Consider the following 71,207-nt stretch of genomic DNA (forward strand, 5'->3'; position numbering starts at 1 on the left):
TTGATTTCTACCTCCGCAACTTTTAGCATTGCGAAGAGCTCGGGAATTGTCTTATTCATCCCTTGCATATTATAGTTCATCACGAAGCTCTTGTAGCTAGGTGGAAGTGATTGGAGAATTCTGTCAATGACGCAATCATCCGGAAGATTAACTCCCAGTTGATTAACTCCCAGTTGAATTAAGTGATTATTATACCCAGACATTTTGAGTATATGCTCACTGACAGAACTGTTCTCCTCCATCTTGCAGCTATAGAACTTATTGGAGACTTCATATCTCTCAATCCGGGCATTTACTTTAAATATTAACTTCAACTCCTGGAACATCTCATATGCTCCATGACGTTCAAAACGTCGTTGAAGTCCCGATTCTAAGCCGTAAAGCATGGCACACTGAACTATCGAGTAGTCATCAGCTTTGCTCTGCCATACGTTCATAACATCTGGTGTTGCTCTAGCAGCAGGCCTGGCACCCAGCGGTGCTTCCAGGACGTAATTCTTCTGTGCAGCAATGAGGATAATCCTCAAGTTACGGACCCAGTCCGTATAATTGCTACCATCATCTTTCAACTTTGCTTTCTCAAGGAACGCATTAAAATTCAACGGAACAATAGCACGAGCCATCTATCTACAATCAAACATAGACAAGCAAGATACTATCAGGTACTAAGTTCATGATAAATTTAAGTTCAATTAATCATATTACTTAAGAACTCCCACTTAGAAAGACATCCCTCTAATCTTCTAAGTGATCATGTGATCCAAATCAACTAAACCATAACCGATCATCACGTGAAATGGAGTAGTTTTCAATGGTGAATATCACTATGTTGATCATATCTACTATATGATTCACGCTCGACCATTTGGTCTCAGTGTTCCGAGGCCATATCTGCATATGCTAGGCTCGTCAAGTTTAACCTGAGTATTCTGCGTGTGCAAAACTGGCTTGCACCCATTGTAGATGGACGTAGAGCTTATCACACCCGATCATCACGTGGTGTCTGGGCACGACGAACTTTGGCAACGATGCATACTCAGGGAGAACACTTTTTATCTTGAAATTTAGTGAGAGATCATCTTATAATGCTACTGTTGGGTTTCGTAGTAATTTCAAAAAATTTCCTACGCACACGCAAGATCATGTGATGCATAGCAACGAGGGGGAGAGTGTTGTCTACGTACCCAACGCAGACCGACTGTGGAAGCGATGACACGACGTAGAGGAAGTAGTCGTACGTCTTCACGATCCAACCGATCAAGCACCGAAACTACGACACCTCCGAGTTCGAGCACACGTTCAGCTCGATGACGATCCCCGGACTCCGATCCAGCAAAGTGTCGGGGAAGAGTTCCGTCAGCACGACGGCGTGGTGACGATCTTGATGTACTACAGCAGCAGGGCTTCGCCTAAACTCCGCTACAGTTATTATCGAGGAATATGGTCGGCTGGGGGCACCGCACACGGCTAAGGAATAGATCACGTGGATCAACTTGTGTGTTCTAGGGTGCCTCTGCCTCAGTATATAAAGGACTAAGGGGGGAGGCTGGCCGGCCAAAGGTGGTGCGCCAGGAGAGTCCTACTCCCTCTGGGAGTAGGATCCCCCCCCCCAATCCTAGTTGGAATAGGATTCGCGGAGGGGGAAAAGAGAGAGAGGGGGCCGGCCACCTCTCCTAGTCCTAATAGGACTAGGGGAAGGGGGAGGCGCGCAGCCCATGTAGGGCTGCCTCTTCTCTTTTCCACTAAGGCCCATCATGGCCCATTTAGCTCCCGGGGGGTTCCGGTAACCTTCCCGGTACTCCGGTAAAATCCCGATTTCACCCGGAACACTTCCGATATCCAAACATAGGCTTCCAATATATCAATCTTTACGTCTCGACCATTTCGAGACTCCTCGTCATGTCCGTGATCACATCCGGGACTCCGAACAACCTTCGGTACATCAAAATGCATAAACTCATAATATAACTGTCATCGTAACCTTAAGCGTGCGGACCCTACGGGTTCGAGAACAATGTAGACATGACCGAGACACGTCTCCGGTCAATAACCAATAGCGGGACCTGGATGCCCATATTGGCTCCTACATATTCTACGAAGATCTTTATCGGTCAGACCGCATAACAACATACGTTGTTCCCTTTGTCATCGGTATGTTACTTGCCCGAGATTCGATCGTCGGTATCCAATACCTAGTTCAATCTCGTTACCGGCAAGTCTCTTTACTCGTTCCGTAATACATCATCTCACAACTAACATATTAGTTGTAATGCTTGCAAGGCTTATGTGATGTGTATTACCGAGAGGGCCCAGAGATACCTCTCCAACAATCGGAGTGACAAATCCTAATCTCGAAATACGCCAACCCAACATCTACCTTTGGAGACACCTGTAATGCTCCTTTATAATCACCCAGTTACGTTGTGACGTTTGGTAGCACCCAAAGTGTTCCTCCGGTAAACGGGAGTTGCATAATCTCATAGTCATAGGAACATGTATAAGTCATGAAGAAAGCAATAGCAACATACTAAACGATCGTGTGCTAAGCTAATGGAATGGGTCATGTCAATCAGATCATTCAACTAATGATGTGACCTCGTTAATCAAATAACAACTCATTGTTCATGGTTAGGAAACATAACCATCTTTGATTAACGAGCTAGTCAAGTAGAGGCATACTAGTGACACTTTGTTTGTCTATGTATTCACACATGTATTATGTTTCCGGTTAATACAATTCTAGCATGAATAATAAACATTTATCATGATTATAAGGAAATAAATAATAACTTTATTATTGCCTCTAGGGCATATTTCCTTCAGTCTCCCACTTGCACTAGAGTCAATAATCTAGATTACACTGTATAATGATTCTAACACCCATGGAGCCTTGGTGCTGATCATGTTTTGCTCGTGGAAGAGGCTTAGTCAACGGGTCTGCAACATTCAGATCCGTATGTATCTTGCAAATCTCTATGTCTCCCACCTGGACTAGATCCCGGATGGAATTGAAGCGTCTCTTGATGTGTCTTGGTCCTTCTTGTGAAATCTGGATTCCTTTGCCAAGGCAATTGCACCAGTATTGTCACAAAAGATTTTCATTGGACCCGATGCACTTAGGTATGACACCTAGATCGGATATGAACTCCTTCATCCAGACTCCTTCGTTCGCTGCTTCCGAAGCAGCTATGTACTCCGCTTCACATGTAGATCCCGCTACGACGCTTTGTTTAGAACTGCACCAACTGACAGCTCCACCATTTAATGTAAACACGTATCCGGTTTGCGATTTAGAATCGTCCGGATCAGTGTCAAAGCTTGCATCAACGTAACCTTTTACGATGAGCTCTTTGTCACCTCCATATACGAGAAACATATCCTTAGTCCTTTTCAGGTATTTCAGGATGTTCTTGACCGCTGTCCAGTGATCCACTCCTGGATTACTTTGGTACCTCCCTGCTAAACTTATAGCAAGGCACACATCAGGTCTGGTACACAGCATTGCATACATGATAGATCCTATGGCTGATGCATAGGGAACATCTTTCATATTCTCTCTATCTTCTGCAGTGGTCGGGCATTGAGTCTTACTCAACTTCACACCTTGTAACACAGGCAAGAAACCCTTTCTTTGCTTGATCCATTTTGAACTTCTTCAAAATTTTGTCAAGGTATGTGCTTTGTGAAAGTCCAATTAAGCGTCTTGATCTATCTCTATAGATCTTAATGCCTAATATGTAAGCAGCTTCACCGAGGTCTTTCATTGAAAAACTCTTATTCAAGTATCCCTTTATGCTATCCAGAAATTCTATATCATTTCCAATTAGTAATAGTCATCCACATATAATATTAGAAATGCTACAGATCTCCCACTCACTTTCTTGTAAATACAGGCTTCTCCAAAAGTCTGTATAAAACCAAATGCTTTGATCACACTATCAAAGCGTTTATTCCAACTCCGAGACGCTTGCACTAGTCCATAAATGGATCGCTGGAGCTTGCACACTTTGTCAGCTCCCTTTGGATCGACAAAACCTTCTGGTTGCATCATATACAACTCTTCGGATTGACAAAACCTTCTGGTTGTATCATATACAACTCTTCTTTAATAAATCTATTAAGGAATGCAGTTTTGTTTATCCATTTGCCAGATTTCATAAAATGCGGCAATTGCTAACATGATTCGGACAGACTTAAGCATCGCTGCGGATGAGAAGGTCTCATCGTAGTCAATCCCTTGAACTTGTCGAAAACCTTTTGCAACAAGTCGAGATTTATAGACAGTAACATTACCATCAGCGTCAGTCTTCTTCTTGAAGATCCATTTATTCTCAATTGCTTGCCGATCATCGGGCAAGTCAACCAAAGTCCATACTTTGTTCTCATGCATGGATCCCATCTCAGATTTCATGGCTTCAAGCCATTTTGCAGAATCTGGGCTCACATCGCTTCTTCATAGTTCGTAGGTTCATCATGATCTAGTAGCATGACTTCCAGAACTGGATTACCGTACCACTCTGGTGCGGATCTCACTCTGGTTGATCTACGAGGTTCATTAGTATCTTGTTCTGAAGTTTCATGATCATTATCATTAGCTTCCTCACTTATTGGTGTAGGTGTCGCAGAAACAATTTTCTGTGATGTACTACTTTCCAACAAGGGAGTAGGTACAGTTACCTCGTCAAGTTCTACTTTCCTCCCACTCACTTCTTTCGAGAGAAACTCCTTCTCAAGAAAGTTTCCGAATTTAGCAACAAAAGTCTTGCCTTCGGATCTGTGATAGAAGGTGTACCAACAGTCTCCTTTGGGTATCCTATGAAGACACATTTCTCCGATTTGGGTTCGAGCTTATCAGGTTGAAGCTTTTTCACATAAGCATCGCAGCCCCAAACTTTAAGAAACGACAACTTGGGTTTCTTGCCAAACCACAGTTCATAAGGTGTCGTCTCAACGGATTTTGATGGTGCCCTATTTAACGTGAATGCAGCCTCTCTAAAGCATAACCCCAAAATAGCGGTAAATCAGTAAGAGACATCATAGATCGCACCATATCTAGTAAAGTACGATTACGACGTTCGGACACACCATTACGCTGTGGTGTTCCGGGTGGCGTGAGTTGCGAAACTATTCCACAGTTTTTCAAATGTACACCAAACTCGTAACTCAAATATTCTCCTCCACGATCAGATCGTAGAAACTTTATTTTCTTGTTACGATGATTTTCAACTTCACTCTGAAATTCTTTGACTTTTCAAATGTTTCAGATTTATGTTTCATTAAGTGGATATAACCATATCTGCTTAAATCATCTGTGAAGGTGAGAAAATAACGATATCCGCCACGAGCCTCAATATTCATCGGACCACATACATCTGTATGTATGATTTCCAACAAATTTGTTGCTCTCTCCATAGTACCGGAGAACGGTGTTTTAGTCATCTTGCCCATGAGGCACGGTTCGCAAATACCAAGTGATTCATAATCAAGTGGTTCCAAAAGTCCATCAGTATGGAGTTTCTTCATGCGCTTTACACCGATATGACCTAAACGGCAGTGCCACAAATAAGTTGCACCATCATTATCAACTCTGCATCTTTTGGCTTCAACATTATGAATATGTGTATTACTACTCTCGAGATTCAATAAGAATAGACCACTCTTCAAGGGTGCGTGACCATAAAAGATATTACTCATATAAATAGAACAACCATTATTCTCTGATTTAAATGAATAACCGTCTCGCATCAAACAAGATCCAGATATAATGTTCATGCTCAACGCTGGCACCAAATAACAATTATTTAGGTCTAATATAATCCCGAAGGTAGATGTAGAGGTAGCGTGCCGACGCGATCACATCGACTTTGGAACCGTTTCCCACGCGCATCGTCACCTCGTCCTAGCCAATCTTCGCTTAATCCGTAGTCCCTGTTTCTAGTTGCAAATATTAGCAACAGAACCAGTATCAAATACCCAGGTGCTACTGCGAGCATTAGTAAGGTACACATCAATAACATGTATATCACATATACCTTTGTTCACCTTGCCATCCTTCTTATCCGCCAAATACTTGGGGCAGTTCCGCTTCCAGTGACCAGTCTGCTTGCAGTAGAAGCACTCAGTTTCAGGCTTAGGTCCAGACTTGGGTTTCTTCTCTTGAGCAGCAACTGGCTTGCCGTTCTTCTTGAAGTTCCCCTTCTTCTTTCCTTTGCCCTTTTTCTTGAAACTAGTGGTCTTGTTGACCATCAACACTTGATGCTCCTTCTTGATTTCTACCTCCGCAGCTTAGCATTGCGAAGAGCTCGGGAATAGTCTTACTCATCCCTTGCATATTATAGTTCATCACAAGCTTTTGTAGCTTGGTGGCAGTGATTGAAGAACTCTGTCAATGACACTATCAACAGGAAGATTAACCCCCAGTTGAGTCAAGTGATTATGATAATTATTACCCAGACATTTTGAGTATATGTTCACTGACAGAACTATTCTCCTCCATCTTGCAGCTATAGAACTTATTGGAGACTTCATATCTCTCAATCCGGGCATTTGCTTGAAATATTAACTTCAAGTCCTGAAACATCTCATATGCTCCATGATAAATTTAGGTTCAATTAATCATATTACTTAAGTTCAATTAAGTTCATGATAATTTACTAAAGCCATCTATCTACAATCAACATAAACAAGCAAGATACTATCAGGTACTAAGTTCATGATAAATTTAAGTTCAATTAATCATATTACTTAAGAACTCCCATTTAGATAGACATCCCTCTAATCCTCTAAGTGATCACGTGATCCAAATCAACTAAACCATGTCCGATCATCACGTGAGATGGAGTAGTTTCATCGGTGAACATCATTATGTTGATCATATCTACTATATGATTCACGCTCGCCCTTTCGGTCTCCGTGTTCCGAGGCCATATCTGTATATGCTTGGCTCGTCAAGTATAACCTGAGTATTCTGCGTGCGCAACTGTTTTGCACCCGTTGTATTTGAACGTAGAGCCTATCACACCCGATCATCACGTGGTGTCTCAGCACGAAGAACTTTCGCAACGGTGCATACTCAGGGAGAACACTTCTTGATAATTTAGTGAGAGATCATCTTATAATGCTACCGTCAATCAAAGCAAGATAAGATGCATAAAAAGATAAACATCACATGCAATCAATATAAGTGATATGATATGGCCATCATCATCTTGTGCTTGTGATCTCCATCTCCGAAGCACCGTCATGATCACCATCGTCACCGGCGCGACACCTTGATCTCCATCGTAGCATCGTTGTCGTCTCGCCAATCTTATGCTTCCATGACTATCACTACCGTTTAGTAATAAAGTAAAGCATTACATCGCGATTGCATTGCATACAATAAAGCGACAACCATATGGCTCCTGCCAGTTGTCGATAACTCGGTTACAAAACATGATCATCTCATACAATAAAATTCAGCATCATGCCTTGACCATATCACATCACAACATGCCCTGCAAAAACAAGTTAGACGTCCTCTACTTTGTTGTTGCATGTTTTACGTGGCTGCTACGGGCTTAAGTAAGAACCAATCTCACCTACGCATCAAAACCACAACGATAGTTTGTCAAATAGACTCCGTTTTAACCTTCGCAAGGACCGGGCGTAGCCACACTCGGTTCAACTAAAGTTGGAGAGACAGTCGCCCGCAAGCCATCTATGTGCAAAGCACGTCGAGGGAACCGGTCTCGCGTAAGCGTACGCGTAAGGTTGGTCCGGGTCGTCTCGTCCAACAATACCGCCGAACCAAAGTATGACATGCTGGTAGGCAGTATGACTTGTATCGTCCACAACTCACTTGTGTTCTACTCGTGCATATAACATCAACATAAATAACCTAGGCTCGGATGCCACTGTTGGGTTTCGTATAATTTCAAAAATTTCCTACGCACACGCAAGATCATGGTGATGCATAGCAACGAGAGGGGAGAGTGTTGTCTACGTACCCTCGTAGACCGAAGCGGAAGCGTTGACACAACGTAGAGGAAGTAGTCGTACATCTTCCCGATCCGACTGATCCAAGCACCGAACGAACGGCGCCTCCGAGTTCTGCACACGTTCAGCTCGATGACGCTCCCCGGGCTCCGATCCAGCAAAGCTTCGGGGAGGAGTTCCGTCAGTACGACGGCGTGGTGACGATCTTGATGTTCAACCGTCGCAGGGCTTCGCCTAAGCACCGCTACAATATGACCGAGGTGTAATATCGTAGAGGGGGGCACCGCACACGGCTAAGGAACGATCACAAAGATCAACTTGTGTGTCTATGGGGTGCCCCTGCCCCCGTATATAAAGGAGTGGAGGAGGGGAGGGCCGACCCTCTCTATGGCGCGCCCTAGGGGAGTCCTACTCCCAGCGGGAGTAGGATTCCCCCTTTCCTAGTCCAACTAGGAGTCCTTCCATGTAGTAGGAGTAGGAGACAAGGAAGGGGAAGGGAGAAGGGAAGGAAGGAGGGGGCGCCGCCCCTCCCCCTAGTCCAATTCGGACTAGGCCTTGGGGGGGCGCGCGGCCTGCCCTAGGCAGCCCCTCTTTCTTTCCCGTATGGCCCAATAAGGCCCAATACTTCTCCCCGTATTCCCGTAACTCCCCGATACTCCGAAAAATACCCGAACCACTCGGAACCTTTCCGAAGTCCGAATATAGTTGTCCAATATATCGATCTTTACGTCTCGACCATTTCGAGACTCCTCGTCATGTCCCCGATCTCATCCGGGACTCCGAACTCCTTCGGTACATCAAAACTCATAAACTCATAATATAACCGTCATCTAACTTTAAGCGTGCGGACCCTACGGGTTCGAGAACAATGTAGACATGACCGAGACACGTCTCCGGTCAATACCAATAGCGGAACCTGGATGCTCATATTGGCTCCTACATATTCTACGAAGATTTTTATCGGTCAGACCGCATAACAACATACGTTGTTCCCTTTGTCATCGGTATGTTACTTGCCCGAGATTCGATCGTCGGGATCTCAATACCTAGTTCAATCTCGTTACCGGCAAGTCTCTTTACTCGTTCTGTAATACATCATCCCGCAACTAACTCATTAGTTGCAATGCTTGCAAGGCTTGAGTGATGTGCATTACCGAGAGGGCCGAGAGATACCTCTCCGACAATCGGAGTGACAAATCCTAATCTCGAAATACGCCAACCCAACATGTACCTTGGGAGACACCTGTACAGCACCTTTATAATCACCCAGTTACGTTGTGACGTTTGGTAGCACACAAAGTGTTCCTCCGGTAAACGGGAGTTGCATAATCTCATAGTCATAGGAACATGTATAAGTCATGAAAAAAGCAATAGCAACATACTAAACGATCGTGTGCTAAGCTAACGGAATGGGTCATGTCAATCACATCATTCTCCTAATGATGTGATCCCGTTAATCAAATAACAACTCATTGTTCATGGTTAGGAAACATAACCATCTTCGATTAACGAGCTAGTCAAGTAGAGGCATACTAGTGACACTCTGTTTGTCTATGTATTCACACATGTATTATGTTTTCGGTTAATACAATTCTAGCATGAATAATAAACATTTATCATGATAAAAAAATAAATAATAACTTTATTATTGCCTCTAGGGCATATTTCTCAGCTCCACAATAAGAGCAAATAAGATGCATAAAAGATAAACATCACATGCAATCAATATAAGTGATATGATATGGCCATCATCATCTTGTGCTTGTGATCTCCATCTCCGAAGCACCGTCATGATCACCATCGATCACCGGCGCGACACCTTGATCTCCATCGTAGCATCGTTGTCGTCTCGCCAATCTTATGCTTCCACGACTATCGCTACCGCTTAGTGATAAAGTAAAGCATTACAGGCGATTGCATTGCATACAATAAAGCGACAACCATATGGCTCCTGCTAGTTGCCGATAACTCGGTTACAAAACATGATCATCTCATACAATAAAATTTAGCATCATGTCTTGACCATATCACATCACAACATGCCCTGCAAAAACAAGTTAGACGTCCTCTACTTTGTTGTTGCAAGTTTTACGTGGCTGCTACGGCTTAGCAAGAACCGTTCTTACCTACGCATCAAAACCACAACGATAGTTTGTCAAGTTGGTGCTGTTTTAACCTTCGCAAGGACCGGGCGTAGCCACACTCGGTTCAACTAAAGTTGGAGAAACTGACACCCGCCAGCCACCTGTGTGCAAAGCACGTCGGTAGAACCAGTCTCGCGTAAGCGTACGCGTAATGTCGGTCTGGGCCGCTTCATCCAACAATACCGCCGAACCAAAGTATGACATGCTGGTAAGCAGTATGACTTATATCGCCCACAACTCACTTGTGTTCTACTCGTGCATAACATCAACGCATAAAACCTAGGCTCGGATGCCACTGTTGGGGAACGTAGTAATTTCAAAAAAATTCCTACGCACACGCAAGATCATGGTGATGCATAGCAACGAGAGGGGAGAGTGTTGTCTACGTACCCTCGTAGAGAAGCGGAAGCGTTAGCACAACGCGGTTGATGTAGTCGTACGTCTTCACAGCCCGACCGATCAAGCACCGAAACTACGGCACCTCCGAGTTTTAGCACACGTTCAGCTCGATGACGATCCCCGGACTCCGATCTAGCAAAGTGTCGGGGATGAGTTCCGTCAGCACGACGGCGTGGTGACGATCTTGATGTTCTACCGTCGCAGAGCTTCGCCTAAGCACCGCTACAATATTATCGAGGATTATGGTGGAGGGGGGCACCGCACACGGCTATGAGATCAATGATCAATTGTTGTGTCTCTGGGGTGCCCCCTGCCTCCGTATATAACGGAGTGTAGGAGGGGGCCGGCCAAGGAGGGTGACGCGCCCTAAGGGGGAGTCCAACTCCCACAGGAAGTAGGACTCCCCTTTTTCCTATTAGGAGTAGGAGAGGGAAGGAAGAGGAAGGAGGGAGGAAGGAAAGGGTGGGCCGGCCCCCCTCCCAATTCGGATTGGGCTTGGGGGGCGCCCCCTCCCTTGCTCCTTTCCCCTCCTTTCCACTAAGGCCCAATAAGGCCCATATACCTCCCGGGGGGTTCCGATAACATCCTGGTGATCCGATATTGTCCCAATCTCACCCGGAACCTTTCCGGTGTCCACATATAGTCGATCAATATATCGATCTTTATGTCTCGACCATTTCGAGACCTCCTCGTCAAGTCCGTGATCCACATCCGGGACTCCGAACAACCTTCGGTACATCAAATATATAAACCTCATAATGAAACTGTCATCGTAACGTTAGCGTGCGGAACCCTTACGGGTTCGAGAACAATGTAGACATGACCGAGACACGTCTCCGGTCAATAACCAATAGCGGAACCTGGATGCTCATATTGGCTCCTACATATTCTACGAAAATCTTTATCGGTCAGACCGCATAACAACATACGTTTGTTCCCTTTGTCATTGGTATGTTACTTGCCCGAGATTCGATCGTCGGTATCTCAATACCTAGTTCAATCTCGTTACCGGCAAGTCTCTTTACTCGTTCTGTAATACATCATCTTGCAACTAACTTATTAGTTGCATTGCTTGCAAGGCTTAAGTGATGTGCATTACCGAGAGGGCCCAGAGATACCTCTCCAACAATCGGAGTGACAAATCCTAATTCGAAATACGCCAACCCAACATGTACCTTTGGAGACACCTGTAGAGCACCTTTATAATCATCCAGTTACGTTGTGACGTTTGGTAGCACATAAAGTGTTCCTCCGGTAAACGGGAGTTGCATAATCTCATAGTCATAGGAACATGTATAAGTCATGAAGAAAGCAATAGCAACATACTAAATGATCGGATGCTAAGCTAATGGAATGGGTCATGTCAATCACATCATTCTCCTAATGATGTGGTCCCGTTAATCAAATGACAACTCATGTCTATGGTTAGGAAACATAACCATCTTCGATTAACGAGCTAGTCAAGTAGAGGCATACTAGTGACACTCTGTTTGTCTATGTATTCACACATGTATTATGTTTCCGGTTAATACAATTCTAGCATGAATAATAAACATTTATCATGATATAAGGAAATAAATAATAACTTTATTATTGCCTCTAGGGCATATTTCCTTCAGGTTATGCTTGTTGCTTGCGTTGTGAATATGTCCTCGATTGGAGTCGGTCTCATGGTACGGGTTTCCTGGTGTTTTGGCCTGACTTTTATTTTTGATGGCGTGCAACAAGGCAGTTATTGTGGTGTGAGTTAAGTTGGTTAGGTTGCTGGTTTATGTAGCCGGGAAAAACCTTGGTTGTTTTTCCTTTCTTTTGTTTCAAACATTTGTTCCATTTATAATGGAACCCGGCTCACAATTTTGGGAGGGTGTCAAAAAAAAGGTAACGTGTACTCGTATTTCATGTTTACACAGAGGAAGTTTTAACCTTTTATCAATCACTACTCATGTATCATTTCAATTTTATACTTTCTAAATATAGGATCTCATGCCCCACACCCTATTTCATTTTTATGATACTGACAAACATTGGTACAAAGATTATCCCCAAAGCGTAGAGGAAGTTTTGATGAGGCGACTTTCATCCACGAAGGATGTGCATCCAATGGGGAAGTCCACCTCCTTGCTAGATCTTCGTTGTTGGGCATTTTTAATGTTTTTATTGTACCATGGACTATCAATATATGATAAAGACCGACCGTTTCACTCAAAAAAATTGTGAGCATGGCCATGTGGTGGCATATGACCTGAAAGGTTCTGTAGAGTTTAATTTGATCCATCAAAAAGATAAAAAAAAAAGAACCGCGGTTGTGTGCTAGGCTGCAATGCGACTGAGGGATGCTCCTATTCATTGAATTGCTTTATGCGATGGATAGGAGCTATAAAGCAGATTTGGGCCAGACCTAGGGGTTTTTTTTTACCAGGGGGTTGTTCTCCTATTCCGCTTGTGTCCCATGTCCATGTCCGGTTTTACCAGGGGGTTTTTCTCCTAGTTTTTTATTTCAGTTTTTATGTTTAATAAAATATGTGTACTTGCAATTTTTGAATATATATATATATATATATATATATATTCTGAAAGAATGTTCAGGAATTTTAATATTTTCATAGATTTACAATATATTTATAAATTTCAAAAAATATTTACGAGATTTTGGAAAAAATATATTTTAAAATGATATAAAAATATTAAAGTGTTCTCGTTTTTTTCCTAAAAATATCCATAGTTTTTTTCGAATGATGTGTGTAACAAACTCATGATTTTTAGAGAAGTGTTAGTGTATTTTAAATATTATTTAGTTGATCCACTCGTAGCCATTACACTGACGGAATGGGTTGAGAGATTTTTGTTCCAGCCCAAAACGTTTTGGGACTTACACACGTTCAGGGATGCGTACGTGGGCCAGCCCTGGGGAACCAGAAGCCAAGAAGCGCCAACGGCCCAGTGCCACTCGCTGTATGGGATGGCTTCATCACTTTTCTTTTTTAATATTTCCTTCGTCCCATAATATAAGATGTTATTACATTCAATATGTGAGTATATTGGATGTAATAACGTCTTATATTACAAGACTGGGGAGTAGGTTTTTAATGGACATGCTCTTTTGAAGAATTCTTTTTTACGAAAATGATCAGATCTATTATAATAATTCATCAAAAGTACAAAATATCTAAAATATAATAAAAATTACATCGAGAACACAAAATGACCACTACTCCCATGTTCATAGGAGAGGGGTGAATATATGTACATGTTTGTGAGCGTTTGTGCGTGTACACTTTTTTTTTCTATTTTTTAACTCTAATTAACTTTTAATATGCAAGCATAACACCTCATCATGTAGCATGCATGGGAAAAGACACCTTAACATGAAACCATGAATAGAAAAATCTACCTCAATATAAAAAATGCATGATAATTTTCATTCTATTATGACATTTTATTTAATAATTATTTTATGAGTATACAATAATAAAATACAATAAATCATCATATATATTTTATTTTGGGTATCATATATTACTCCAAATATTCATGTTTTCATATATTTAACCTTATTGAAATATACGGAGCACTACAAAATGTTCCTGCAAAAGTGTGCGGAGTATCATTTGGTATACAAAATAGGTGATCCCGACTAATATATTTCTCTCAATATGCAATCATAGATGAAAAAAGCCAACCACATCATGCAACCAAACATTGGAAATTGCCTCTATACATATACTAGTTGTATTCGGCAAATATTTTACAAATAAACATTATTCAAATACCAAAGAAGTTTTTACTTTCAGTTCTTATTTTTTTTTAATAATCAAATATTCACATACCATACAACCAATTTTTTTAAAACATACTGCAATCAATTTCCATGGTAATTAGGACAACATCTAATAGCAAATGTACCACAACTAGCAAATGCCTAACATGCTCTCGGAATACTTCTCCCATGTGTTCCACGATGACAATGCCATGTTAAAAGTTCAAATATGCATGATTGCAGTCTATATCTGCGTTGTCAACACAAGCCTACACAAAGAGACGAGCGGTAGACGAGGAGAGAGTACCAGAGAATTGATGCATGCCACGCCCACTCGAGTCCAGGGGCGCCACCGGGATGAACGTCATGAACATCAAGGTTAAGAGGCTGTTTGGATTGCAGCCGTGAGCTGGCTTACCAATACATTGGCGTTGACCAGCTGCCTAGGCCTCCGTTTGGATTGTAACCAATTTTTTGGCTTTGCCCCGATTCTACGCCAACTTCCCATCTACTAGTGTCCTATTTTTACCCACACGCTGGTGAGCCAGCGGCAGCAAATTTGTCCGCCAATAATTTGGCATGACCAACTTTGGCATGGCTAGTATAGGCGCCATCCAAACACATCCTAAGTGCGCGCTTTCGGGCTGACTCTAAAATTAACCATGCACATATCTAGAAGAAGAAAAGAACATAAGCGCAAATAACTTATTAAGGGGTTGTTTGATTTCTACCCATGTCAGCCCTGCCAAATCGTTGGCACTGTTGGCAAGCCCAAAAATTGGCAAAACGATTCCGTGCCCATGATTCTACCAACGAATTGGCGCAAAAGGAGGGAAAGCTGAGACGGGGCTGGCATGCCAATTATTTGGATCCGATCCAAACGCTGCCACTAGGCTAGTCAACGACCAATTTTTTGGTCGGGCAAGCCACGGCAAGACGTTCTATGTAGTACTCTCTCGGACCCTTAATTTCAACGCCGAGTCATCTTAGTCCATTCCATCTACAAAGAAAACAACAACGAGCTGTCTTCATTTAAATATGTCTTTTCTTCTTCTTCTTAGAGCTAATGTCACTCGGGCACGTAGACTGTAATTGAGTTATTAACATCTGAAAGGGCGACTGCTCTATGTACTTTCGCAGGTGTTAGTTAGTGTCTGGGACCCTTAATTCCAACGCCGAGTCATCTTTGTCTTCTTCAAGATAAACAACAATGAGTTGTCTTTCTCTTAAGATATTTTTCTTTCCTACAAAGCGATGAATGCCAATGCCATGTGGGATGATTAGTCCGTTTGGTGCATATGAGACCACTAAGCTTTTGGAAAGCACCGAAGAATTCAGCTTGCTAAATGGTAAGTACGTTGCTTTCAGTCGTGCTTTCATCCAGCTAACTACGTGATCATTAGCACAGCTTCTATCATTGTATCTAAAGACATTGATTTCGATAGTAACATAGCAACAGAGTACAATTCTTTTTCTTTAGCATAAGAGAGTGCCATTGAAGAAAATTAGAGCACCATTCGGAAACACCCACCTAGCATTTTTAGACGCTGCCCGCTCCCGCGTCGCCCCCCGCTCGGGCAACTCGGGTGGCTCCCCAACCCTAGCCCCCGCCGGGGTCTAGCCCATCTTCCTCCCCTCCTCCCGCCGCCGTCGGAGGACGCCGCCGGCTTGCGCCCGTAGGCCGACGGTGGTGGCGAGGGCTCTTCCTCCCTCCGTGTCTCAGGGATGACGGGGCCCCAACATGCGTGGAGGTGCGGCCGATCTAGAAGCGACGGCGTTGGCTTCGACGGCGGCGGCGGTCGGCCATGCCTCGGGCCACGGGCGGCTGCTGCGGCGGTTGGCCTGGATCGGGCGGCGGCGCGATGCGGTCTTCGGCGGCTGGCCTGGATCGGGCGGCGGCGCGATGCGGTCTTCGGCAGCATGTCATCTGGCTTTAGATCGGCGGCAGCGTCGAGGGCCTAGTGGACTGCTTGGCGGCACCCATGGCAGATCTGTTCTGGCCGGTGTAGCCAGTGGTGGTGGTCATCTTCTTCGCCGGCGGTGGCCGGCCAGAAGCCTGGTGATCGGATCTCGAGATCCATCATCTAGTCCCGGCTGCAAGTTGGGGAGACATGGTTGGCGGTGAAAACCGAGCCGACGGCAGGCGATGACGGCGTTCTACGCCGTTACCTTGATGAAGGCATCGTCGTGTAACTACTATCGACCCACTCGTGCTGCTCCGGGGAAAACCCTAGGATCTGGTGTTCCAGATCGAACGATGGCAGCACTGCGGTGTCGTTTATCTCTTGGGAGCATCGTTTGTGGAGCATCGCTGGAAGTTAGAGGCAGGAGGTGGAGCGGCTTCCTCTTGCACGGAGCTTCGGTGGAGATGTCAAGTCATGCCTGACCGTCAGGTGCTACGCTTTGCCATGCCTGGTCGGCAGGTGCTACGCACGACAGATCTTCCAAGGTTTCAAGCTGTGTCGGCTGGTGGTACTTGGCAGCATGGCGCTGAGGTGTATCAGTGGCGACTGCGACGTGCTCAGCTGTTTGCGCGTAGGGAGGAGGTGCCGTTGGGCACTGTGGTGGCGTCGATGATAGCTAGACCGAGCAAGGTTGATGCATTAGTACAGTTCTGAAGATGGAGCGGTGGCAGTTGGCGGCGGCGGCCTTTGAGAGCACGCCGGACCAGTGTGTGCCCCAGACCCGGCAAATGGCTAGGTTAGGGTCTCGGGTCTTAGATGTTAGACTTGGCTGCGATGTCTGTTTGGTATTAGGCCCAGACTATCTGCGCCTCTTCATCAACTGGATAGGTGTAGGTATAGCGTCAGTTTGTTGATTAGACGGCGGCTTTAGTCGTATTGTTGTATGATTTTGTAAGGTCTTGTGAGAATAATTAATAAAGTGACTGTATGCATCATCCAGATGCAGAGATCGGGGGTCACCCTCCTTTTAAAAAAAATAAGAAAGTGCCATTCTAATGGTACTTGGAAGGTGACTCCCTTATTAAGTTGGGAACTAGTACGTGTGCATGGTGTATACAAGGCTGACTGACTTTCTTTTAATCAATGTATGGTCTGTATTAGATTAATAGTAGGTTTTAGGAAGCCAAGCATTAACGAGAGCTTTGCAAAGCAACTTGGGCTTCGTGGCACCGAGTATTTTCCACATGCAAACAAGTCTTTGATAGCGAGGGTCTCGGATAGGGGTCGCTTCACATCGGATACAACTAGATAATATGCATGGTCCAAACCCATAGACACAAAAACAATTCTTAAAAATTACAACAATGATATAAGCCCCCAAATACTTGTCCAAGCCGCAACTGAACTTCTTATCATTACGCCAGCATAGATGTTGCCAACGGTGGACAACATCAAGAAAGGCAGTCATTGAAGGACGTAAAAAGACATAGTGATCAACTGTCCTTGAATCACTACAAGTAGATCCCCGTGTATGAAAGAGAGTGGCAATCGAGCCGGGTATAGTAGTGTGGGCATCATCCCGATCTAGGAAGACAACATAGGTATTATCACCAGACAAGGCCGACGACCTTGCTCGCAAAGGCTCAAAAGAAGAGGCAATTAAAGAAGACGAAAACGATGCCTCGGCAAGCCAGCCGACAGACAACACAAATAACCATCGACCAAGGGCGTGCTTGTGCGTTCAATTTGGAGCAAGGGCTCATGCCAATTGGACGTCATTGGAGGATTATCGCTTGGTCGATGGGTGGAGTTGTAGAGTTACCACCCATGGCTGGTGGTGAGATGTGCACTCCATCATCATGTTGGTCCTGTGAAACATAGAAATGTTATTGTGCTCAACCCTGCCGCACCCTCTGTGATGATGTTCTTGCGCCTGGTTGCACTAGGAAGATGATGCTTGCCGGAGTGCGGGACTCCTTCAATAGGAGCTCGAATCCTTGAATAGGAGGATGATTACCTAGTTTTTTTTTTTGAGAAAAGAGGGGGCTCCTCCTTCGATTTCATTTAATCGCAGCCAGGGTACATCTTTGTCACAAATTACCAGACGATCTACAAATGATCACCGAGTAATATGTTTATGTTTTCTCTAAGTGGATGGTTACCGTTTTTGCAAGAAAATTTAGTAGGGATTCTTCCCTTCTCGTTTAATATATGATACACATGCTACGCGTATTCTAGACAAAAATTGTAAGCGTCGCCTGAACCGAGTCGCTTTCAGTTGAGAAGGTGTATAGAAAACAGCATGAAGTCAAGCTTACTAAAGTTCCTTCCAGTCGGTCCAACTAGAGCTTGCTACTTAATCACCAATTAAATAAACAATTAATAAATGTACCTAAGGAGCCGTAATTTCGATGCTATCATGGCCATAAGGCGGTACTTTTTGGAAGGTGTCCTTTGGTGGTACTTTTTGGAAGGTGGCCTCGCCTCCCGGGCTCGATGGGTACATGCGTGTGCACAAGGTGACGGCTGCTATGCTCTTAATTTCTCCGGAGCCTCAAGGGAATGCTCACGGAAGCATAGCAGCACGTTCGTCTCCCAATCACTTGTAGCAACAGGCTACAGCCTACAGCCGGCATCGAACTGAAGACGGAATTCGGGCGGCGTTGATTTCCATGTCTATCCGGTCATTGATGCGTACTCCCTCCGATCGAAAAAACTTATTCCAACTTCCAAGTTTACCCTTAAATGAATGTATCTAGCATTAATTTGATGCTAGATATGTCTATTTGAAAAACAAGTCTTTTTAGGCGGAGAGAGTTTGTACGTAATAGCCATGTATGGACATGCATGACCGAGACCGACTCACGATTTGACGACTCGCAAACTTTCCTTGTCATGCCTGAGAAGCTGCCCTGCACCAACCCAGGCAAGACTTTGCGTTGCCCATTGCCTCCGGAAGGCTGGTAATTAACCATGGCTGTAAACTGAAACTAACCCCAAGATTAACGGTGCGATGCGCCGGGTGGCTAGCTAGCCAGCTTCCGGCCACCTTCCTGGAGCCTGCAAGGGACATTCTGTCCCGATGCGGCACTGCAATTCTTTATTTCTGCCGACGACAATAACTTTCAGCGATTTCTCTACGTAGGCCTGGCTAGCTGTAGTACTCATGGCTAGATTGCATTTCTTTAGAACTAGTATATATATGGCTTCAGGCTAGATTGCTTTCGAGTATCCCCATGGCCATTGACGCCCTATGCCTGCGTAGCGCGCAGCTTCCTTCCCAACCTGCAGCTAGCTTGCAGAGTCAGCTCCATTAATCTGCTAGCTCTTCCTGATTTCTCCCATTTCATCTGCTAAATTAAGATGTCGGTGCGAAGGCCCCGGGGCGAAGAGGAAGACGACGAGCAGGGGAGCGGAGGCGACTATCATCAGCAACGGCACGGCCCGAGGCGGATACGGCCGGCCGCGCCGCTCTCCTTCAGATCGTTAGTCCATTCACTTAACTTCTGGCTTTTGGAATGATTTTCAGTTCATGTTTCGATTTCTTTCCTCGTAGCTAGCAACCATGTATCTTTGTTTCTTGCTTCTTCTTGATCGATCCGAGTGCATACATAACGATAAATTGGATTAGCCGTTGGTTCTCCTTATATATTTCCTGAATCGTTAGGTGTAATAACATAATCTTTGGGTCAAGGGATGAAATATCATATGAGTTCATATCTTGAGAATTGTTAAGGTACACCCAATCGACATGGGTCGTTAATTTCGTGTGTTCTACATATTGGCATGATAAACTCATATTACCTTAAAGCAGGTAATAAGTCACATAAGGTTAAGATGGACCTTGCTCTACATGCAAATAAGAAAATAAATATTTGGGACTTTGTTTTAGAAGAAAAACTCTCGGCCTCTGTATCAAAAGATGCACACAAATATTTGGGATGCTAATTAATGATGGTACAAGTGAGACTAATTAGGCTTCCCTTTAGGATGATCTATGTTCGATCTGTGAGACGCAAGTACGACACAAGGGTAAATGTCTTATCCAAGCCAAGAGCTTGCGAAAGCTAAACAGATCCTATACCATATATCTAGCTCTAAAGAAATGTTTTTCTTCTACACCATTTCATTTGGCATGAAATGAGTTTTGGTCTGATATATATGGAAGGTATTAATTTTACAGATTTGCTTTTCTAAAACAATATAACTAACCTATATAAGTAAAGAGCTCGTATGGACAAACTTAGCCTTGTAAGTGGGGAGCGTCACAAAGAGCTTATATATCATGGTTACATTGAATCAAACATCTCATGCCTCAACTCTTCTGAAAGTAATGAAATCATATTTTAGATATAGCTAAATCAAAGCAAATAATACTAACTAGTAAGAATTATAACCCGTCTAAGCCCTGTCTTTAGCTTAGTAACCAATTGTATGCTCTACACATAAGTTCTAAATATCCATATTCGTGGCTTGCACATGTGTGTTTTAGGAGTGTTAATTAACTTCGAAATTACTTGGATTTCTGGACTATCTTTGCAGCATGGTCGGAAGAGCCATGGCAGTGGACACTATCGAGCAAATTGCCATGAGTTTGGAACCGGTTATTCGTAGGGTGGTAAGCTTCAGAATCATATATATATTCATGTGACATAGATTAAATCATCTATTGCTGAGCCTAGTATTGCCACAATTCGAACTAGCTTCATTTATATCTCTTTACAAAGAGTAAAGATAAATGTAACACTAAAGCCGGGCTAAATAAAAACCCATTATCCAATCAGTTTGCACCCTGTTGATCCCTAATATTTATGCGAGCAACTGCTTATGAATTGGCACAAATTCTCATTCCTTTTGTTTCCAAAGTTGTACTACTGATCATCACATGCAAGACATTGAGTGCAATGTTTAAATGTCTATTTGATGTTAATATTTAGGTACGAGAAGAAATTCAAAACATCTTTTCTCAGCACGATCACTTACCACACAGGTATATTATAGTTATTGTCTTTCCATCAGACGCTACTAGCATTCAGTTACATAGCTTATATTCTGCCACTATTGACACGATATGTCTTTTCTTCATACTTTTGCAGTCAACAGTCTACAGCCTGACCGGTTTCCTAAAATAATAATCTGCAACCTGTTCATATATTTCCTGGCCATTTGCACCATCCTATTTTCAAATATTACATGTTAAGAAGCAACACACATTTCAAATATATTCTTTGGCATCATATATACAGTAAAAATACTATTGTTTGACAATGAAATATTTTTTATTTAGCAAATTTAATTGTATGGATGTATCAATTCCATCAATTTGCTTCAACTATATGGGAATGCAATATCAATATGATAAAATCAACCATTATTAATCAGGTCTCTCCCTTTAAACATCCAAGAGGTCGATGTCTCGCCTAGGTTGAAGCTTTCCTTTGCAAAGAAGCTCATGCTACCTATCTTCACCAACAACAAGCTTGTTGATGCCACCAAGAACAAAATTGAAATCTGGCTCATGGATACTAGAACCAACCACCATATCACTCAAACAGAAACTAACGAAGGCTCTTCAACACTGAAGCTGGAGGTACTTGTACTAGATGGCGATTTCAGTTGCGAAGATGGCATGGGGTGGACGGATGATCAGTTTACTGCTGCAACTGTGAAGGCTAGAGAGGGTAGGAGACCACTACTTGTGGGTAGTACACTCAATGTAGCAATGAACAATCAAGGAGTGTCCATGATTAATGATGTGGCTTTCACTGATAATTCAAGTTGGATAAGGAGCCGTAAGTTCCGAATCGGTGTTTGTGTCATGGGAGCGAGCTATTATGGGCCAAGGATTCAGGAGGCAGTGAGCGAAAGCTTCATAGTGAAAGATCATCGAGGCGAATGTAAGTTTGATGCTCTTAGTTAATCAACCTTTAAGATCATTGTTATATGTTGACTGTGAGTTCCATGACTACATGTAGCCTTTTTGTTTCTTCCTACATACCATATACCTTGGCATACATATGTGAAGTAGTAAAACACTACATTAAACCACATTTCCTTCGTTTACTAGTGTACAAGAAGCATTACCCTCCTCTCTTGACTGACAATATATGGAGGCTCAAAAACATCGGAAAAGATGGACCGATTGACAAGAGATTGGAGTCCGAGGGGGTCAAGAACGTTCAAGACCTCCTGAAGCTTCAAACCGTAGATCCCGATAAGCTAAAAAATGTAAGCATGTCATAGTGGAAATTATGTGCATACTTCATTCGCATGGTACTAATTTTGATTATCTATTCCATATATTTTAGCTCGTTGGCATGTCAGATCGGCAATGGAGGACAACACTGAATCACGCAAAAACATGTAAAATGGGACGAAAAAGCTACATATTCAAATTTGAAGGGTGTGATGTTATATTCAGCCCTATAGGTGAGATTTCAGCAGCAAGAATTGGAGGCCAAACATGCTCTTTGCAACATCTACAGCAGCAACAAATGGTACCTCATTCGCACATCAATTTGTGAAAAAATAATCGAACTCGGTAGTTTCTTACTTCTCCTTTATTCTTAATTACAGGTCCAAGTGAAGCAATTGGCCTCCAGGGCATACGAGCAATGGGATAAACTAGAGGAAGTGGTGGCAAATGATACAGAACTTGTTACATATGAAGGCTTGTCATCGTTTCCTCGGGGAAAACCCGGTTCGTCATGTACACTAGCGAGTGATGAAAGCATCATCAGCTCAGGGTCTCAAAGTGTCGAGTATCTTGGCAAGTTGGGATCTAGAACACCAACTTCCAATGCTACAATGGCGTCTAATAGCAGCAACTCCTTAGATTCCGTGGTAGCTATCCCAGCTAGTGATGCTATGTATTGGATCCCAAGCATGGCCGTTGACGACGATCACTTCACTTGGAACAACTCTACTAACCTCGGTTGTTGGGATCAAGTTGATTAATTTTCCTCTATATTTTAGTAGCTAGGGATGCAAGATGAATGCTCATATCTCATGTGTGCAAAGGTGGATAGAGAGTAATAATAAGATAGCTCATGACGAAACTCAATTATGGTTGTGTACATCACCCAGCGCAGAGGCTAGGGGTTTCCCTTCTTACAGAAGAAATTGGCAAAGCTTGGTTATTTAAACAGGGCCTCTGAAGCTGCCATAAAGATGACAACGAAAAGTGGAGGCTTATCAAAAGCAACTAGGGGGAAATTTTGGCACTTATCGATGATATTGAAAACAACGACGACGATGTCGATGGGGGGCCTTTTGGCATTTCTCCATTATGCATCTCTCAAGCACCGCACTCACCTGTGGGCACTTCGTGCCTGAGGTGCCAGCACTCGCGGATTACATAGTGACATGAAATGATCCGGCATGAGCATCGCCGATATAGGAGGGGTTTATCGGCTCCTTGCTTGCAAAGAATGAAGATCCGGTGACACGGATGGTGCATTAACGACCAGAGTCGAAGTGGCATCCATGACGGGGCCCTCTCCCTGGTTGTGCACCAGTCTCTGGTGCTGCCCGGGTGATGCGAGAACAAGAATGGAAGATATCCATGACCCAAAAAAAGGAAGGACAAGAAGAAGGAAAAAGGGTTCGTAGGTGAGTCCACCCACTGGCGAGCTTCTTAGGACATATATGGTTCCCTCTAAGAAGGGTAGCACGCGAATGTGACCTAAGGACGAGCCATATATAAGGCGGACCTAGTGAGCCCTTGAGGGGAGAGAAAGAAAAAAAAACTAGGACATATCTACTTTTCTGGACAACTCCATGCACCTTCACAAGGCAAGGTTGGCTGTAATCGCTAGAACAGATCTCACCGATGATCCTCTAGATCCTCGGCAACCACTGGAATACTAAAGGTAGGAGAAGGATCTTACCTCCTCCCATAAGGGTCTGAACCTGGGTAAACTTTGTGTGTTTCCTCCCTAAGCCCTAATTCGGTCGTCGTCTGCCCATATCAATAAATAGTCATCCATCAACGAAAATGTCGCACAAAAACAGTATAGTTGGTGCACAAGGTAGGGGATGGTGCACGCAGATCAGGCCAAGTATATCATGGTGGCTTGTTTGGCCTCAGAACCCCATGAGCACACGACTAGCCAAGGCCCAACCCTCGGTCGTCTTTAGTACCACTACAGAGATGCAGGGAATCGACCAACGGGCAGGTATTCCATTTCGGACGCCTATATTTCCGTGTGGATGCCTGAAGCAAACTGTGTGGCTACAAAGACCACTTGGCCTCGGAAAGTGCCGGGAACCCTACCCCGCAGCCCCTGATGAAGGGGCCATGAAACGGTGAAAATACGCCTCTAAGGGCCCGGGATGAACGACTGGACGCATAGTGGAATACTGACCTTCCTCTATCCAGGAGATGGATCCTTCATGGTGTTGGGAAACATAGTAGAAAACAAAAAATCATCCTACGAACACCGAGGAACAATATGAAGGTGCATTAGAGGATTGGATCATGATCGTTACCAACTCTGAGTTGTAGCGGAAGCAGACAAGCCGGTGTAGATCATACCTGGAGTCCATCGTACCGCTAATGAATGATCCTATGAACCACCTTCGAGGCCCGGTTTTTGGTTTTTGTAATATGATTAAAGTAGACCCGGGGGCCATAGCTTTCACTAGAGGCTTCTCTCTGATAAAGATAGCATACGGTGGGTAGATAAATTACTGTTGGGCAATTGATAGAAAAGCACATAGTTATGGTGTTATTCATGGCAATGATCATGTATATATGCATTACACGTGTGACAAGTAGACTGAACTGATTCTGCATCTACTATTATTACTCCACTTCAAGAGCACTTCTATGCTTGCTTCTCTAGTATTAAGTTCATAACAAACAGAGTAATGCATGGAGTATGATGATGTGATGTGGACGGAATAAAACCAAGCAATATGATTGAACCCCGTCGTTTTACCCTTAATGGCAACAATATAAATACGTGCCTCGATACCCCTTCTGTCACGAGGTGAGGACACCGCAAGATTGAACCTACTACAAACCACCTCTCTCACTGAAGATAAATCAACCTGGTTGGGCAAACCAAACAGATAGATCGGAGAGAAATACAAAGCTATAACAACAATGCATAATAAAGTTCAGCAAAGACTCAATTACTTTCAATGAATAATCTAATCGTAAACACACAATTCATCGGATTCCAACAAACACACTGCAAAAGAAGATTACATCGAATAGATCTTCGATGAGAACATTGTATTGAAGATTGGAGAGAAAGAAGTCATCTAGGTAATAGATATGGACCCGTAGGTCTATGGTAGACTACTGACACATCATTTGTGGTGCAACAAGGATAATGTAGAATCCCTCCGTGACTGATTCCCCTATGGCAGAGTACCGGAAAATGCCTCCAGATGGTATTGCAGAAGAGCAGAAGCTTGCGGCGGCGGAAAAATCATTTCGGATGGCTCTCTGTTGGTTTGGGAATTTATGGGAATTTATGGAGTTCGAATTAGGTCAAACGGAGATGCTTGGGACCGACGAGCTCAGGTGGCGTGATAACCCACAAGTATAGGGGATCACAACAGTTTTCGAGGGTAAAATATACAACCCAAATTTATTGATTCGACACAAGGGGAGCCAAAGAATACTCTCAAGTATTAGCAGCTGAGTTGTCAATTCAATCACACCTGGAAACTTAGTATCTGTAGCAAAGTATTTAGTAGCAAAGTAATATGATAGTAGTGGTAACGGTAACAAAAGGTAACAGTAGTAAAAGTAATGTTTTTGGTATTTTGTAGTGATAATAGCAATAGCAACGGTAAAGTAAAATAAGCGAAGAACAATATATGGAAAGCTCGTAGGCAATGGATCAGTGATGGAGAATTATGTCGGATGCGGTTCATCATGTAACAGTCATAACCTAGGGTGACACGGAACTAGCTCCCGTTCATTGATATAATGTAGGCATGTATTCCGAACATAGTCATACGTGCTTATGAAAAAAAACTTGCATGACATCTTTTGTCCTACCCTCCCGTGGCAGCGGGGTCCTTACGGAAACTAAGGGATATTAAGGCCTCATTTTAATAGAGAACCGGAACAAAGCATTAAGAACACTCATATATTGATGAAAACATAATAGGTTCAGATCTGAAATCATGGCACTCGGGCCCTAGTGACAAGCATTAAGCATAGCAAAGTCATAGCAACATCAATCTCAGAACATAGTGGATACTAAGGATCAAACCCTAACAAAACTAACTCAATTACATGATAGATTCCATCCAACCCATCACCGTCCAGCAAGCCTACGATGGAATTACTCACGCACGGCGGTGAGCATCCTGAAATTGGTGATGGAGGATGGTTGATGATGACGATGGTGACGTATTCCCCTCTCCGGAGCCCCGAACGGACTCCAGATCAGCCCTCCCGAGAGGTTTTAGGGCTTGGCGGCGGCTCCGTATCGTAAAGCGCGATGAATTCTTCTCTCTGATTTTTTTTCTCCTCGAAACACAATATATAGAGTTGGAGTTGGAGTCGGAGAGGCACCAGGGGGCCCACGAGGTAGGGGGCGCGCCCTAGGGGGGCAGGCGCGCCTCCCACCCTCGTGGACAGGTGGTGGGCCCCCTGGCCTTCATCTTTTGCAGGTGTTTTTTATATTTTCCAAAAAGTTGCTCCGTGAAGTTTCAGGTCATTCCGAGAACGTTTGTTTCTACACATAAATAACACCATGGTAATTCTGCTGAAAACAGCGTCAGTCCGGGTTAGTTCCATTGAAATCATGCAAGTTAGAGTCCAAAATAAGGGCAAAAGTGTTTAGAAAAGTAGATACGACGGAGACGTATCATGGCGCCCCCTGGAGGCATGCCGTGTAAGCTCATGGCCCTCCCATAGATCTTCTGGCCTCCTCCCGAACGTTATAGGGTCCCTTGTAGTCCAGGAAAAATCCCCATAGAGTTTCATCTGTTGGGGAACGTAGCAGAATTTAAAATTTTCTACACATCACCAAGATCAATATATGGAGTTATCTAGCAACGAGGGAAAGTGGAGTGCATCTACATACCCTTGTAGATCGCGAGCGGAAGCGTTCAAGAGAACGGGGTTGATGGAGTCGTACTCATCGTGATCCAAATCACCGATGACCGAGCGTCGAACGGACGACACCTCCGCGTTCAACACACGTACGGTTCGAGAAGACGTCTCCTCCTTCTTGATCCAGCAAGGGGAAGGAGAGGTTGATGGAGATCCAGCAGCACGACGGCGTGGTGGTGGAAGCAGCGGTGATCTCGGCAGGGCTTCGCCAAGCTCAGCGAGAGGGAGAGGTGTCACGGGAGGGAGAGGGAGGCGCCAGGGGCTTGGGTGCGCAGCCCTCCCTCCCCCCTCTTTATGTAGGGGTCCAGGGGGGCGCCGGCCCCTCTAGATCCCATCTAGATGGGGGGCGGCGGCCAAGGGGGTAGCTTGCCCCCCAAGCCAAGTGGGACGCCCCCACCCCTAGGGTTTCCAACCCTAGGCGCAGGGGGAGGCCCAAGGGGGGGCGCACCAGCCCATTAGAGGCTGGTTCCCCTCCCACTTCAGCCCATGGGGTCCTCCGGGATAGGTGGCCCCACCCGATGGACCCCCGGGACCCTTCCGGTGGTCTCGGTACAATACCGGTGACCCCCGAAACTTTCCCGGTGGCCAAAACTGGACTTCCTATATACAATTCTTCACCTCCGGACCATTCCGGAACTCCTCGTGACGTCCGGGATCTCATCCGGGACTCCGAACAACTTTCGGGTTACCGCATACTAATATCTCAACAACCCTAGCGTCACCGAACCTTAAGTGTGTAGACCCTACGGGTTCGGGAGACACGCAGACATGACCGAGACGACTCTCCGGTCAATAACCAACAGCGGGGTCTGGATACCCATGTTGGCTCCCACATGCTCCTCGATGATCTCATCGGATGAACCACGATGTCGAGGATTCAATCAATCCCGTATACAATTCCCTTTGTCAATCGGTACGTTACTCGCCCGAGACTCGATCGTCGGTATCCCAATACCTCGTTCAATCTCGTTACCGGCAAGTCACTTTACTCGTACCGTAATGCATGATCCCGTGATCAACCACTTGGTCACATTGAGCTCATTATGATGATGCATTACCGAGTGGGCCCAGAGATACCTCTCCGTCATACGGAGTGACAAATCCTAGTCTCGATTCGTGCCAACCCAACAGACACTTTCGGAGACACCTGTAATGTACCTTTATAGTCACCCGGTTACGTTGTGACGTTTGGCACACCCAAGGCACTCCTACGGTATCCAGGAGTTGCACAATCTCATGGTCTAAGGAAATGATACTTGACATTCAGAAAAGCTACAGCAAACGAACTACACGATCTTTGTGCTATGCTTAGGTTTGGGTCTTGTCCATCACATCATTCTCCTAATGATGTGATCCCGTTATCAATGACATCCCCATGTCCATAGCTAGGAAACCATGACTATCTGTTGATCAACAAGCTAGTCAACTAGAGGCTCACTAGGGACACATTATGGTCTATGTATTCACACATGTATTACGATTTCCGGATAATACAATTATAGCATGAATAATAGACAATTATCATGAACAAGGAAATATAATAATCATTTTATTATTGCCTCTAGGGCATATTTCCAACATCATCGTGTTTGGACTTTGTTTGGTACTGATTTTCTAAAAAGCCAAAAACAAGAAAAAAAATAATTAGCACTAGGCACTGAGTTAATATGTTAGTCCCCAAAAATAAGATAAAATTGCATATAAAGTATCTAAGATTGGTAATATAATAGGATGAAACAATCAAAGTATCAACCCACTATGGGCAGCTTGACTAAACTACATGGGGGAGTGGGACAAGCCATCATGGCATACCCATCTTGCGCTCAATGACCCTAGGTCCATACATCATCTCGAAAATCATGTCCAAACGACAAGTTCTCAGCGGCTCGTGGCGGTGAGGAATGGGACCTTAGGACCTGAAGGCCACAGACCAAGGGTAATCAAAGACTCCTCATGGCACCCGCAGGGTTCGGGTGCGGGTAATGCTTGCCCAAACCCTTACCCGTCCCATTTTTTTCTGCCCAAACCCGTACCCGTACCCGCACCCCGGGTATCATATCTTTCCCATACACGTACCCGATTCCAGAAAATAGCTCGGTTATTTCATAGAACAATTTAAGTCTCCCTACAACTTCTTTAGCAAAAGCCCAATCTTCAGCACTAGGAAGCCACTCATATTGCTTATCCTTTTCTTTTGCACGTTCAAACACAAGTCTATAAGGTAAAGCAATATCAAGCATTATGAAAGTAGAGTTCCACCTAGTCTTGCAATCAAGTTTCAACCCCCTTGTTATTTTAACTTTCTTATACTTAGCCATTTCCTCAAACTGTTCCACCCTTTTTGGTGAGGCAGTCCAATATGCCACACTTTCACGGATGTTTTCTATAGCTGATTTCATGACATCTAAGCCATCCTTCACTATCAAATTCAGAATATGTGCAGAACAACGCATGTGAAGTAGAGTACCTTCACAAAGAAGCTTATTTTTTCCTATCTTGCCCACAATCTCCTCAACTACCTTGTCGTTGACGTTGCAATTATCAACTGTCACGGTCAAGAGCTTCTCATCAAGATTCCATTCCACCAACGACTCATGAAGCATCCCAGCTATAGCAGCCGCATTATGTGGTGCAGGAACATAAATAAACCTACAATATGCACACATACACAGCAGTTTGAGAGTTGGCAAAAGCTGAAAATAGGCACGGCGCAATATTTAATGCTTTCACTACAATATACCTCATGAGAATGTTCCTTAGCCTCCACGACTCATCAATGAAATGGGCTGTGATAGCCATATATCCCTTCTTTTGGCTGTTAGAGGTCCACATATCAGTGGTGACAGCAACCCTTGATTGGATCATACTCATGTACTCGATGGCCTTCTTCCTTTCCATTTTGTATCTTCCCACAATATCATATCTACAAATCAAAAGAAAATAGACAGATTCATGTTATTTAGTAATGGAAAAGAAGAAACATGAAGAAGTAAAAAGAAGGAAATAAATACATAGCATATTTACCGGATAGTATTTCTTGTATGAAGCTTGAATAACGGCTGAAGGGCAGCAACAAATCTCCTAAAACCAACATGGTCTACCATAGACAAGGGGTAATCATGCAACACCAACATGTTGCCAAGCTCAACTCTAGCATAATCTTGATCAAAAGTATAGCTCTCCATGCTCACTTTCCCATCCTCTTCGGCACTCACCTTCAATGAGGATTGACTCAAAGTTTTACCTCCCTTGGTCTTCAACTTCTTAAGAGTGCAAATATTAAGATGCAAACGAAGATGCTTAGTTCCATTCCTCGATCCCGCGGTAAGTACCTTGGGACACCAATTACACTTGGCCTTCCATTCACTATTGATCCTCATCTTCTTCATTTCCAACCCAACCTTAGATGTGAGCTTGCGCTTAGAAGGTAGCACCTCCACCTCTTCCACATCATCCTCTTCTTCATCATCTGAAACAATAACATGATCTCCATCTTCATCCATTGGTGTTGTTGTGTGACTCGTGTCATGCATGGACACATCTACTTGGACAGTGTTTGTATCACTTCACAACAAGTATGATACACATTAGTTAATTTAAAAAATCAAAAGTGTATAACAGCAAGCATTCACTACATGGCAGATCATTAACAACTTTCTTATTTCTTCTTGTTTGTATTCACTAGATGGCATGCATTAACAACAAGCATTCATTAATATTCTTTCTTCTTGTATTCACTTGGAGGCAGATCATTAACAACTTCCTTCTTTCTTCTTGTTTCTATTCACTAGATGGCAAGCATTAACAGCAAGCATTCAAAAATATTCCTTTCTTTTCCAATTCATTAACACATCAATTAATGTAATGAGCACATTCAACAACAGATCAATTAACTATTCAACATACTCAAGCATGCATTAACAGATCGGCTAAATCTAATGAACACATTCAATCATTCAACAACAGATCTAATCATCACATTAAAAAAAGGTGAAACTCTTCACCGATTTGGATGCTTTGCTGCCCTTCTCGCCACCATCGCAGGTGTAGCACCACCACGGCCACGACCACGGCCACGCCCCACCTTGCAACCGGGAGCAGTGGAGCTGCGCCCAGAAACCTGCCCCGTTGATGGTGGCTGAAGATGCACAGGCTTGGAGGTAGGAAAAGGCGTCGGCGCACGAGACCCACTGCCGGTACCTTCTTCAAATCCATCCCCGTCCACCGGAGTTGCATTCGCGCTGGAGTGAAGCCCCTCCTCGGCGTCCTCCTGGTCGGGCGCCATGGCGGCAGGAGGTGCCAGGACGTGGAGGGAGATGGCGGCAGGAGGTTCTGCAGGTCTCGCGTGGAGGTCACGTCGAGGAGAGGAGGTAGAGGGAGGAGAGGAGGAGAGGAGGGAGGTGGCCGGTCCCGTCGCTGCAGGCAGCGGCGGCGGTGACCTGTGGCTTCTCCCCTCTAGGGTTTGTGGCGAGAGATAGAGGTGGGGTTTCTGGAGTGACGGCGCGGGGGTGGGTTGGGGTCTCGGAGAGGGATTTGGGTGGGATCGATGGGGAGTGGGCTGCTGGGCCTGGGCGCTGGGCCGTTGGCTGCCGCCTCGACTGGGTTCAGTTAGGGTTTTGATGTTTTTAGTGACTGACATTAAGGGCCTACCTGGCATAATGAATAAGTATACGGGTACGCGGGTATGCGGGTATGGGTATTGTCGTCCCATACCCGTACCCGGCTTACCCGATGGGTATAGTTTTTTTCCCATTTATAAACCCAAGGGTAATTTTCTTTCCCAAACCCTTACCCTAATAGGGTTTTTACCCGCCGGGTTCGCGGGTAGCGGGTACCCATTGCCATCTGGATCAAAGACTGACCACCATGACCCTAAGTCGGCCGAACACACACTAGCGAAGGGCGAGCACGATGCACCATTATGGTGGCAAACTGACCCCCCCCCCCCAAGAAAGGGAGGGGCCTCGGGCATCCTAGATCGAGACTCAGTTCCCAAGTGAGATGCGAGTGTGCTCCCAATTGGGCTCTAGATGGGAGTCGGGGCAACCCCCGATCTCCCCGGAATTAATGATATGAGGAAAAGGCCATGAGTCCGCCACTGCCTAGATTCTCAGGGCAGAGCTCCGAAGGGTTGAAAGTGTATGTGACCCGAGGACCAGCCATATATAAGGTGGAACCAGGGATCCCCTGAGGGCAGAGAGAGAAAAACCTAAGACAGATCCCTGCCGCCAGGCAAGGTGGGTTGTAATTGCTAGGGCAGAACTCGTCGGTGATCCTCTAGATCCCCAATGACCACCTCAATACTACATGCATGAGTATGGTCTTACCTCCTCCCCCGAGGGCACGAACCTAGGTAAACCATCCGTGTGCTCTCTCTAACCAATCGATCGGCCGCCGTTCGCCCCTACCAAACAAATAGTCGTCCACCGACGACACTATCGCATGAAAACTACGACATCGGGGCTTCCTAGACAGTGCCACCTGGACCACGATTTTGCTATAGGTGGAGAGGGTCTCTGGTGGTAGCAGCAACACGACATACCTTCCCTCCACCAACTACTCTATAATGGCTATAATAATGGTGAGTCGACATGTGAGCAGTTTGATTTTCAAACTGCCTAGACCAATTTTGTACATAGATGGGACTATCGTGCTCGACCCATCATCAGGGTCCAAGGGCAACGACCCATCATGGGGCCAGATTGCAGGTGGCGTCTACCGGGGCTAGTTTACGATGGTTTCTAGGTTATAACTAGAGACATACAACCCAACAGGTGCCAGTTGTATCCCTTGACCCGTGTCGAAGAACCTAAACAAGGAAGCAATCTCAGGTGTCGATGTCGAGGTAGCGTCGTTGCGACGATCTTGGTGCTAGTGGTTGTTGGTGCGCAGGTCGGCGGTTATGGCGGAGGTGTTTAGCAAGCCATCAATTTTGATGGTGGTTGTATCCAAGGGGTGCAGTGAAGAGACTTTAGTGGTGGTGGCTTTGACGGCAACTTCTCTGAGGGTGGGTATGACGGTGCAGAGGCGTGAACCATGGTCTTGTCAACAATTCTTACGGTTAGAGATTAAAATTCCATTCCATTGAAGAAAATGGGGTGCCATGTACAAAGGAGAGTATTTGGAGAACGCTCCCTTCTTTCTGGTTTAGATGGCTTATCTGAATTTTTTTCGATTTAAAGGGTTTATCTTCATATATTTTTGGCGGTTTGACTTATCTTCATCTTTTATTGAGATTTCAAGGCGCATTAAATCTTTGCATGCAAGAATTAGAAAGAAACTCACAAATGCATGTAATGTTCCTACTCATCTAGTAGTGGCCAAGCATGCATGCACTGCAATTAATTCAAATTAATGTATTAGTTTAATTTGAGTATATTCCTTCACTAGCATCCGACTTGATTGATGAGATTTCATATTTGAACCCTGTAAACAGGAGAGGAGGGAGTAGCATTTTTTACTTACAATAGTGTCTATTGGTATAATCCATGTGCTTAATTAGACACATCTGCTATACAAATAAGTATTCATAGTAGTTCTGCGCCGTGTACCTAAAAACCTGGTTTAGTTCTCGAAGCATCTTCCTAAGCACTTTACATCATATTAATGCTCTAATAAACGTCAACATGGCACCGCCGGGTTCGGGTGCAGGTAATGGTAGCCCAAACCCGTACATGTCTCATTATTTTTTGTCCATATCCATACCCAAACCCGCACCTCGGGTTTCAAATTGTTCCCATACCTGTACCCGGTCGGGTGCAGGTAATACCCGCGGGTAAAAAATACCCATCTCGATGACCTTACCCAATTCACACTTCATCATGTAGTTTTTCAACATTTACACATATATACGCAACATTTTCAGCATGTAGTCTTCAACATTTCAGTACATATATACCACATTTTAGCATTTGAGCACATATAGATGATGATTTGTTGCGCCATGAAATAAAAAGAATGATATTGATTTTCAGAAATGGATAGCAATAAGCACGAAATAGATGGCACTAAACAATGTCCAATTATATACATGGGTGAGTAGCCTGTACATGAACTTTTAAGAAGCATTCACGCCTATTATTATTTTTCAGTTACAAGACAGACACAATTTTCTTTTATTGAAGGTACTTCTGCATCCCCTAATTCAAAATAGTCAACCGAAGGAGACTATGTAATAAGATTAACAAAACCGTTAGTTCACAAAACAAGATTAACACATTTAAACAAGATCATGCACATGCGTCAGGGGAGAGGATTTTGGATCGACGCTAGCGGTTGCGTTAGCCTAGGATACAATGACTAGGTTCCTTTAGTGAACACATGAAGCCCGCTGTTAGAAGAAATTAATATATGGGTATGCGGGTCCGCGGGTATGGATATTGCATTCCCATACCCATACCCAGTTTACCCGATGGGTATAATTTTTTCTCATTTATAAACTCATGGGTATTTATTTGTCCTAAACCCTTACCCTAATAGGGTTTTTACCCGCCGGGTTCGTTGGATTCGGGTACCCATTGTCATGTTGAAATAAATGATTATAATATTAGTTGTTTCTGGTTAAAAAGGAATTGCCCTGGCCTCTGCATCATCACGCGTACAGAACAAATTAAACAAACAATTTAGATTAACTTGTGCTAATAATAAACGATGAGACATGGCAGAATAATTTGGATCAAGAAAAATGTTTTCCGGGCAGGAGGCACGGTCCGAGCCTAGGACACGTATCTGAGGAGTGCGCGTCTCCTCTTGCGGAAACGTGCGATCGCGAAACTGCCCAACCACTCACACTGCGCAAAACCGCGATCCTACATATACGGACGGCGGACGCCGAGACACCTGTGCACACCACGCGAGCCGCGGCAAATACACAGAGAAGAGAGGGGACAGCAGTCAAAGAGCGAGCGAGCGAGGCGGAAGAAATCCCTCGAGATGGACGCAAGACCGCGACGGGCGTCGTCCTCCCCGGCGGCGGCGACGGCGGCGGCGGCCTTGTCCCTGCTGCTCCTGTTCCCCATGTTCCTAGGTAATGAATAAGGCTGGCTCTGCTCTGCTCTGCTGTCCATTTCGTCGCGGCTTGCGCGCTTTGCTGATATCCGTCGTCCTTCCTCTTCTTGATTCCGGCCGGACAGGGGGCCAGGCGTCGGGGTACGGCGACGATTCGGGCGCCGGCGGCATGACGGCGCTGCAGAAGCACGCGGCCTTCTTCGACCGCGACAAGGACGGCGTCGTCACCTTCTCCGAGACGTACGCAGGTGAGCGAATTTTTTCCCCATTCGCTTTCTGCTTTTGTTACCTGCGTTCTGTTTCAGTCTTTCAGAGAGATTTCTCCCAGTGGTTCTCCGGTTGTTGTTTGTTGATTCTGTCTCACGTGCAATTACCCTCCTTGCATACCAGCGTTTCGGGCCCTCGGATTTGGATTTGCTTCGTCCACCTTGAGTGCCACCTTCATCAATGGCGTCCTTGGCCCCCAGACCAGACCGGTAATCCTTCGACAGAGAATTCTTATGTCGGAGTTTTCTTCTGTGTTAAGTTTAAGGATCCTGGTTACTGTTAGCTTGTGGCTGCAACATTCCCTTGCTTCCCTGAGAAGAGAAGGCAACGCTAGATTAGAACGCTTCATTTTGTCTGCGGTTTCGAGCTGATTATTCAGTGCTCTGGTATGTTAGGCTAGCTACCTGAGCCACAAAGTTTTGTTCTGTGGAACATTTAGCACCTTTTACTGTGCTTTCTTCAAGTCTTGATAGAAATTCAATTCTCAGTAGTATTTTCCTGCGAGTGCATAGATACGCGATCCCGGGTCTGACAAGTGATGAGTGTCAAAATCATGAAATGTAGTAGTGCGGTATAATTTAGAGGGATGCCTGGTTTCAGATTTTGACAGCACAAGCGTCAGATGTGGGCATTACTTCTTTTTTTATTAAGTCGTGGGCATGACTAGCTACTAGTGCGGTACTCTGTGATCACTATGATGTTTCAAATCAAAGAAACTGAGCAGGTCTTAGCACACCTTCATTCTTTGTCCAAAGAGCAAGCAAGTTACTATTGTATAAAGGGCTGTGAAATTCGTGCAGGAAAATGACACGGCGCGCATGTCCATCTACATCGAGAACATCCACAAGGGCATCCACGGGAGCGACTCAGGCGCGTATGACTCCCAAGGAAGGTAGTAAAAGCACACGCCAACCACTTCGTCTGCTCCAACTTGCGCATGGTGATTCGCTACTGATGCGTAATTAACCATTGCAGGTTCGTTCCGGACAAGTTCGATGCGGCGTTCGCCAAGCACGGCAAGACGGTGCCGGACGCCCTAACGTCCGCGGAGGTGGACGAGCTGATCGCCGCGAACCGGCAGCCCAGCGACTACGCGGGATGGTACGCGCGGTCTACGGCCTCTCCTGTTATGTTATCCATCCTGCACGTAATTTTCAGACCTCCTGACGCGGCAAGCAAAACAACGTATGCAGGGCGGGCGCGTCGGCGGAGTGGAAGCTGCTGTATAGCATCGGCAAGGACGAGGACGGGCTCCTCCGCAAGGACGCCGCCAGGGGCGTCTACGACGGCAGCCTCTTCGCCAGGGTGGTGCAGGAGCGGAGGGCATCCTCGCTAGAAGAAACCCAGGCATGATCGTGGCACGCCGTCACGGTGTGTGTGTGCTGGAACCTAGGTGGTTATCTATTGGTTGTGAATGGTTGTGAGATGGGTTAAAAAATAGCATTCACATTACCCATACATATAGAAATAGTACATCGGAGTACTAATTAGCTACTAGAAATAAATGCAATACGCCCTAAACTTTATCTATTGTGAAAACGCATGCAAATTTAACTGTGCCTTCTAAACTGTGACGGAGGGAGTAGTACTAGTCCAAATTACTTATCCGGTGTGATTGGCTCGTCGCGTCACGCCGTCACGGTCTGTCGCCACATAGCTACAGACAGTAGTACTACTATATCTGCTGAATGAATGTTAGAAAAATAGGCAGTGTGAACGGGTGTGAACGCTTGTGAACGGAATCGTGGGATGGGACCGATGTTCCTCTTGTTTGTGTCCTGTGGATATATGGTTTCATTATGCGTACACGACTGACTTGCTCCTGCTCCTTAGTTGGGCTGTGATGCCTGAATAAAGCTCCCTAAACTAACCCTCAGAAAAAACTGGTAACTATAATCTGCGAATGTTTTGAAGCAACTTTAGTTGTGGCGAGGATGAGCAAGGCCGACGATTTTCGTTTGCAAGCACGGCAGTTTTCTAATAAAACAGCTGAACTGTAGCAGAATTGTCATGCTCACTAACTAAAATTGCCATCAAAATTGTTCGTAAATGTCATCCCTCCCAGCAACGTTCACTGGCTATTGGGGTAAAAAAAAACATCCTACTCCCATTTGACGCCTCTCTTTGTCTTGCCCGTGATGTTTTGTCCGTGTCCTCCTTGTTGCAATCAACCCCGTTTTATTAATTCGCTGGAATCAACGGGGCCAGCGAGCTAGTATGTCGCTGTCAGCGTTATCTGCCCGTGCATCCTTTGCCTGCTCACAAAGGTTCCGTCGCGCTGTTTATTTGTTCCCCTTGTTTCATTGTCTGTACGCTGAGACTGACTGTTTAGATATTCTGCTCAGCGGTATCTTAATCGTCGTCGGCGCTGGCTCGTCTGACGGTATTAGGTGGAAACTCGCGACTGTCGACGCCGGCGACACGAGCCCCTGGGTGGGTGCTAATCATGCCAGCAGGTGGAGTGGTTGTGGACTCTCCGGTGTCCACCCGATGAGGCGAACCAAAGTAACAGTAGATTAAAATGGTACGAACGAGACCTTTTAAGAGAACTGCAGATTCCATCGCTCTAATACGATAGTACAGTCCGTGCGCATAGGTCTGTCCTCAACTCGTCTTTCATTTTCAAGATGCTTTGCACACGCTCCCTCCATATCGAAATATATCATGTTTTAGTGTTAGAAAATGTCTTATATTTTGACATGGAGTGAGTATTTCGGTATTTCACGCCCCAGTGGCACTAGAAGGGTTAGAACGTCTCTAACCGATCCCCTATGAAGTTTCAAAGGATCAAATTTTTTCTAAACCGCACCTAATCGAACCTGTAAGTGCGCCTCTACGGCGCAAAAGGACAACTTAACTTACCCTTCAGCACCCCCGCCTTGCCGGATTTGCCCCCCCCCCCCCCCCCCCCCCCCCCCCCCCCCCCCCTCCCGGCCTCCGCACGCGAGCTGCGGGAAGACCGGGATGCCCGCGAGCACCTCGATGCGGAGCACACCGACAAGTACATGGTGGAGCTCCGCCGCCTGTACCCGGAGCGCATCAAGGAGGAGCTAGCATCGGCGGTACGAGCTCTATAAGTTGGCAATGGTGACGGTCTTTTCTCCAGCGATGGTGACGGCTCCAGGTGCAGTGAAGTGGATTTTTGCACTCACCCGCCCGCTTTCTAACTTAAGAAATATTTTCGTTTGCAGAAACCCCCCTAATTCTCTGATCCATCATCCCCAACCCAAAGCTCCAAGTTGTGCGTCGTGCGACTCCTGACCGAAATCCTTCCTTGCCAGATCTCTCGCATCGGCCCCCAAATCGAATCTCAATCCGAAGGCCAAGTACCACGGCAACGCATGGATGATTCCCTTGAACTTCTCTAGCGGCGGCAATCAAGTAGCGACAACAATGGCTCGACGGTCCTTAGACCCGGCCGGCCGGCCGGCCGTCTCGACGGCGAAGCCATGACAACCGACGACCTTCTACGGCGGTGATGATGCGGAACGATGAGGCGCCAACGCCGCCTTGGATGGCCTCCTCCGCGGGCGATGATTCCTATTACATAGGAAGCTGCAGCCTCTCGTCCATAGGAAGTTGTAGCTGTAACCTGTAGCCTGTACAAAATGTACCGGTGCTATGCTCATATGAGTAAACTGTATCAGTATTTGCACCTAAATAAATGACATCGTGTGAGCTGCTTGTATGTGTTTCTAATCTTTTCTAGATTCCTTACCAATACGTGATATGCCTTACCAAGCTTGTTCAGATCAGAGGCTTTCGTTGAGCTTTTCCCTTGCTCAAAACCATGTATGCTGTTGCCACAGAATTCAGTGACTAGTTCAGTTACGAACTGAAGTGCTGAAAAAAAATCAGTGATCTTCTCAGTCATGTGGTCAAACCATATATTGTTCAGCAAAGATTTTGAGTTGCAGAAGAGGGTTGGGATGGCTTTGTCTAGTTTTGATATCTAAGCTATAAGCAGCAAGTCACTATCCAAAATATCCTGGACATTCACAAAGTTCAGTGACTAAGCTCCATATGTGTTGAACAAAATCAGTGACTTATTCAGAAAATCTTCTGAATTACCAGAAGTGGCCTAGAATGGCCGTAATCAGTTTTAAGATAAAAAAGGCTATAAAAACAAGTCCATATCCAAAGTTTCCTGAACATTTACTGTAGTTCTTGATTGATCATGTATAACAAGTATATTGACAAACTGTATTTTCTGCTCCGGTATGATGCAGGTCTGAGCAAAGAATTTATTTAACATGATGAAAATTTGACAATCATCGCCCTACTGATGTTCATATAATGTAGTAATTTGATAATCATAAAAAATTATAAATCAAGTCAAATTTGATTTAACATAGTGCAAATCCCCGTCCATTACATGGTTCCTGTACATCAAAGGCTAAATCATAACATATATAAAATCATTCTTTGCATCGCAAAATTTGGCATCAGCAAGCACCATTTAGTTGCATATCTTCCACAATCAGGCCCCTTTTCCCTTTGCTTGGACAATTGCGACTATCATGAAATACTATTTGCTTGCATGTCTTGCACAAGCGTGCTACCCTTGCCTTTACTTCTTTGTCCTTCTTTTTTCGACTATCCTCCTTGGTCTCCTTTCCGCTCTTTATTCTTTTGCATCTCCCCACCGTATGAACATCAGTGGGTGGATGTATATGAACTTCAGTAGGAATATTGCAACCAATAAAAGCCTCATATTCCTCTTGCCTTGTGCTTTTGGTAGTTGCAGGAACCATTTGGTCTAGAGGGACCTCAATGTTCAACACACTTGATGTTAAGAAGTCCATGCCTACTCCCTCCGTTCCAAATTACTCGTCGTGGCACGGAGGGAGTACATCTGAGTGCTTCGCCTTCTGAATCATATCTTCCATGTTATTACGTATAGATGAAATCTTCTCTCTTGTGGCCGCATCCAATGCATCAGTGGGTTTTTCTTCTAGTAAATTTCCTTGTTCATCAAAAACACTCTCCCTGCAAAGAATTTATTTTTGTTAGTCATATTATTTTTTAACAATAAGGAATCAATAGTTATGCCTTAGTTTTTGTAGGTTGTTCTCCCCAGAAAGTCTAACAAAGATGTGTGCATCACAACCATATCGTGTGTTGGCCTGCTTACGCTTTTTCCTCGAGGAGTCATCGACCTCCTTACTATCTTTCGACTTGAATCCTTCCCTATTACTCATAAAGCACTTAGTTCGTACCACCTTATTCTCAGTCTTTTTCTGTTGTCTGATACGAACTCCAAAACCCGCATTATGTGCATATGCCTTGTAGAACTTCTCCACTGCCTCGAGTCCTTCAAATGCCATACCTACTTTAGGCTTCAAGTTCTCATCACATTCAGGTGTAAAAGACAAAAACTGCAACATCAAGAATAAATTGTGACCACCACATTCACACATAGATCAATAAAGGATTAGTTGTAAGGTAGTACAAACTAATCAAACTTACAGCTAGGGATATGGCTGCATTCTTTTTGGGTGTGCCAAACTCTTCTTCATTCATATGCATTTGCAAGTAACTGGTTGGCTCCATGTGACTGCAAGCACACCTACAGGATCAAGTTCACACATGGCAATGACACATGCTTTAACATACGAAAGGACTGGATTTTACCTGGAACTAGTGGTGTCGTAGTGTTGCTGATTGCTACTGATGAGGTTGTTCATTCAAGCGACTAGCTGATCTAGCGTATAAGATCTCTCCTTAGAGTGTGGACCTGCAGTCTGCAGAGGAAGGATACAGAGATCAAAGCAATTACGTACATTCATGCATGGGCCGACGGCTACCGATGAACGCCAAGATCATGTCAGTTGGGAATATCAGTACTTGGATGGGGTGGCGCGTGTCGACGGACGCCGTCGCCGCTGAAGAGCACAGGGCCGCGGGCGTTCGGCCTAGGGTTCCATAGCTGCCGCGGGAGAGAGAAATACCTAGAGTTGTCTATTACGACGCACGATGCAGTCCTGTGTCCAGGGTTGTTTTTGCACAGTAAAACTATTGGTATGGGTTACAGGCGGGCGTTTCAATGCAAAATTACTGGAAATTAATCCAAAGCAAAGGATTTAGATCGTGGGGCTGAGAACAGAGGGATGTAGGGATACACGAAAAGAGCGGATTCACAAGTATATATATATAGGTAAATTGTTGAGGGCACCTAGGTGCCCGGACACCTTGATTGTTTTGGAAACCGTGTTATATTTAATTTGTTTCCTAACTATTCTTCATGCAAGACTTTTCCTGCTTACGTTTTATTTGTTTTTTCTAATTATTAGACATGCAAGACTTGCCATACAATAAAACGTAATAATATTGATTTTTAGAATTGATACAAGTATCTAATACGCGTATTTTTTTTCCTAACTACCTAATACAGGTATCTAATACCTACCAACGAAATTATGTACATACGTAGATATGTATATATTCAATAATTTATTTTTTAAAAACTATTACATTTATTTGTTTCCCAATTATCTAAAGTGGGTATCTTATACTTACTAACAAAAGTATGTACATACGCGGGTATGTATATACCCAAGAATTTGTTATTTGACTAATTACATTTTATTTTTGTTTCCTAACTATCCAATACCTACTGAAGAAAATATTGTAATACCCGGTCGACGTATATACGTCAAGTGGAAATACCCAATGTATCGACACACTTATATACCTGGTTGTGTAAATTTTTTTTGGAAAATATTGTACATACCCGGTCTACGTGACATATATCTAAAGTAAAACATGGCTACGTATATATCCGGCTACGTGACACATAGGTATCTAATATATAACCAAAATATTTCGAGTACAAAACATATATACCTAATATATTTTGGGTTATGTACATATATACCTAGTGATTTATTCAACGTATGACCTTCATTATAAGCAAAATGATGCACGTACGATGAGACATGCATGGACTTAAAACATGGGTCATTTATTACTGATTTTCTCTATCCTATCTAATCTGGGCAGGTATTAAGTGTCCATATCAAGCAATAATTCTTTCCTAATAAGATTTATCCATCAATGCTAATACTAATTACACGCGCACAGATCTTAGTGTCATCCAACGGTTTTTAAGCTAGGTGCCCAGGCACCTAGGTGTCCCAAACTGGCGTCCTATATATATATATTATTCTGATCACGGGATCAGAATAATATTCTGATCACAACCTGAACTGCCTGAGTAACGCGCCTGAACTTCCCTCTGTACAAACCCGAACTTCGGGCTATCTTCACAACCGTGGCTTCCCCCGCGAATTATTCCGGTCAGTAGTGTTGTGTGGGATGTGACTGTAATCTAGATACTCATACCTACATCTAAATGCACGTTTTGATTCGTATTTTTGCATTTTGGCGGATTCACTCTCAGGGCGGATGAACTCATGTCTATTTATAAGTTTAATGCATTCAGTGGATGTCCTGGAACCTCTAACATGATGGTAATTTGGTTTAAGTACGAGTTTCGTGGGCAATTTGTCGTTAATTTCAACGGATTTGATTTGAGGCTCTGTGTTCTTCGTCTGCGGGAGTGGTTCCGCCGCTTCTGTAGATTTGTTATTTTTATTTGAGTATAGAGGGCGGATTTGATTGCAGTAGTGAGATTGGACCGTTCATGCATTGTTAATTCCATCGGGAAGGCGAATACACCGCTGAAATCGGGCGATTGGATCTCGTGTCCGCCCGTGCTAGTTTTCGGTTCTTCAATGAGACAGCTTGGTTGATTTATTGTTTTGATGTCAGGGCGCAATAGGATATCGTTCGAGGTCGTGGCCTGAGATGGTGTAGTCATCCAAGTGATTAAATCTGAAAAGCAAATTCGATAATGCGTTTTTTCAGTGATTCTACTGTCTGTGTTACAGAGTTGGACTTCTGCACCTTTTGTGCTTGAACTTCCCTCGTTTTAATGCATGTTTTTTGGTTGATGCTGCAATACGATCTGTTTGGTTGGTGTTGTTATAAAAATTTTGTGTACATTTTTTTTGTTTTTCAGAGTACTCATATACGTAAATGCGGAGGTGGTCCATAGATACACAAATCATCCTTTTTATATTTATTCTGTCTTCAGGGCTAGTTTTTTGGATCATCCACATTCTGTGGTAGTAATTGGACTTCTATGCTACCAGTGATTGAACTTCCTGATTTCCACATTGCAAGGTGGTGCAACATCGCGCTCTATTTTTTGTTTTTTTTGTAATTTTCAATTTTGTAATTTGGGTTTTAGTTTGTTCCGTGGCAACTATGGGATTATTCCCAAATACGCATGCATACCTTACTTTTTTTTGTAACACGTTTGCATACTTCAAACGGTGGTAGAACTTCAGTTTGTGTTTAACGTGAACTTACAAGATTTTTGCTTCTATGTAATTTGTCTTTTCTACATGTTCATTTGATGTTTTTTCCAAACGCCGAACTTCTGTGTTTTTACAACTTGGACTTACCTTTATTTAGAACATTTTATGAGTTAACTTACGCCTTGTGCATTTTGTTTCTTCGACACTAAAAATTATTATTCCTCAGGTGCTTCTTTCTTGGTTTTTTATGTCACAGCAAAAATTTTCTTGAATGTAGGTTCATCTTTTTGACATTGATATTCCAGGACAGATTACATTCCAGAAATCAAAAACCCTTAGTAGATTTCTTCTGCAATTTGTTGTAACTAGTGTGTAAGTGTGGAGCTGGATCACAAGCACTATCTTTAGTAGGATCTGGACTTCTTTTTTATTAATGATTGAACTTCTGGTTTTGGAGATTTGCACTCCACATTGGAAGGCGAAGGTGCATGATGCTCTATATTTTGTTTGTTTGTTTCTCTTTGTAATTTTTAATTCTCCAGATGTTCTTTTTAGACTTTTGTCTCGTGAGAAATCATGGGATTAGCCCAAGTATGGGCCGAGACAGGAACGAGCCGGAGCAGGCGACGACGCGGCGTGCCGCGTCGTCGCATGCGGAGGCGAGTCCGTCACATCCTTGACCCCACTATTTATCTTAGGGTTTTTAGGGTTTAGGATGCGTGTGGTGGGGATGGAAACAGAATAACCGCATTGCGTCCTGTCAAATCCTAGCGCGCAGCAATGCGGTAGCGCGAGGCCGAGCAGGGGGGGTCGGGACCCCCCTCCCCTCCCCCTGCGAGGCCGAGACAGGAACGAGCCGGAGCAGGCGACGACGCGGGTGCCGTGTCATCGCGTGCGGAGGCGAGTCCGTCACATCCGTGACCCCACTATCTATCTTAGGGTTTTTAGGGTTTAGGGTGCGTGCGGTGGGGGTGGAAACAGAATAACCGCATTGCGTCTTGTCAAATCCTAGCGCGCAGTAATGCGGTAGCGCGAGGCCGAGCAGGGGGGAGGGGGGTCGGGACCCCCCCTCCCCCTGCGAGGCCGAGACAGGAACGAGCCGGAGCAGGCGACGACGCGGCGTGCCGCGTCGTCGCATGCGGAGGCGAGTCCGTCACATCCGTGACCCCACTATCTATCTTAGGGTTTTTATGGTTTAGGGTGAACTTCATCTGTTTTTGTAGTTGAACTTCTTCTTTTTGTTTCTTTATGGTTTATTTATTCTTATTACTTTACTTCATTTATTAGGGTACTTGAACTTCTGTTCTTTATTTTTTGAACTTCTTTTCTCTTGTTTTTTTAGGGGCATATTTATGTATGTATGTTTCTTCCTTTAGTACTGTATTTGCCATCTATATTTGGTTTTGAGGATATCAGCCGTGCTGTTTTGTGATCTTATCTCACTATAATAGATGCATTCAAATGGTGCATTTATTTATCTACACATGTATTTACTGTTTTAGCTGTTGGGGGGTAAAAGTGTAAATTCAGTGGCGCTGCAAGTCCCACGACACAGAGGCATTAAGTGACCATCTCCCTCGCGACCACGTGTCAGAAAACTCCTCTCCCCTTGTCACTCGCTCTCTCCCCCCTCTCCGTCGCTCCGCTGCCTTCCTCTCCTCCAACTCCCCCCGATTTCTCCGCCCCTGTCCCCTGCCCTCGTGCTGGAGTAACCGGCGCACGCCACCGCTCCTATTTCTCCCCCACGCCCCGCTCTCTCTCGCCCAACCCGCTCTCTTCTGCTCTAAAGCAAGGGCAGCAACTGCCTGCGCGGTTGCAAGGTGCGCGTGGCGTCGTGGGGAGTGGAAGAACCGACGCGGATTCGTGCGTGCAGGAGTCGTCTGGAGAGGTACAAGTGCTGCCCCCTCCTAATGCTTGCTTCTAGTTTCGCCAGATCTGTCGAGGCCTGCCTGTTTCTTCTGTGTGCTCTCGCGTCCGCCTCCCTCCCCCTTCTTCTGATGGTTTGGTGGTAGATTAGGTAGGGTTCTTGTGCGTGTGGTGGTTGGATTTCAATTCCCCGTGGTCAGATTTTTTTGTGAGATGCTTGTGTGTGCTATTTGTCCCTTCATACTTGTGTGGATTTCATTTCCCCTTTGTTGATTTTAGCAGTCAGATGAATGTAAGAGAGGGTGTGGTGTGATGGATGGTTGATGCTGGATCTGATGTATTTAATTGCATTAGTGTTGTGAATTTCGAAGTCTAGATTATGTCTGTGACATTGTATTTAGTTTATGGATACATTTTTTTGTTGTGCTTGCCTAGATGTGCTACTGTTCATCCTTTGTTGGTATGTTATAGTTGTTTCATCCTAGGGTTTGATTCAGTTTCTTTTTGTATTTTGTTGTATGATTTTGTACTTGCTAACTATATGCAATCAATCCCCTGTTTTTAGCAGGTTGTTCTAGTGTTTGGAGTTGCATTCGTCAAGGCGGTTGTGTTGTCATGGCTTCAAAACCTTCTCCAGGTATCTTAATGTAGTTGTATCTTGTATTTTAAATAGCATTATTCTCATATATGTCTGCCCATATCTTCACTTAGTATTCATGTTGGACTGCCATTCTTAATCGTGTGAACTTCTAGTAATGGTTATGTGTATGCTTTTTACCATTAGTTTGAGTTAGTAGAGTGTTTGCTTACTTTGTAGTTGATGATTTTGCAGGTGAAACTTTGTCACCAAGTGTTGTTGGACTTCCCAGATGTTTCATTTTTGTAGTTTATATCTTTGTTTTTTTGTTATCATGTTGATGGCATTGATATTTTAGTTTGTCTGTGAAATACTGTTTGTGGTCATGCTACATCTTTTTTATGTGCTACTTGCTTGGGTCACATAGTTGAACTTCTCGTTTTAATTATTGTTTGATTGTAATGAAATTTGGTTGAACTTCTGTTATGCACATTTTGTTTTACTGCTTTGTTATGTATCGTTGAACTTCTGGACATTCATGATATATGTAGTAGCCCCTCTGGTGTAGATTGTTTTTATATTTAGTTTGTAGATTTTTAGTTTGTTTTTTGTGTTTACTGCTTTGTTAGGTATTTTTGAACTTCTAGGTATTGGACATTGTTGTAAAAGTAGAAGTCCCTTTGGTGTAGGATTGCGGATTAGAACTCAGCTGCCTTTTTTACTTGCATTTTTTGTAGTTGGTGATGAGTTGAATAGTTCTGAAAAAAATTCCTGCAATCAAGATGGAGCTTCAGAGGTTAATACTGATGCTCCAATATCTGATGCGGCTAAATCACCCATTATCCCTTTGACTGTGATTGCCAAGGTTGCTTCGAGCCTTGAGAATTTTTCAAGCCTTGAGGATCTTGCTTCTGCAGCTCTTGCTTCACCTAGTATGTGAAACCCCTTTTCTTTTCATTTTAAAGTTTTGAGCCATGTTTTTTTTAGCTTGTTCTTGTTGTTTGTTTTTGTTTTTGTTCCTGAATTTTTTATTTTTTGCTTCGATTTTTTGTGTTCTTTGCAGATGTGTCCACAGAGGAGGAAGCTGTGAACACCATCAACGATGTTTTATCTGAGTTGGGTTTATCAGAAACCCCTGCTGCTGCTGAGGAGGTGGCTCCGTCAGTCAAAGGTTGTGATTCCGTTCCGGATCCTTTGTGCTCTCTTCAGATGTCAGAGACGCAGTCGCAGTCTGTTGATGGCACTGAACCTGTCACGCAACCCGAGGATGTGCCTCTTCAGCTTCTCCTGGAGGACCAACGTAAGAGGAAGAAACAAGAAGATTTTGACAATAAGAGGGCGGCCCGCCTTGAGAAAGGTTCTGATGTTCCTGGATCTGTTCATGCAGCTGAGCTCACTGTTGAGGAAGACGTGTCGTGTGGTACTGATGGCAAGGTTGTCCCCGTTAAGAAGAAAATAAAGAAGACTGCTGCGAGGAAGCTAGTAGTTGGTGAAGTTACTCCTCGAAGGAGCCCACGTGTTTCAAGGCCTGCAGAAGTTGTTGAAGATGAAGGGTTAGGCCTTGGTGGTACGCCACGTCGTAGTCCTCGTGTGCTTGCCACTGCCGCGCCTACACCTTCTCCGCTTGGTGCTGGTGCATCTGGTAAGGGTAAGAAATGCGGCGTGAAGCGCAAGGTTCCACCTGCAAAGGTCAACAAGGGTGTGAAGAAGCGTTCTCGTGTTAATCCAGAGGACAAGGATGATGCTGATTTCAATGCTTATGATGAGGACGACGTAAATGATGATGTTGCCGCTAATTAGGTATGAATGTCTCATGTTTTCTGTTTTTTAGAGCATTTGTCGTTGTTGTTGTAGTTTTATTGTTTTTAGCACTGCCTTGGCGTACATAGCTGACCTTCTGCTCCATCTCAATATAGAAGAATAAATTAGCCGACGTGCTTTGCTTTTATGGTATTACTGCCTTTGTGTACATAGTTGGACTTCTGGGTATATACATGAAGAAATTAGCTCAACTTGTTTGTATACATTTTGATTACTGCCTTAGTGTATATGGTTGAACTTCTGCTTTTTAAATTTCCAACATTTTTGAAAGCATGTTAACTAGTGTTCATACATGGTTGTACTGCCTATGTAGACATAGTTGGACTTCTGAGATACATGTTTGATTACTGCCTTGGTATACATGGTTGAACTTCTGCTTTTGTAAATTTCCAACATTTTTGAAAGCATGTTAACTTCTGGTCATACATGGTTGTACTGCCTATGTAGACATAGTTGGACTTCTGAGATGTGGTGCGTATGTAGGCATTAGTGGAATTTTGGTGAAGCTTGTGTGTCTCATTGTTCTGCCTTTTTTCCTTGTCAATGTATTTTTTTCAGTATCAGCTTGTGCTGCGGCCTGTGAGGAGGCAAAGCGCCCGAAGAAGGTGGCCAAGGAGGAGGTGAGGCGAAACGTTTTAACAAGACGGTTCGCTGCTCACTGAAAGAGGTCAAGACGTGTGCGGAAATGCTACAACTTAGGCACAAGACGAGGGTTATCAATGCTGGTTTTGGTTGTGTGTTTGACTTGAAGGTTGATTCCAACATTTCTCGTCCTTTGATGGGCAACATCTACACGAGGATTGACCCTTCAACCATGATTTTGGACATGGGTGAGGCGAACAAGGTTATGTGTATTACAAGTGATGCTATTCACCATCTCTTTGGGTTCCCTCAAGGTAATCGTACCCCCCTAGGCCCTCGAATGATGGTTTCGATGACGTTGTTATGAGGTTGAAGGGCAAGCTTGGGTATGCTAGGAGTGACGACATCAAGACAAAGGATTTGCGGAATATCCTCACTGAACTTGTGAAGGATGAGACGAAGGATGATCTTGCTCTGCAGGTGTTTTACCTTATTGTTTTCATGAAGGTGGTTATCCCTGGAACGTCTACACGAGTGTCCAGGGAGGCAGCAATGGCCGAGAACCTTGTGCTTGGCAGACATGGACTACTGCCAGTTGGTTGTTGACGATATTCGGAGTGCTGTTGTTAGGTATCAGCAAGGTACTAGCAGAGGAAAAGCTGTCACAGGCTGTGCCATCGCGCCGCTGCTTATGTATCTGGACTGCCTTATCATTGGCAAGACGCCTGATATTGACTTGAGGACCCCTCGCATCAATTTCATGGATCAGGCCAAGCTTCTTGAGCTTGCTGCGGCTGACTTGGTCATGAAGGGTGATGATGACCCAGCCAACTGGGTGTTTGGGAGACTGCCTGTGAGTGTTTCTATGCATTATTCTTTCCTGTGTAGTTTAACTTGAACTTCCGGTATTGTCTTGTATGTTTTTTGTTCCCATGTTCCTTCATTTGTTTTCTGACGCATTGACTTTTGTTTTTGTATGCAGTGGAAGACACAGGTTGAGGTTGTGTTCTTTAGGGTTATTGAACGTCCTGTTCTAACTATGCCTCGTTCTGCCGGCCTAGGAAGTGGAACTTCCCCAAGATTTGAATTCTTCCGGGATGTTAATACCAGTGCCCCCCTGTAGATCCAGGAGGTTCTTCTGCTTGTGTGAGTGCTGCAGGTGGCGTTTCTTCCGAGAATTTGTTTGAAGCTGCCAATGTTTCTCTGGTTAGGATTGACAGTCTTCTTGAAACTATTTGTGGGGAGTTGGCTCGTGTTCCTTCAACTGCTGAGCGTCTTAGTCGCATTGATGGGATTCTTCCTCCCGGAAACGGATTTGATGCTGAGTCTTCGAAGGGGGTCTTATCTATTGAAGCTAAATTTCTTGAAGAGCTTCGTCAGAGCACTTCCCACCTCCAGACTAGCGTTGGGTTGTTCAAGGAAATGCAGGATGCTCATTGCAAGCCTTTTGAAGATGAGGCAAGTGTTGTTGTGAGACAGATTGAGAGGCAGGATTCTGTTCGTTCGGGTCGTGAAGGAGGCCACGTGGAGCGTACCAAAGAGGTTTGTTTATGCTGGCTTTTGATATTTCTTTGCAATAATGTTCAATGTTAGCTTTCAGTTATTACTGTTTGTAGGCATAGGTGCCCGTTATTGATGTCATGTGTCGTAAACCGTTTTTTAGCACAAGTGTTCCTATGTGACCTTCTCTGTTTATAGAACCTGAACTTCAACTGCTACATCACCTGAACTTCCATGACTAGCCCTTTTTTGTTCCCTTTTGTATCTTAGAGTAGTTTGATATCTGACCTGCTATGTTTACTGTATTTGGACTTCCATTATATGTCAGTTGTGATAGCTGACCTTCACTGATTATGCAATCTGAACTTCTGCTGATTAGGTATTTTATTTTCTACATGATTTCTTTTTGTAGGCTGTTGATGATGATGCTAGGGTTGAGGAGGATGTTTTACCTGCGCATGAAGCTGCTCCTGTGCATGAGGCTGCCCCTGTGCATGAACCTGCTCCCGCTAGTGGCGTAATAGTTGATGAGGTTCATGGCAGTGAAAATAAGGTACCATTTTTTCTTGTCCATTTGTCTTGTTTTCCCCTGAGACGGACTTGCTGCCCCTGTGCATGAGGTTTAGTCAGCCCTTTGTAATGACTTTTTGTTTCTTTTTTACAGCAGCAGAATGATGATGTTAGTGTTGCTCCAGAGAAGGTTGCAGACATGTCCGTCTCAGGCACCGGCTGCTCCGACGGGGTGGTCCTGACTGAACCTTTTTCGTCCATTGACGCTGAGGTTTCTGATGCTGAGCAGGGCAAGACAAATGGAGACATCATTTTGGAGAAAGATCATGTTGAGTCTGTTGTACAAACTGGTGGTAGTGCTGCTGCAAGCCCGGAGAAGTCTCCTGCAGCAGAGCCATCAGTTGATGTTGATGTTGTACAGGCACAATCAAATGTTTTTCTTGTTTCAGATTCTCCAGTTGCTCTAGCTGCTGGTGGTGTCCTTCCCGACGACGCTGCAACGTCTACTGGAGACGATGATGAAGATACCGAAAGCGATAGTTATGGAGAGGAGATTGATCATTCCAGTGCTGCCACTGGTCTAGGCAAGGATCCATGAAGAGAGGAGCATGCTTCTCTCTTCTTTCCCCATCCCCTTCCCTCTTTATTGTTTGGTTTAGTCCATGATATCCCCTGTGAACTGCCTGTGTAGTCTAAGTTGACCTTCTGGTTTTGTTGTTTGTCGTGTGGGTTGTAAAGAATGTTAAGTGAACCTATTTTCTATGTGGGTGGAGGTTTGTAATGCATCGGTTGTGATGTCTATGATGCTGTGGTTTTATCTTTTCTGATGTAGCAACTGAGATGTGCTTATGTTTTGAATGTTTGTGCTTGAATGTTGGTCTTAATTGAAACTGTCATGAATCTATGTGCTTTGAGTGTTGCTGTTAATTGCTATTTTCTTTTGGTGAGCAGATAGCGACCTTGCTGTCGTCCGAAAGAAGGTTGATGACTTTTATTACAGTGTAACTAGGCTTAGGAATGATCGTTCCAAGAGGTGAGTGCAGCTGCTCAATATTTACATCATCCATGTACCCCCTGTGAACTGCCTGTGGTTTCTTACCTGAACTTCCCAACTCTATGTACCCGAACTTCTTGTTTTTTTTTGCTTCTCTGGTGCTGAACTTCTGGCCTCTTTTGCACTGTACTGCCTATTATGATATAACTGAACTTCTGTGCTAACATGTGTTATGAACTTCCTGAGTTCCTGCTGCTGAACTTGTTTTACTTTCTATTCGCTTGTTTTAGAGAAATGATTATGTTCCGAAACAAGGAGTGTGAAGCTTCTGTTCAAGAAGTCGCAATATCTTTTGGTCCTCGTGGAATGCTTACATCTAATGTGGCTGAGTGTGCACTCTACTGTCTACGTGCGAAGTACCAGGGATCGGATAAACTCATCCTGCCGTATTGGGTTTGTGTAAGTCAACCGTACAGTGATTTCTTTTCTATTTTGTTCCTTACCATTTTAGTTAAAACTTGTTCGTCTCATTTTTGTATTTTTTCATATGTTGGTGTTGTCTGCATTATTTTAGGATAAGATTTTCAGAGGTCAATTTGATTCCCGTGTGAGGAAGTACTTCATGGCGAGTGGTCCAGATAGCATGGATGCACATGATTCGGTATGCAATATCTTGTTCTTTGCCTCTGTATTAGTTTTGCAGTGCGATCCACTGTGTTAATATTTGTTTTATTTTTCTTTCGTACCATTCTGATATTAATTCTCATTTTTTAATGATTCGTGTGTTTATGATGCTTCAGGTTGTTTTCCCTACTTTTGACCCGCCTGAGATTCCTGCTTCCATGGGTGGTGTCGGTCATTGGTTGTCGATATTCCTTGACCTGAAGAATTCAAGGTTCCAGCTTCTCGATTCCTACTATGGACCAAAAGATGAATGTGCGGTACGCCTGTTTTGACGGATGACAGACAACACCAAGAGGCTTTGGAAGGATGCCAGCAACGACAGGGAGACACCCTTCAGTCCTCTTACCATCGACAATTTCCATCTGGATTGGATTGATGTCCCCCAGCAGCAAAACAAGTATGAGTTCCACTTTTTCTCTTTATCACATCTGTTTAACTATAGTTGTACTTAAGCTGCGACGTGTTTAATTTGTTGGCTTTCTTTTTTTTGTCCTAACACTATTTCTTTTACTTCATTTGATGGCAGTATCGACTGCGGATTCTTCATGCTTACGAATGTTAATTCGTATCATGACGGGGTTCTTGCAAATTATTCCCATGAGAATATCGGGGATATCAGGAAGACGTGGTTGTACTCAATCGCTTCTTCTAACCTGTTTGAGACAGACTTCCAAGCTCTGTTTGGCTACTACACATGTAAGTATTTTTGGAACTTGTACTGCTTACCTGCACTGCATCTTTTATTCTACCTGAACTTCATATTTTTCTCTGAACTTGGACTTCTGCTTGAGGTCTGGCTGGGCTGCTGGTTTCGGAAGGAGAGGAGCATTTTCTTTGTACATGAACTTCATTTCTATCTTTTTTAATTTTGCTTGTGTGTTTTGTTTCAGTAATTTCTGTCCTTCCATTGCTTAAATGGACATGAGCATTTTCTTTTCTAATTGAACTTCAGAGATGATGATTTCCAGTTCATCGGTTTATCTTGCATTGTGCCTCTGGTTGTGCCTGAACTTCATTTAGTTTTTTACTGCAACTAATTTTTTTAGGTCAGCTTGAGTAGTAACCATGTCATCTTTATTAGTTGGACTGCACATTGTGATGTTCCTGAACTTCAGTTGTATTTTAATGGTGATGTTTTCTCTTCCTTTTTTCTTTGACAGTGGATCCGTTGGAGTTGACCGATTACCACTACTCATTCCTCGGGTCACAGGAATACCAGCCTAGGGAGGAACCGATGAGTACAGCTTCGATAGAAGATGATAGACCTCGGACCCTCATTCCTTCCAAGTTGGGGAAGCAGGCTGGTGGTATTCGTGGTACTCTAAAAAACCCTTGCTACAGGAAGGCTGATGCAGTCGAAGCAGCCGAAGCAGAAGTGATTTCGTCCGATGATGATTTTGAGAAGATTGCTTACCCGAAGAATGTTAAATGTGATGCTGGTATTGTTGCTGGTAGAGGTGGAAAGAATGCTGTGATTACCAGGAGGAAACCGGCAGTTGAGTCTGGGAACATAACTTCCTCCAAGAGAGCATCAAGATTGCCTTTGAAGTGGTGTTCTCCTGTCGCTCCCCTGAAAAAATACAGTTACCCTCATCTATCCGAGGTCCGGAAGTTGAAACAGTATGTGCTGAGTAAAGACGGTCTGGAGAAGTATTCTGAGTGAGTTTTCTTCTTCTTTAACTTTGTTGCTGCCAGAGATGCTACTCTGTGTCTGAAACTTCTGTTGTTGTAGTATGTGGGCTTCTGTTCATTTCTCCCTTGCCTTGGAGTTATATTGTCTGAACTTCTGTTTGTTGTATTGTCTGAACTGTCGTTGTTGTAGTATCTGAACTTCTATTTTATGTCTCCTCTTGCCTTTTGAGTTATAGTGTCTGAACTTCTGTTTGTTGTTGTATCTGAACTTCTAATATATTTTTTACCATCCTTTTGTATTCTGCAGGACAAGCTACTGCATGTTTACCATCCCTGGGAATGTGATTGACCTCACAGGACGTGTCCTTTATACGCTTTTCGGTGAAGGGCAACAGATGGAAGGAGACATAATGGATTATCTCATAAATTTGTGGAAGGATAAGCCGGAGACCTCTGAGATTTTCACTAGTGCTGACAGGGTTGTACTTAGTCCCTACTTCATACAGGTTTTAGTTCTTTGCACCTCTATCTCCTTTTTTTGCCTTAGTTTTGTTGTAGTGGCATCTGGGAGGTGTTTTAATTGTGTTTTGGTGAATGCTCAGTACTGCCTGGAGTATGATTTCTACGCCGCAACAGTTCCAAAGTTTGATGCAGAAAAATCTGCTGGTCTCCTCCCAATGTTTGTTCACAAGGAAGAAGACCTTCTTAATGCAAAGCTGGTTAGTTTTTCATAACTCTTGCTTTTTTTAATTTCATGTGCATCCTTTTGCTGAGTTTGTCAAGAAGTTTTTGTTCATGACGGTTCTTGAGTACATATGCTTTATAGTTTACGTTCACCGGTCCTTTCATTCTTTGCAGGTTTTCTTGATTCTATTCAAGCCAATTGGCACAATGGCGCACTACAGTGTGTACGTGGTGAATAGATATCGTGGGAGCATTGACATCCTTGATTCACTTTCTTACGATAATATGGAGACGTCGCGAACGAGTTTCCACGGGGACTGCCAAAGTATCATGAGTGTTTCTTAGCCTGAACCTCCTTTCACATTCTCTTGTTTGACACGAAGTTTATTATGCCTTGTGTTGACAAAATATGTTGATGTCTCTGTTTTGGTAATACTGCTTGAACTGACTGTCATTTAGAAGTTGAACTTCTGCTATTTTGTTTAGGTGGATCTTATGCAAGTGTCACTTTTTTATGTACCTGAACTTAACTATTTTGGTTAACATGTTTTTGACTTCATCTAATTTTGTTATTTCCGGCAGATGAAGAGATTTGTTGGGTTGCTCGAGGAGGTGTATGGCAAGGCTGCATACAAGGCGAGCAAGCAGCCTAACTGGGTGACTATTGCAAACAGGCCGACTTTCATCGATGTTCCGAAGCAGAAGAGTAATGATTGTGGTTTCTTTGCCGTGAAGTTCTGCTCTTCGTATGATGGCGACGAGTTTGTTGAAGATTTTGGTGATGTGGAAGTATGTTCTGTCTTTGTTCTTGTCTCATCATCCTTTGATTATTCTTGTGTGTTTTTGCTGAGACACTCCTGCTGTGGTTTTAGATATCCGTTACTAAACCATCGTTTTCACCTTTCTTTGTTTGCATGCTGCTGCAGATGACTGGAAGACTGAGTTCATGCACACTCTGATTTTTACCGAGAAGAATGAAGTCGTGCGTTCAGAGCTCCCTAAAGAGATCCAGTCCTTTGGTCCGTGAATTCGAAGCATTAGTTTCATTGTAGATTTGATTCCATACAGATTTTTAGGTTTGATAATGATTGGAACAATTCCGTAAAGATTTGGTTGTAAGAATGTTTTTAGTGATTTGTGTATCTATAGGTGCAACACTATTACTTATGATATTGTGGACAAATGCATTTGGTGTGAAGAATGATTAGGCTTTGTGAATTTCAATGTACTGCGTCATTTTTCAGTATCCATGTGTTGAATGTTTTTGCCCCAACAGATGTACCTGAACTTCTGCCTCGGTTTTGGTTGAACTGCTTGATTTTTTTTGTTGTTTATTTTTGGGCTCCCAACATATGATCGTAGACTTGAACTTCTGCTTTGAGATGTGGCTGGGTTGCTGGTTTCAGATGGAGAGGATATTTTGTGTTGTGTAATGTATTGGTAATGTTCAACCCAACCAATATGTATGCTTTTGCGTAGAATCTATAATTGTTTTTTTGTGTTTTTTCAAGTGTGAACGTATTTCATATGTAAATCTGTGCAGAAATATTGTTGACGTTTCTTTATCTTTGTTGCATTGTACATGAACTTCTGCGCGTATCCAAGCAGAACTTCACATTTGAACGCGTTATCTTAGGCCTGCTAACCTCAGTTTATGCGGCGAAACTTTATTTTTTAAGCATATTCTTTTCCTACATCGATTTTACATACCAGAAATTCTTCTGTAAGCTGACATGAACTTCAAAACTGTATGATTATTTTGTTGGTTGCTCTTTCATGCAATACAACACCAGCACATCACTTCCTGCCATAACATACCAGGACTTCTGCAGTAATATTACTTGAACTTCATAGTATATGTTTTTCAATTTATTACTGCTTGCTCTTTCATGCAATACAACACCAGCACATCACTTCCTGCCATAACATACCAGGACTTCTGCAGTAATATTACTTGAACTTCACAGTGTATGTTACCAGGGGATGACATAATGTTCTGCACATTGACATGACACAAGTTTGCATTGTGTTAATTGACCTATTCTAACTGTTCATGAGCCCTGCGCTCCTCCTAGGCTTTGGTGGTAGAGGTTTTTGCTTGACATGTACCTCTTCCTCTTCATCGTCCTCTTCCTCTTCATCGTCGCATTCCACTTCCTCTTCCTCTTCGTCTTCCTCTTCTTCTACGGTGTCTTCATCTTCGTCTTCCTCTTCATCTTCCACCACTTTCTTGTTGTTGGCTCTAGGTCTTGCTTTCTGTTTCTTCTCTGGCATTTTGCTTGTCTTTTCAGCATCTGCGTGCTTCGGGCATTTCTTGCATTATGTGGTTCATACTCCTTGCATATGCTACAAAGTCTGCTGCTTGCTTTCTTTGGGTGTGGTCTCTTCTTTTGTTCCATAACTTTGGGCTGCTGTTTTTGAGATTTGGTTTGCTTGATCTCCTCAGCATTGTTTCTTTCCAATAGTGTTGGAAAGGTCAGCTTGTTGTGTCCCGCAACCTGGTTGCACACACTGCATTTCCTGTGTCCAAGTGGCACTCCGTTCTCATCGTGCACGGCGACTCTTCCTGCAGGTGGTGCCTTCATTTGAGCTCTCTTGTCACTTTTCTTTGCTGCAGTAATTTTCTTCCTACCCTTTGTTTCAGAATACAACGACAATTTCATCATCTCTTGTTGTCGCTGCTCCATTGATTGGCCATCACCCTGCTTGCATTGGTTGGCTTCAACGGCGGTGTTGAGCATTTTAGCTGCATAATAATGCAGGTCATCTTCAATTTCAGCGTCCTCTTCAGCCATCCTTTTGTCAGCATCCACTTGATTTGCCGAATGTATTGCATCAAGCTCTTCCACAAGCCTCTTGAGAACATAGTAGGCTCTGTCATATTACTGGTCACATCCTTTCTTGTTAACCATCAAATTCAGCTGCAGCAAGATGTCTTGCTTCGATAGCCTTGAGCTGCCATCCGATGCGGTTGTGTTGTAGTCCCTTGTATCAAAGGTTGGTTCTGATCTTGCAGTCTTTGTGTACCGTTTGAGGATATACTTGTTTGGAAATTTGTCAGGCTTGATGTAGTCCAGTATGTTCATGATGTGAAGGCAGAACAGGCCTGCATTTTTGTGATGAATGCAGAATACATAGTTTTTGAGCCAGCAATGAGTTTCATAAATTTTGATATGATACTACTAGTCTAGCTATTTAACGATCTTGTTTTTTCGCTCACCTGTGTGTGTCCAGAGCTTGCATTCACACTCGTATATTTCCTTCTCTGGGTCAGCTACAATTTGGAATTCATGCTTTGACTAGGAAAATCTTTCTTCATCATCATGGACAGGCTTGTTGTGGTAGTACACAAGGTACTTAGTGGGCTCTGCTGTACGCTTTGCGCGAAATAGCGTGGCCTTTCTCATCCTATTCCTCATCTCAGTGTACACGGCTCTCGTGTACTTGATAGACATGTCTTCCTTGTAGCCGTAAGTTGTTTTTGTCATAGGATTGCTCTGCACATGTCAAAAAGTGAGATATTAGTCGAAGCAGAGTCATGGGTTTCATTTTTTTAAATTCAAAGTGCACATGTTGAAGGTAAAACAGAACATGATGGGGGTGTTTTGTACTTGTCATCATACCATGTTGGTCATTGTTTGCTCGTTCTCCTTCTGCATCCGAGTTTGTATGCAAGCATTGACCCGCCTAGCAAACTTGTGTAGGTTCTGGGTCCCCTTGACAAACCCTTTCTTTAGCACGTGGTTCATGCTCTCGCTTCATTGTGTGGAAGTCATTCTAGCACAGAAATGTTCTTGTAATATGCTGAAATCCACATCTTCCTATCACTCTAGAGTTGCATCATCATCTGGTCGTTCTCCAGGTTGTAGTTGTGCACGAGTTTAGCCCAGGCATCTTCAAACTCCGTTGGCATCAGCAGCCAGTTTAATATAGTTGTGAACTCCTCTTTGAATGTTTTATACTTTTTGTACAGCAACGCAAGGTATTCCCTATACTTCTTCATGATGTGCCAACGGCATAGCTTGTGGACGGTGTTTGGAAATGATTGTGGTATAGTTTTCGCCATCGATGGGCATTGGTCTGCATGAATTAAAAAAATGGAACTTGATTCTTTTTTTGTACTGATGCTGAACTTATGTTGTACAAGTACTTGAACTACACATCTTGGCAGTATGGTATCTAAGAATGTCACATGTATTTTTTCTTTACAGCAGCGTTGCTGAACTTCTTTGGTATCAGTGCTTGAACTTCACAGTTAGTAGTAGGACAAACTAGTAGTGTCGCAATCAAAAATTTTCTTAAAGCATTGTTGTTGAACTTCTGTGGTGGCAGTGCTTGAACTTCACGTAAATAACTATATTTTTCTAAACATGCTAGATATATTTATCTTATAGATTTGTCCTTGAACTTCTATGATTCATGTATTTGAACTTCACATTCGTAACTAATTTTTTTTAAACATGTGACAGATAATTTTGCTTTCTTGTACTGCTAGTTGGACTTCTGTGCTTACAGTGATTGAACTGCATTCTTTACATTATTTTCAGACAAAACCAATGTACCCAACCAACACAGACCCATAGACTGAAAAGATGATGAAACTTGAGGAGTTTTTTTTTGAACTCACCTGTTAGAATGCAAATTGGGTGCTTGTTGTTCATGCACCGTAGAAATGTATCGAACAACCACTTGAATGACTTTGCATCTTCGTCTCTTATCAGGGCAACAGAAAATATCGTTGACTGCAAGTGATGGTTTGTTCCAACAAACACTCCCAGGGGCATATGAAATTTGTTGGTCTTGTAAGTCGTGTTGAATGTTACACAATCGCCAAAGTCTTGATAGGCTCCTCGGCAGCTTGCATTGGACCAGAAAATGTTTTTAATTGACTTGTCCTTGTCCACTTGGATGTCATAGAAAAACTCATCATTTATTGCCTTCATGTCTTTAAAGAATGAAACAAGTTTCAATACATCATCCAAATCATCTTTCCTTGCATTCATGGCTTTCCTGCAAATCACATGCAAACATGCATTTGTTTATTTTTTGCTAGCAAAGGGTTGTGAGCTAGGATGCTATTTTACATTGCAGTATGTGGGTGTTTGAATACTTACTGGTTTAGCAGGTCTCGTCCTGTCATGCTTAGGAAGTAGCTTCCATCTTCATTTTCAGATAGCATGGACATGATTGTTGTGTGCTTGACATCATGGTACTGCAGGAGCTTTACGTACTCCAAAATAGTGGGGTCATAATTCTTGTGTGAGTGCAAAAATACCAGCATGTCATCAATTTGCATGAGCTCGTGATTATGATTGTACTCAATGTCCACTTCCACACATGTGCCATCCTCCTGCACCTTCACCCTCATTCTTGCATTGCAGCCCGTCCTCTGTGATGTTTTGTTTCGCTTCCTGTTGGCCTCTGAAACAGAAGATGTGTGTATCCTTTGGAAGGCGCAAACAAAATACTTGTGGTTGTCATTTCCACCCGTCCTCCTGATTCCAAAACCAGCGTGTCTGGCATATCTACTATAAAATTCCCTTGCTTTCTCTACATCTTTGAATCGCATCTTTAGTCTTGGTATTAGATAATCCGGTAGATCTGGCGTCTGCAGAAAAAGAAAAAAAATAATCCAAACAGCACCTTAAAATGCAGTTTATGAACTTGTTATCCTGGAGGGAGCAGAAAATGTGCAGATAATACAAGATGCGTATATAAATATTTTTTGTTTCACTTACGTGTGTGTATGATCGCAACTCCGCCGGTGTCGGCTGCTGTCCCTCTGGGATGGGGCATGGCGGAGTAATCATAGCAGGATGCAGCAGTGGATCACGAGGAGGAAGGAGGGCTGAAGATGGCCTCTCTCTTGTTTGCATCCTTTTTGCTTGAGGTGGTTATGGAGGTATTGCGATCCTGGTCTTGGTTTGCTCTTTTGTTTTGTGAAGCAATCCATCTACCTTATGCCCCGTAGAATTCTGACTTGTAGCAGCAGCAGCAGGATCAAACGGTGGTAGTGTGCAGATCACTCTCCTCCGTGTGTGTGTTGCTGTTGGATTTGTCCTGGGATCCGGTTTAGTTGCTTCGCTTTGGCATTGATGAGGCACACCAGGATAACCTCCAGAGTTACACGCAGGACTTGAGCTAACCCCCTCCTCCATCGGCGTGCTTGGGAGTCTACTGGTGGATACAAATAATCCGCGGGGGATTTCCGGCGTCACCCAATTAGGTGGAGGCGCAAACCTGTGCGGATAGGGCTGTGACCCAGCATCTTGGAAGTATCTGTGTGTTTCAGGTGTCATCCATTTTTGGTCTGGAGCAGGTTGGTAATGCTGTTGGTGCGTTTGAGGTGTGACCCATTGAGGGGGTGGTGCAACGCGTACAGGCTTTGGATTGTGTACTTGTTGCTGGGAACTTCTAAGCTTCTTCATGCGTCTCTCGTCTTGCTGACATAAAAGAAAAAAATGTCTATTAGCACACAAGTTATATCTGCATATACCTTTGTAACTGAACTTAGCATTATTCACAGCCTGAACTTCTCATATAAAAGTGGTGAGAGCCATCACACTATGCACTGAGCTAAGCATCTGCCAATGCCTCTGTACCTGAACTGAGCACCCTTCACAGAATGAACTTCACATCATGTTTTTTAATTCTACAATATTTGATTACTTATATGTACCTGAACTGAGCACTCTCCACAACCTGAACTTCTTGTTTTGCAAAGGGGAAATACTATCTACAGTTAAAAAACCTGAACCTTCATGAGTTTTTGAATGGTTGGACTGCTAGTGCATACCAACCTGACCTTCATGTCATATCACATGCATGTTCTATTTTCCTTTTATTTTTTTTGCACAGAACCAGACACATACCAACCTGAACTCTAGCACACTTACTAGTTGAACTTCACATGGCTTTTGCACATGTGAATGTGAATGCAGGAAGATTATATAGTGTTTGTAGCCTGGACTGAGGCTCACATACTACCTGAACTTCACATGCCCGTAAGCAGGCAGGCAGATTTTACAATGCTGTTTTGTAGCCTGGACTAAGGCTCATACACTACCAGAACTTCACATGGTTTTAAGCAGGCAGGCAGATTTTAAAAAAGCTTTTGTAGCCGGACTGATGCTCACACACCACCTGAACTTCACATAGCTGTAAGCAAATAACAAACCGAAGGAAGGAAGAAGTTCAACCATACCCTGGCTAGAAGGTCGGCCAACCTTTTTCCAGCAGCTGATAGGCCACCTTGAGAACAATTCGTCGTGGAGGTATGAGAGGAATTCGATGGCAATCCATGTCTTGCAGAGGACGCGAAATTCATCTGCACGAAGCAAGAAGGTCAGAGAAGGCAAGATTGAAGAAGAATGCAAAATTGGGAGGAAGTTCATGTACTGTTGTTGCTGAATTTGAGGTCGCAGTAGATGTCGCCTCTACGGAGGAGTTGCTCCGTTGGTCGCGCCGCTCGCCGTAGCTTGCGTCGTGCCGGTCATCTGGTCTGCCAAGGCTTCGGGCGGTGGCGATGGGACGAGGATGCGGCTTCCTGAAGTCCATGGCGGCTTCGCCGCGTCTAGGCGACGCGGGCTCCCTCGCGCCGGCGTCCGCCGTCGCTCGCTCGCCCGCGCCGGTGGCCGGCCAGGAGCTGGGGAAGGAGGGGAGGCTGCGGATCCGGCCGACCAGGAGCTGTAGACGGGGCGGGGGAGGCGGCGGATCCGGTGAAGATGGGCGGCGAGGAGGGGAGGAGATCGGGGATCGAGGGGAGGAGCGGCGAGGAGGGGGAGTGGGTCGGCTCGGAATCAGGGGATCGGGTGGATCCTGTCGGGGCGGCTCGGGATCGGGTGGCATGCTGTCTGGTTGGGCCAGCAGTTTAGGGAAGTTCGGGAGGGGTCCATCAGACCCTATATAGGGGCTGCTGTGATCCAAATAACTATTTTAATCCTGGGATTAGCATAGTGCTGTTGTGTGTGTGTGTGTGTATATATATATATATATTTAATAGATGCGTTTGTTCATCTGACCGACCCAAACGAATAAAAAACGGACAAACCGTGCGTCTATTTGGCTTGGCCGATTGGAGTTGCTCTAAGCAACGACTGGAGGTACATGCGCGCCGCTGAGGAGAGCGTCGCGTCATCCGAGGAACCCGACATTGGGTCCTTGTCGCGGCGACGGCAAGATTCACGTCCAAGGCAACGACGCTCCGGACACCCAGTTGTGGCGGCAAAGCCTATACCGAGGCCCGGCGTGAGAGCATGGTTAATAAGAAAGCCTGCTGCCGGCTATATATGTACGCCATGTCACTTGTAGCCTTCGTAATAGCCTGCTAGTATATTAGATTGACTGTAAACTAGCTATCAATACTTAATGCGTGCATGTGAAAGGAGGGAAGGAGACGCATGCTGATTGGCGGGAATGAATGAAGCGCTAGCTCACCCGGCTGCATGTGGGTTGGATTTTTTGTTTCCAGCGCTGTAGCCGGCGATAACTGAAGCGCCCGCTTGTTTCTTTTCTCTTTTCTCTCTCTCTTCCAGCTATGATTTCGATGACGTGAAAGTTCTTATAGCCTGCTGACTGGGTACTATTATACTTGCTCTGAGAGGGTCAAGGGGCGCCACGAAGGGTGAGCCATCCTGCGAACTGCGCCTCTGCGTGATTGAATCGTCGTCGTGTCTGCAGGTTCAGAAAAAACCGGTAGTGCTTTCAACAAGTTTAGTCGAAACAAGTGGATTTACAGAGTGACCATGGATGATCTGATGCTTGACTGAGGAGTGAGGACTGCTAGCTCTAGCTAATCTACGTGTCGAGCTCCAGGGGATCGGGGGAAGAGGAGCCAGCGACCGTCTTCTTCTTGGCCGCCGCCGTCCTGCTCCGGAACGGCCGGCACGCCTTGACGCTGAGGTCGACGGCGGCCGCGAGCGCGAGGAACATGGCTGCGTCTTCCATGCACATGACGTGCCGCGCGGCGAGGTGCACCAGCGGCGGCCTGCTGCCCGTCGCCGCCTCGCCCTGCACGCTGCAGCTCATCACGAACCCGCCGCCCGCGCACGACTCCCCCATGCTCGCCGCGCAGTACGACGACGCCGACGGCGTCTCCGACGCCACCGCGTCCTCCGGGAGGACCGACTGTCTGTCCATGTCGATGGAGAACTCCCCGCCCTTGTCGCAGCTCAGAGGCGTCTCGGACACGAGCACGCACGCGTCCCGCCGCTCCGGGAGAAGATGCAGCCGGAGGCACACGGCGTCCTTGCCGCCCGCCGGCGCGGCGCACTCCCGCCACGCCTCCAGCCGGCCCCACGGCTGCCAGCTCTCCGACGACCCCGTCGTGTCGGCGCGGACGATGAGCCACGCGCCTGGGTTGGACCGCGCCACCGTGTCGCGGCCCGTCGCCGGCACGAACGGCGTGGCCATGAACGCCGCGGCCACGGCGGAGCCGGACAGGTCGTGGATCGCCACTTTCCAGCCCTTCCTCTCCCTCCTCCTCCCCGCCATCTCCATCTCCTTCTCCACGCCGCTTCCGGAGCTCGACCAGTACTGCCCGCCCAAATGATCCGGCTGCGACGCCCTGCCAAGTGCCAACACATCAGAGATCAGACATCAACAACCTCATCAAGCTTTCATTTTGTCCAGAATTTTCATATCATAGCAGTCAGCAACAGCAGAGCACTCACCGCCTCACGTCGCGGATGAACTTGCAGCTAAAGATGGGCTGGCTGGCGCCGCCATGGAGCTGCACCACCTGCGGGTTCAGCGCGACCTCGTCCTCGAACCGGAACACGTACCGAGGGTCAGCTTCCACCCTCACTCGCACGTGCAGCTCCGCCGCCCTGCCGATGCCCGTCCAGCCGTGGCGAAGCAGCACAGGCTTGCCGTCGCGCCACTCCGGCCCGACGTCCACCCTGACCGCCCCGACCAGCCGCCGCTTCAACCCGACGCAGTGCCCGCCGCCGTCGCGCCTGCTCGCGTACACAACGATCTCGAGGCACGGCGGCTCCGGGGCTCGGAACCACCTCGACGTCGGCAGCGCCTTGAGGCCGGGCTCGTCCAGGGAGAAGACCGCCGCGTTGGCGTGCGGGTCAAGGTGGAACTCTGAAGAATTTTCCAGAGGCACCGGAGCTAACTGAACCGGGAAGCCTCGGAGCCGGATCTCGCAGTGGCAAGCCTTTCTGGCGCTTGCGCCGGGGAGCCTCAGGCCAAGCTGCCCGACTGAGAGCCTCACAAATGTCTGGGGATCCATGGTGTGCGTCACCGGAAATTAACTGCCTCCGCCTTGTGCTGAAAATCCATGCTGTCAGAGTTGATATCAGCGTGCTACAGCAGAGAATGAAATCAGCAATAGATATGCAATGATTTACAATTTTGCATTGCTGATGATAAAAGCTAGTAGTACACATGCCATTGCATAGTCCAAATGTCATCAAACTTTTAAGAGTGTATATATTGTAATAGCCAACAAATTCTATTATCTCAAGCCCATTTTCTCTCACGGGTTTTTCCTATTTCTCGGTAGCGGGGAAATTCTGGTTTCACCCTCACCAAATTATATAAGAGTAAAGCTACACCTACATAACGTCTTCTACGTAACTTACGTACGATCCGACGTGGCTGTCTTATATTGGGCCATAGTTGGGGCGCAGGCCCACACTGAAAATCAGGGGGACAGTTTGATTAGCGATCAAAGGATTTACGTAAGGTTTCGTAAAACATTACATAGGTGTAGCATTTTTGAAGTTATAAACTGAACCCAAAATTTGGAAAAATAATTATTATGCACGCATAACTTCAGCATTAATACGCCACTCCCTCCTTGCCAAAATATAATAGGAGTAGTCTTCATTGCATAACTTTGAATCTAATACAGTATACTATATTGACTACAAGAGAGGACACGAGAGGACACGAGAGGACATACTTCAGGTCCCCTTACAGTTGGAAGGAATCAACAGTTAGTATCATACAGACAAAAACACTGATATACTGTACTGACTAATTATTTGCATAAAAAGAACATAGAAAATACAAACAATATTACGATACAAACCACCAAATTGTGATATAATAATACAATGCCCGGTGTATAATATTAATTAGGAGAGAGACAAGTTTCTCCCACACAACTTATTTGGCAATTATCATGGATGGAGCACTATGAACCTGGTGATAACACAAAGAACTTAGTCACACATCTCAAAAGAGTAGAATGCTTTCAGGCTAACACAAACTCAAAAAACGGCAAGATGTTACATCCAACTGCTCAATTGGCACAATTATAAAATTGATCTTCCTATCCATTTGATCATCCAAAAACAAATTGATCACTAGAATTGATCGTCGTAGCTGTTTCTCACTCTCACCAAATCGAGACCGCAAAAGTTTACGGTCCAGACACTTTTAGTCATCCAAAGCGATTCATCAAAACTGTTTGGATGTCCGGACATCCGAAATCTCACAAACCGGCATCAAATTGAAGAGGTTGGGGAGTCCGAATGTCTGCCACGCTGCACTGTGACAACTTGGACCCACAGAGAAACCCCTCTCCCGTCGTGGTTGTTCTATAACCATTCACGTCGTGTATTCACTCAGGCTTGACAGGTCAAACGCCAACCCACATGCACACAGCGCGTTGACCTAGAGACCTACTCCTATGCTGCTTGTATTGAAGCTTCGCCGGTCCGCCTGCCCCGACTATTAAAGTCACCCGGCCGCGGACGCAAAGCCCTATCCTCCTCCTCTTCAAACCTGCCACACACCACTACACCTCTACCACCGGCCGCCAACATGGGCAACAAATCAGAAGCCTCCAACTGGTGGCCGACGAGCGGCTATCCGGGGTAGCTCCGAATCCGTTGGCGTTGCCGCCTATGGTATCAGGGCTACTTATCATGGAGAGATCCTTTCAACATAAAGCCGGAGCTGACCTCCTCTGACAACGAAGAGGAGATCCGTTCAACGCCAACTCGGGAGGAGGAGAAGGCACCCCTGCTCATCGCTGCTAGCACGACTAATGACGAGTTCACGCGATAGATGGAGATCATGCTCCGGCAGTCATTAACCAATCGCGGTCGGCGTTGTCGTCCCCTCTGTGAAACCGCGGCGTCCAAATCGGACGCCCCGTGAAGGAGCCGCCCTCCCCGCCGCACAATCACACCTAGATTGTACGTAATGTGAAGGAGACTCCCCACCCCCACCGCACCGCCACTTGAAGGAGGAGCCGACCTCCCCGCCGCCGCTAGGCGGGCAACCGACGGCGGTCGTTTGGCGTGAAGAAGGAGGAGCAGCCCTTCGTGCCGGCGAATCCACACTCGCATGTAGAGTAGTACCTCCAAGGTGCTAGAGCCGGGGCGTGTCCTCCTTCGCGGACAAACAAATGCCTCTATGAGGTGGTGGCCCGAGAACGCGAAGGGCGATGTTCGTGAATAGTCAAGTGTCGTCGGCTTGGGTGCTGGTGGAGGCTTGGACCATCGGCCGGTCCAAGACGACTGAGCGGTCGAGCGCCCGCCGCCGGCGCCGGCCCAACGACCAACTCCTCGAAGTGGGGCTGGCATAGTCTGAGCGTGTCGCCTACATCTGAGCCGCTGATGTCGCCGAAGACAAGCGGCGCAAGTCAGTGAAGGTACAGCAAAGCGTCTGGGAGCGCCCCACAGCGGTCAAGCGGGGAAGCCACGACGCATGGAGGACCTTCCGCCATTTGCGAGACGATGACGACGGTAGGCGTCGAAGCTACCGACGGCCTTACAGGCTATGCTTACGAGGTCAGCTTCCGGTACCTCGCCTAGTTTAGTTTAGTTTAAACTTAATTTGAACTTATTAAATTTTGTCCGGTTGGTTGTAAATATCCCAAAGTTTATTAAATTTCATCTGCTTATCTTCAATTTCGTATGTTTTATTGCTCTATTCGTTTGAATGGGTCAGACAAAAAATAGGATATCTCTCTAGTGCTCCCGCGGGCACCAGGGGAGGCCACCCGCCGTCGTCGGCGCCCGGCCCTCCTCATCCTCCTCTCCCCTCTCGGTGGAGTGGCGCAGCGGGGCCCCAACTTTGGACATGTGTCGATGGACGCGTGTAGGGTCATGGCGGTGTGGACAACAGTTGGGCCTGGCAAGGCTTATGCATTGATCTCTCCATAAAGATGGGAAGGCGAAAAATAGCGAGGTAGATTATAAAATATGCGCATGTGGTGCATGCTGAGGGTCTGCTAGACCGATTGGTATTATCGGCTCGCCGTGTGGCAGCCTCGTGAGACCATCAGATTAGATGGCGTGCGTGGATGCGCCAATGCACTTCATCAAATTTGTAGGTGTAGCGATTGAGGTCGTCAGGAAGCTGATTTGGGTCATTCATGTATCTGCTTTGTCAGACTCCGTTAAATAATTCAATAAAGATGGCCGCATGCAACATTTTGATGCAGATGCTGAGATAATCCTTCTTTTCAGAAAAAAAATGACATTTAATGTCCACATCTGGATGGTCGATGCCTAGTCCGCTGTGTCAATTTGATGATACGGGAGATGTCCTTACTCCCAATCTTGCTTGGAGGATTGAACTCAATGGTGTTACTAGGGAGGTAGTAAATAAAGAGAAGCAGAGCCCTCCTACGACAAGAATGGAGGGGAAAGGGGAGAGAGAGGGGACGAGTTGGTACTACTACTACGAACTGTGATGTGCTACTGGGGATTGGGGCCTCTTCTCTTTTTTTCAACCTTTGATCTTTATTCTCTCTTGTTCCACGGTGATCATCTCTAGAAGAAAAATACTAATAAAGAAGCTAAGTCCAGATCGCAAGCATATCCAGCTCACGTCCAAAGCACAAATCAAAACCACAGAAAGCAACGAATAGAGTAGTAACCAACACAAAATCACTCTGAAATTAAGCAAGAAATCGAGCTGCACCTGTCCTTGAGAGCTGGCGCCAAAGCCTCGGCTATATTCTTCTTCCTCGCCCCCCAAGAAGCAGCAGATCGATCGACCACTATAGCTCAGCTACACTACAGGCAGCTCCTCCTACGTGGCAGGCCGACGACGCCGGCATCCGGCTCGCCTGCAGCTAACCCATCGGCGACCCCGGCGCAATTCATGGCCGGCGAAGGCCGGATCGATCCAAGAGGGAGAGGACAACGGGCAGGATAGCGAAGAGCAAGAAGAGAGCGCTGCTGCTAGCTAGAAGGCGATGGAGAAGAGAGGGGATGGGGACGACGACGACGACGACCGCGAGCACTTATAGTACCCTCGGAGGAATGCTATTCATTGGCTTTAACTAATCAGTGGAGTAGGCAGGCAAGGCAGATCAGGTGGACGGGAGCTAGCTACGGAGGAAGCAACCGGTGATTAGAACTGAATAATGAAGCCGCTGATTGGACCTATCGTGGATATATGGGGAGGTCGATCCCGTACGCGATGACGGGCGGTGCTAGCTGGACTCCATAGCGCCCACTTGCGACTTCGCTTTCAGGACAGCCAGGCATTGAGCAGCGATGGGCTCAAGTCAATAGTACTCAATACGGAGGTCGGGCATCTACGAGACTATTAGGCTAGTCATAGTGGGGTAACTAGTAACTTAACACATCCTAAGACAATTTTGCTTATGTGGCAAGTATTTAATGAGGAAAAAAGTGATTGTGGTAACATAATATGTTACTGTAACATAGCGCTTCCCGATGCAAAATGAGTCTATGATAATACTATTATGTTACTTTGCACTATAGAGGTAGTAACTTAAATCAGTGTCATATGCATGACATTAATATAAGTTACTCCCTGCTATGACCAGCTTTATCGACCGGAGGGGAACCTTTGGAAGCTGGGGTAGCTGCACCTGTTTTTTCTAAAAACAATACGGAGGTCGGGCATGGGGGCATCGACAAAACTACTATCGACCGGAGGGGAACCCTTGGAAGCTGGGGTAGCTGCACCCGTTTTTATTTTTTATAGAAAAAATAGTAATTGCAAAAGTGGTCGAAAATCATGAGTTTTAAAAAAACTTGCTCAAGCGTTACACTCGTGTTTTTTATTTTATTTTTTGTGAAGAAATGACTTCCGTGGTATTGTTGACAAAAAAGGAAAAAAATCAGCACTATATTAGAGTTACCATTTATTTAATTTTTGTGAAAATGATCCTGATCTATTATCATTAATGTCTTGGAATTTTGTTGGCCCAGATTTCTTATGGGAGTTTTCTTTGTCGAACGGGTGCACCAATAGGTCGAGCTTATTCAAAAAAAAGTTTCGAAGGTTTTTGAATTTTTCCTGAATTGCTAAATCTTTTTCCATATCAAGTGCATCTAGAAGTAGGTTCCGAGGGCTATTTTCCATTATCAAAATCTTTATTTCGAAGTGAAGGTCGCCAAAGCTAGCCTTATTAATCTTAAAATGCAGATACATCGTCCACGAGCTTGCTGACCAGACAGTCTAGAGTTATCTACTCGATCAAGTGATTTTCATTAAAAAAATTATAATTAGTTAGCACATGTGATTTCGTTAGCAGAAAGAAAACAATGTTTAAAATGACCGTCCCAGTGGCCGTAGCTGAGAACACGTATTCCGCGAAGACTGCCACCCTTGAGTCCAGCCATCTTGTTTGCTCAGTTCAAAAGTTAATGACATTTAGTGAGTTTGATTCAGCCTTCATTCGGTAAAAGCCCAGAAAAGTAGCAAAATTCAAACCATTTTGCATGTCATCAAATTTGCATCAGTAGGGATAAAATAATTAGCCTCTGGTCATCCGAGGCCCGTCTCGTTTTGAATGCACAAGGCAGACAATGGTCTGCCTTTTCTTTCAAAAAAAAAGTAAGGATAAAATTGCACCGAGCCGCAACAAAATTACCTTTCCATCTCTAATGACGGCTGGTGTGGCTCCTGCTCCTTCCTCTTTAAAGAAAGTTGCATCCACATTTACTTTTAGAAACTTTGCTTCTGGCTTCTCCCTCCTGTAATCACTAGCAGCCGGCTGCTTTAAGGATGCCTTCTAGAAAGTATTATTGACCGCTTGATTTCGTCTAAATTTGAGGAAACTTGATTTCGTCAAAAAAAAAAATCTCAAGAGGTCAATGGGGTATCATATTATTTAGAAGGCAAAAATCAATTAGAAGAGACTACCTCTCACACGAACAACAAGTATAATACAAACACCACGTCCATGCTAATCCGAAGAAAAGCCTTCACAGACATTACAAACATGACGCAATGGAATCTACCCTGAGCAGAGCATCAAAGTCAGGTCTCGACCAACACCGATCACTGCGAAGAGCAACAACTTCAACTGGACTTCCCTTGTCGACGCACCAACCACCCATAATTGACTAAAGAAGATGACGAGTGAGTGGTGGGACTTGATTGATCGTGAGAAAACCACCGTCTTGGACTCACCAACATCAGCATACATTGCACCAAAGAACCTCTACCCGGATCAGTGGCACACACTGAAGAACCGCAATGCGAAACCTTCAAACCATGTCTCTGTTGGGGAACGTTGCAGAAAACAAAAAAATTTCCTACGTTT

General features: G+C 44.8%; 4 protein-coding genes and 1 long non-coding RNA gene across 7 annotated transcripts; 3 read left to right on the plus strand and 2 right to left on the minus strand.

The window, feature by feature from the left end:
• Nucleotides 1–19,428: 19,428 nt before the first annotated feature.
• LOC125512507 (protein SAR DEFICIENT 1-like) lies at nucleotides 19,429–23,222 on the plus strand. The gene is made up of 7 exons (XM_048677604.1): nucleotides 19,429–19,666; nucleotides 20,724–20,799; nucleotides 21,119–21,171; nucleotides 21,564–22,078; nucleotides 22,249–22,409; nucleotides 22,490–22,678; nucleotides 22,758–23,222. Exons 1-7 carry the CDS (start codon nucleotides 19,545–19,547, stop codon nucleotides 23,136–23,138), a joined length of 1,497 nt encoding a protein of 498 aa, XP_048533561.1. The 5' UTR covers nucleotides 19,429–19,544; the 3' UTR covers nucleotides 23,139–23,222.
• Nucleotides 23,223–29,775: 6,553 nt separating this feature from the next.
• Nucleotides 29,776–31,399, minus strand: LOC125512508 (zinc finger BED domain-containing protein RICESLEEPER 3-like). Its single transcript, XM_048677605.1, has 3 exons — nucleotides 31,269–31,399; nucleotides 30,289–30,828; nucleotides 29,776–30,187 (listed from the first exon to the last, which is right to left on the minus strand). The coding sequence occupies exons 1-3, from the start codon at nucleotides 31,301–31,303 to the stop codon at nucleotides 29,914–29,916; spliced, it is 849 nt and encodes a 282-aa protein (XP_048533562.1). The 5' UTR covers nucleotides 31,304–31,399; the 3' UTR covers nucleotides 29,776–29,913.
• A 3,695-nt stretch (nucleotides 31,400–35,094) lies between these two features.
• LOC125514529 (probable peroxygenase 5) lies at nucleotides 35,095–37,092 on the plus strand. Its single transcript, XM_048679867.1, has 6 exons — nucleotides 35,095–35,290; nucleotides 35,397–35,519; nucleotides 35,662–35,747; nucleotides 36,339–36,430; nucleotides 36,514–36,639; nucleotides 36,732–37,092. The coding sequence occupies exons 1-6, from the start codon at nucleotides 35,197–35,199 to the stop codon at nucleotides 36,889–36,891; spliced, it is 681 nt and encodes a 226-aa protein (XP_048535824.1). The 5' UTR covers nucleotides 35,095–35,196; the 3' UTR covers nucleotides 36,892–37,092.
• A 1,364-nt stretch (nucleotides 37,093–38,456) lies between these two features.
• LOC125512509 lies at nucleotides 38,457–39,288 on the plus strand. The gene is made up of 2 exons (XR_007285402.1): nucleotides 38,457–38,662; nucleotides 38,730–39,288. It is a non-coding gene; the product is annotated as an uncharacterized LOC125512509 (long non-coding RNA).
• A 24,104-nt stretch (nucleotides 39,289–63,392) lies between these two features.
• Nucleotides 63,393–69,049, minus strand: LOC125514530. 3 transcript variants are annotated; one of them, XM_048679870.1, is made up of 3 exons: nucleotides 68,603–69,049; nucleotides 64,384–65,000; nucleotides 63,393–64,277 (listed from the first exon to the last, which is right to left on the minus strand). In XM_048679870.1, the coding sequence occupies exons 2-3, from the start codon at nucleotides 64,947–64,949 to the stop codon at nucleotides 63,509–63,511; spliced, it is 1,335 nt and encodes a 444-aa protein (XP_048535827.1). In that variant the 5' UTR covers nucleotides 64,950–65,000; nucleotides 68,603–69,049; the 3' UTR covers nucleotides 63,393–63,508. The 3 variants fall into 3 exon arrangements, with proteins under 3 accessions (XP_048535827.1, XP_048535828.1, XP_048535825.1); XM_048679871.1 differs by having other exon boundaries at nucleotides 64,384–65,023; XM_048679868.1 differs by having other exon boundaries at nucleotides 64,384–64,987; nucleotides 68,603–69,048.
• Between the last annotated feature and the right edge of the window lie 2,158 nt (nucleotides 69,050–71,207).

Source organism: Triticum urartu, chromosome 6, assembly GCF_003073215.2.
Source record: "Triticum urartu cultivar G1812 chromosome 6, Tu2.1, whole genome shotgun sequence".
Classification (NCBI taxonomy): Eukaryota; Viridiplantae; Streptophyta; class Magnoliopsida; order Poales; family Poaceae; genus Triticum; species Triticum urartu.

Bases quoted from the DNA above. Each gene is read 5' to 3' on its own strand.
- LOC125512507 (XM_048677604.1), top strand. From the start codon at position 19,545: ATGTCGGTGCGAAGGCCCCGGGGCGAAGAGGAAGACGACGAGCAGGGG. The intron at 19,667-20,723 runs GTTAGTCCATTC...CTATCTTTGCAG, and splicing joins GCGCCGCTCTCCTTCAGATC to CATGGTCGGAAGAGCCATGG. The intron at 22,079-22,248 runs GTAAGTTTGATG...TTCGTTTACTAG, and splicing joins GAAAGATCATCGAGGCGAAT to TGTACAAGAAGCATTACCCT.
- LOC125512508 (XM_048677605.1), bottom strand. From the start codon at position 31,303: ATGGTGGCGAGAAGGGCAGCAAAGCATCCAAATCG. The intron at 30,829-31,268 runs GTGAAGAGTTTC...CTTGTTGTGAAG, and splicing joins GCAGCAAAGCATCCAAATCG to TGATACAAACACTGTCCAAG. The intron at 30,188-30,288 runs GTAAATATGCTA...TTTGATTTGTAG, and splicing joins CATACAAGAAATACTATCCG to ATATGATATTGTGGGAAGAT.
- LOC125514530 (XM_048679870.1), bottom strand. From the start codon at position 64,949: ATGGATCCCCAGACATTTGTGAGGCTCTCAGTCGGGCAGCTTGGCCTG. The intron at 64,278-64,383 runs GTGAGTGCTCTG...GGCACTTGGCAG, and splicing joins TTCATCCGCGACGTGAGGCG to GGCGTCGCAGCCGGATCATT.
- LOC125514529 (XM_048679867.1), top strand. From the start codon at position 35,197: ATGGACGCAAGACCGCGACGGGCGTCGTCCTCCCCGGCGGCGGCGACG. The intron at 35,291-35,396 runs GTAATGAATAAG...CCGGCCGGACAG, and splicing joins CCTGTTCCCCATGTTCCTAG to GGGGCCAGGCGTCGGGGTAC. The intron at 36,640-36,731 runs GTACGCGCGGTC...CAACGTATGCAG, and splicing joins CCCAGCGACTACGCGGGATG to GGCGGGCGCGTCGGCGGAGT.